At 44.2% G+C, this 71,433-nt stretch overlaps 2 protein-coding genes and 1 long non-coding RNA gene across 3 annotated transcripts in view; all 3 read left to right on the forward strand.

Annotated features, from left to right (window-relative positions):
• The first annotated feature begins 27,460 nt into the window (after nt 1–27,460).
• LOC144253677 (uncharacterized) lies at nt 27,461–53,448 on the forward strand. The gene is made up of 6 exons (XR_013343363.1): nt 27,461–27,495; nt 29,707–29,921; nt 40,506–40,597; nt 44,372–44,499; nt 44,653–44,738; nt 52,428–53,448. It is a non-coding gene; the product is annotated as an uncharacterized LOC144253677 (long non-coding RNA).
• On the forward strand, nt 44,811–49,816 carry LOC144253670 (transmembrane protein 42-like). Its single transcript, XM_077796270.1, has 3 exons — nt 44,811–45,071; nt 46,868–47,014; nt 47,836–49,816. Exons 1-3 carry the CDS (start codon nt 44,862–44,864, stop codon nt 47,944–47,946), a joined length of 468 nt encoding a protein of 155 aa, XP_077652396.1. The 5' UTR covers nt 44,811–44,861; the 3' UTR covers nt 47,947–49,816.
• Nucleotides 53,449–66,843: 13,395 nt separating the features above from the next.
• Nucleotides 66,844–71,433, forward strand: part of LOC144253673 (transmembrane protein 42-like) — a 5,003-nt gene continuing 413 nt past the window's right edge. The window contains exons 1-3 of the mRNA XM_077796273.1: nt 66,844–67,101; nt 68,895–69,041; nt 69,863–71,433. The exon at nt 69,863–71,433 is cut by the window's right edge and continues 413 nt beyond it. Coding sequence (XP_077652399.1) covers nt 66,892–67,101; nt 68,895–69,041; nt 69,863–69,973 — 468 coding nt within the window. The 5' untranslated portion in view covers nt 66,844–66,891 and the 3' untranslated portion in view covers nt 69,974–71,433. The remainder of the gene's footprint in view (nt 67,102–68,894; nt 69,042–69,862) is intronic.

Raw genomic sequence — 71,433 nt, forward strand, 5'->3', positions numbered from 1 at the left:
TTTTTTACTTCTGCTTCTGTGTCTAGGCTATTCCCATTAGTATTTCTCTCTCTCTCTCTCTTTTTTTTTCTTTAAGGGTATTTGAATACTGCTTGTCTCTGTTTAAGAGGGCAATGTTCCTAGAAAGTAGAGTCAATAAATTGGATTTGTAGAGGCTGGGCGCCAGAGGCAGACAGCCCAGCTTCAAGGCTGTCTGTACAACTCTCCATGTCCCTGACGTGGGTGCCCCTTCACGGAGATGAGGATGGGGCTGTGCAACAGGTCTGGTGCTTATTAATACCTGTTACCTATTGGTTATTAAGACGTTTGAGTCACAAAGGTCAACCACTGAGAGCCAGGAGCCTGCTGCCAATTTTCTTTCCTGTGATCATTTTTTTTTTTCACTTGAATTACATGATTTCTCTGGATTTTTAAGTTAGTCCAGTTTCAGAACTGGAAAACCAACTTAGAGAAAATACCAGCTGATGCCTGTGTGTTTTTTAAAGATTTGTTTTTTCATCAGAAAATAGAACATAGCAATTTTGAAGCATGACCATTACAATTTCTGTAAGCATGCACAGCGGCTGGATTTTGGACAGTGGGAGAGGGTGCATTTGCTGCAAATGCAGTCTGCTGCCACTGTTGGGGCTTACACTGATCACCTGGAACCTGGTGGTACAGTTCTTCCCCCAGTCTGCAGTTATTCTGGGATCCTGAGGCAGGGCCTTCTGGCTTCCACCCTTACCCAAGACTTCTTTACCCGGAAGGGTCAGAAATCAGGCTGTTGTATTTAGTAAAATGGATCTTACATAATATACTCTTTATTCAGAGGGACTTCCCAGTCAGAGACGTTGTTGTAATTTCTTATTAGCATATAAAGATAATTTTTAAAAGTCTGTTTGTTTGAGCTTTTTGACTGTGTGGACTTTGGATAATTGAGCAATTCGTTATGTTATAGAAGAGGTATCCTGTGACCACACATCTTGGAGCCTACAGAACATGGCTCTCTTCCCACTGTTGTTCTCTCTCCTACGTCAGCTTCTGAGCCAGCAGTGTGTGTTCTGGGGCAGTGGTCCCCAAATGGATGGCAAACAGAAACAGGACTTCTTGGTGGCAGATCTGAATTTGGAACTGGAAGCTTTTGCAGTCTCCATAATCGGGGTTTTAACTGAGTGACTTTGGCAGTTGTATTTCTTTTTTGTTGATTTAATTTGCTGAAAGCGTATTTTGGGGAAACACACATAATTTTTTGCACCATTCAGGACCTCCAGGTTGACTCTCAGAAGGCTGTAGCTTGAGAAAGGTAGGTGTAGGGGTCGAGTCTCTGAGGCAGGGTAGAGTTAGAGGAATGAGGGTCTGTGAGGGTCTTGGTGGGCCCTCTGCTGTCTCACCTGGCTCTAGAAGAGTTGTCTTATTTCACAATCAGGAGCATAAACAACAGAAATCTTTAGTTCCTCAGGCTCTTGTATTGTTGTTCCTGGGAAGATGGAATTCAGAGGATGTCTAGAGTGCTTGGAGCCCTTCTAAGAGGGCAAGATGAATCAGTGTGTTTACAGTTGAGTTTGATTTAGACTAGAAGGCACGGTGTCTGCTAGGACTTACAGTACTTGACTTGGGAAGAAGAAATGTACAACTATTTTTTTTCCCTGTAAGACTAACCCCTAGTCATAAACCACTCATGGGTCATATTTCTGTTATTTTTTTAAGTCTCTTTTAATCTGTAGGTTCCCCCCTTGTCAGCTTTCCATCACAGTAACAAAATACCTTAGAAGAACAACTTAAGCAAAAAAGGTTTATTTTGACTCATGGTTTCAGTCCATGGTCACTTGGCCGGTTGCTATGGGCCCATGATGAGGCAGAACATATGGCAGGGAGCATATGGCAGAACAGAGCTCCTCACCTCTTAGCAACCAGGAAGGAGAGAGAGAGAGAGAGGGAGGGAGGGGACAAGGAGAAAAGGGGAAGATATTCTGAGGACCACATATTTCCTTCAAAGATATACCTCTAGTGATCCACTTCCTCCAAATAGCCTCCCAAGAGCACCACCAGCTGGGAGCCCTCTTCAACATAGGAGCCTTTGGGATTATTCCAAATCCAAATGATAATACCCCTTTATCACTTTGCCTTGTTATCTCTCTGCTGAGGAGCTTGACTGTTGGACCTGTAGTTAACCATGAGTCTGAAGTAACTTTTCCTTTGTGCATAACCACAGTGCAGCTACTGTTTGCCTCTGTGATTCTAAATAGTATCCTGGCACATGGGACATTGTGTTGATTATGTGTGGTTGGTAGTTGGAATAGACCCCAGATGCCCTCTTTAACCTCGGTGGTGGTGTCAAGAAGTTTTTCAGTGTGCTGATTCCTGTTCTGTTTTATGTCAGCCATTTTTTTTTTCTCTCTGGAAACCTTTAAAACATCTGAAATTTGAGGATGCTCTGTGGGAACTTTTAAAATTCATTACCCTGAGCATTCAGTGGGCCCTTCCCATCTGGAGGTTCATGCTTTTCAGTTTTAGGAAAGTTTCTTGTACATTTCTTTGGTAATTTCTTTCTCTTCTTTTCTCATTCTGGAACTCATCTGGGATTGATCCTTTATTTTTCTTTTTTCTCTAGTTTTAATTCTCTCCATCTCTCTCTCATATCCATATCTTTATTCTCAGTCCTTTTAATTTAATCTTTTCATTTTTGCTATCAATTTTTCAGTTTCCAAAAGGTCTCTCTTGTGGCTTCCAAAAACCCCTCCACTGTTTTGGAGCAGTGTCCTATTTCTATTTTCTAGATACAGTGTCCTCTGTCTCTGAAGCCATCAGTGATAGTTTTTTGAAGTTTTCTTCTGTTCCCTGCATTGTCTGTGGTTCCTGAGGTTCACTTTTCTGTTTGCTTTGCTGTCTGTCTGCAAGTTGAAGGCTTTCCTCAAATGTCTGGTGGGCTTTGGTTGTCCACATTTGAGGGAGTTGGTTAAAGCTATGCATATAGAGTGGGGTTCGTGACTGTAAGGCTCTATTATAAATGATAAGAAACTTAGCCTTTTCCACTGGGGACTCTGTACGTCTCTGTAGATTTTTTCTCTTGAACTGGTGACTTTCATAGGAAGAATCCCTCTAATCTCCTGCCTGGATACTTACTGGTGTTTTACCAGTTGAGCTGGACAAGGGAGCTGTGGATGAGGGGACTTCACATGGAGAATATATACATTTACACATATTTCTATTTTCAATCCAATTTCAGTCCTGCTTTTCCCTCACCAGTTCTACCCAGTGCGGTGGATGGAACCAGGGCCTCATGCGTGATAGGCAAGTGTTCTACTGTGGAGCCACACTCCCAGCCCCATCTTGTCTGTTTTTGTGCCTTGGTGTACCAGAGTCCAGAGCTTTTGTATTTTGTCCTCTTTGACTCCATTCTCTGCTGAATGATGCCTGAGGTTTAGGTTTAGGGCATGGGAGCTGAGATGGTGTCACAGCGCTTATTTGTATGAACCTTTAGCTGGTCCCCTATTATCAGCTACAAGCCTGATTTCCCTTCCTCACCTCCAAAGCGTGGTTTTCTAAGTCCTAAAATTTCTTGTTCCACTAAGGCAGTTAAGGTTTCATAGAGCTGGTTTTCATCTTCTAAAAATGCATTAAAAATTTTTATCTTCTCTTGTCTTCTGTTTTCTTTGCCCTGGTGAGTTTATTAACATCTTTAAAAAACTTCCCTCATGCCAATGGTGGAATGCGATGGACATCATTACCCTAGGTCCATGTATGACTCCACATGTGGTGTGGTGCTACATCGTGTAGAACCAGAGAAATGTAAAGTTGTGCTGCAATTATGGACAATGAATCAAAATGCATTCTGCCGTAATATATACCTAATTAAAATAAATAAATTAATAAAAAAACCCCAAACTTCCCTCATGGTCTCTTGTGCGATTTAGAGAAGTAAAGCTGAAGACCTTCAGACTGACTTTTTTATTTTGAGGGAGAAATTTTCAATTTTATGTGCAGAAGAGCTGACATTGTACATTTAACCCCATGGCAACTGCTAGCCTTTTTGGTCTTTCCTTTGGTAATTCATTAGGCAGCTTCAGTTTGTGCCTGAGATGTGCAGGAGGACAGCCTGCTCAGGAGAATCCCTGCCTTCTCATTTTTCACCAATGTGAGGGTTGTCCTAACTTTCAAAGATCAGGTGCTCTCTTGTGTGGGGACATTCCCTTTGCTTTGTCTTTAGCCTGGGCTGGCTTCTGCTCCCTATTCATGGGCAGACTTGAGCTGCCGAGTGTCTGTCTCATAGTCCTATGACTGCCTGAACAGGCCTTCAAAGGCTCATAGAGATGGTGGCCCTTTGCACCTTTCCATGGGATGAGCCATTACAAGAAAGAAGGGAAGGAGAATTGTGGGTGGTACGTATGTGACATTAAGATTGGGAGTCCTCTGTCCCTTAAGTCACAAGAAACAATGGAGGTCTGACTGCTTCATCCCCAGTTCCCAGAAGACAGTCCTGGTCGCTGACCAAATGTGTGGGACTGAGATTATTTTTCTTATTAAACTTCTCTCTCTTGTAGCCTTATTTTCTCTACTGCCCAGTGACATCCTGATGACTCACTTAGTGATTTGTATCTGCCCTGTGCCCTTGTGATATTATAACTTAGCATGTGACCAGATTTTGAATGCTTTGGTTTTCAGACTCCATCAGAATTAAGGAGTCATCAGTGTGGTTCAAACACACAAATAATTTAAAGATGATTAAAAATAAAAATTAAAAAAAAAAAATATATATACCCCTTCCTCTTGGTGCTGTAAGGGGCATGGCCTCAGCTCCATGCTGCCGAGTTCAGGGTATCAGTATCTGAGGTGTATGTGGCTTGGAATTACTTGCTGGTTTAGAGCAGTGGCCCTCAGTATAGTCCAGCATCATCAGCACCACCAGGGAGCTTGTGAGAACTGCACACTCCTGGGCCTTACTCCAGACCTCAGAAACTCTGCTGTGGGGCCCAGCAGTCTGTGTTTTAACAAGCCTCCAGAGAGGTTCTGATGTGCATTAACTGGATTAGATGACCTGGCAGACTGGAACAGAAGTGTGTATAGCCTTCCAGGTTGGGGGGTTCCTCCCACCAGGCCTGGAAGGAGGGAGTGGTCATTTCACTGGTGAGTTCTCCAGGGAAATATTCCTCCAGCGTCACTGTTTAAGGCACCTGGCGCCATTGTGGAGTGGATTCAGCCTCTGATTTGGGAGATCAGAAAGCTCCATTCAGTCTTGAAGGAGAAACTAACTTCTGTTATTTCACATCATATGAAGAAGTAACAGGATCTGAATATGTGGATGCTGGCAATGATGACAGTTGGCATTCCGGGGGCTCCTTCCAGTTTTTGTTCTGTGTGCTTGTAGGATGAGTGCCTAGCTGGCTGTGACCACGTTGTAAGCCTTGCTCTATATTGTGCCCTCCCCATTATGCTAAGGACTGAAAGTGGAGAGGGCTTCAGGACTTGAGTCCTGATTGACAGGGGCCCCTGTGCCCTGAGAAAGGGGCAGGCTGGTGCACAGGTCCGGCAGAAGTCATTTTTGCATGGCATTTGGAGATGTTGGTGCTACTGGCTCATCTGGAACCTCTGGTAAGAGGGAGAGGCAGGGAGAGCCCCTTCATCAGGGCCACTGGATTGCCATTTAGATTCCCTGACTCTGCAAGCTGGCTCAATGTTGCTTTTTCATGTGCTGCTGGGAATGAAGCTGTCTGATTCTTTCTTCCTGAACAATGGCTGTTTTTATGAGTTCTTGCTTCTCCCAGGCAATATCCCACACAATGGAATCTTTTCTTTTCCATTTGTTTAAGCCATGGACCTTATGGACTCTGTCTGGTTGACTTTTATCTAATGTTTACAGTTAGTGTAGTGTGATAGTGTGAGCTGGGGTATTTTTGTGTGTAAAGAAAAAGAAAAGGGAGATATCCCTGCCCCCTTACCCCCAGCACCAGAAAAAAAGACACTGTGTGGGAAAAAAAAAAAAAGCCACAGTCAGAATCAGGGATCAAGTTGGTAGCAAAGGAGGAGGGTAAAAGACGACCCTTGGGGTCAGTGGCTGCCACAGGAGGGATGAGGAATGAGGAAAGAGTACTCCATTTTGCGGGTGTTTGGTCCACTTTGTATGATTCCCCCATGCTGTGGTATGAGCTTCTTCCCGGTACCCAGGCTGGAGAAATCCTTATGGCAGGAGCCACTGCCTCCCCATCCCCACCCCAGGCCCAGAGGAGCTGGCAGAGACTGGTTGTCACCTGTCTGAAGACCTGCTCTGAACCAAGGCCAAGCTGACCCCACCTGACCTGGCTGGTCAGATGCAGCAGGCCTGAGCTGGCCTAAGTGCAGAGGTATTTGAATCTGTAAGACATTGCCTTTCCTCCCTCTCCCAATGAAAAAGAAGCCCCAGTCCCCCTCTGCTCCAGGGGCCCCATTGCTTTTCCATGACTGGTAGTGGATGGGTTTACTGCTCATTGCACACAATTCAGACCCAGACTCTGTCCCTGCAGACAGTCTAACCTATCCTGACACTAGCTTAAGCTGTGACAAAAGATATTTGGATATGCAGAGGTCTGCTTTTGATTTTAGTAGTAGTTTCTCTGAATATTTTGGCTCTTCTTGCATCTCCCCTGTTCTTTTAAGATCAGCTTCATGGGCGGCTGTTGAGCCCCTGTTAATGTTGCCATTGGGGTACTGAATAGGAAAGACAGAGCTCTGTCCTTTTACAGATTGGAAACTTGGGTTTTAGCAATTATGGGAAGCCATGGGCAGGTCAGGAAGATCAGAAACAATTCATCTTGTGCTATGGTATGGATATGGTTTGAGTGTGCTGAATTTTTTGAAAGGATTTTATATATGGTGGCAATTCCATGTATGGTGGAAAGTAGAAATAACTTAGCTATTTTATTCACTTACACAAATATGACCAAGTCACCAAGAGATAAATCATTTCCCTTTCTGCAGACTAATCATGGCCATGATTATCTCTGAACATTTTTTAAATATATCAGCTGTGCATGCCCGAAGTCTTAGACTTTTGAACAAATACTTTGTTTTTTAAAAGCTCATTCAACAAAATACTTTTTTTTAAAATGTATAGTTCTATGACTTTTAACACATGGATAGAGTTGTATAACCACCACAAGCATATACAAAATAGTTCCAGTATCCCAAAGGAAATGCCTTGTGCCTATCCCTTTATAGTCACCCCATCCCATATACTTTTGTAAAAGCTTTTTAAAAACAACAACTTTCTTGAGACCTAATTTGCATACCACATAGTTCATCTGTTTATAGTGTAAAGAACTCAGTGCTTTTTGGTGTATTCAAAGAATTGTTAACCATTACTACAACCAAGTTTAGAACACATCTATAAATTATTCCCCATTTTATTCAGTTCTCCAGCCCTTGCAATTACTAATCTTTCCATCTCTATAGATTTTTCTTTCTGCACATTTCCTATAAATGGAATCTAATATGTGCTCTTTTTCATGCACAGCTTCTTTCCCTTAGTATTAAGTGCACCAGCACTTTGTTCCTTTTTATAGTTGGATAATATTCCATGGTTTGTATGTGTGATATTTTGTTTATTTATTCATCTATGGATGAACTTTTGGATTGTTTCTACTTCTTGGTTGTTTTGAATAAAGCTGCCATGAACGCTCAGAGACAAGTTTTTGTGTGCACATAGGTTTTCATTGCTCCTGGTAATGAAATATTTGTGAGTAGAATTGCAAGATTGTGTGTGACTCTATATTTAACTTTTTGAGGAACTGCCGAACTGTTTTTCATAATAGCTGCACCATTTTGCATTCCCACTAGCAGTGTACGAGAGCTCCAATTTATCCATGTCCTTCCCAACACTTATTGATTGCCAACACTTACATGTCTCATTGATTATAGACATCCTTGTGGCTATGAAGTAGTATCTCATTGTGATTTTGGTTTGCATTTCCCTATGGATAATGATGTGGAACATTTTTTTCTTGTGCTTCTTGACTTTTGAAATTATTAGGTTGAAATATATCTTGGATAAGTAAATTTCAACATATTCTTAAAATATTCAACCTAAACAGAAACATGCTCTTTTCTTCTATATTATTAACTGATACTAGATTATTTCACCTAGGCAGAAACTAGCAATTATAAAATTAAAAGTATTCTTTTATGCTCTGTTCACTCAAAAGTCTAGGAAAAAGGTAAAAATTCTCACTTCTTAATGTCCCAATCTCAACATTAAAGTCTGAGTTTTTTGTGTGTCTTAAGCTTTAAGCACATGCCATGTTAGGATACTATATTGAGTAGTTGGTACAGATTTTAAATTCACAGCACACTTTTTTTTTTCCTGGCCTTGATTGTAATCATAGACTGCTCTGTATCCTTTTTGATAGTTTTAAGCTTGGTCTTTCCATTTGCTATACTAGGGATTTAAAAATAAAAGTCTTTTATGGTGCACAAAGTTAAGTACCAAAATTGCCTCAGTTAGAGGAGCCAGTTCTATGTGGATTTGAACCAACCTGTAACCTGAGTCACTCACAGCCACTATTAATAGAACAGGGGCCTGGTGAAGGGCACCTTCGGTGGAGACTTTCAGGAAGGAGCAACTTCCTGGCAGAGACAGTCATCAAGATGGAAATAGGGCACCTGTGCATTTTAAGGTACAGTAATTGAAACCATTCAAAATTTCTCTTTGGTATTTAGATCACCTGAGATACCCAGTGCTGCTTTGGATATCAAGGAAAATGGAATATTCTTGTGTAAATATAGCTGGACCTTATGGTCCTGGAGGGCTGACATCTTGTTTGGTGTAAGTGTTTTCTCCTAGAAGACTGGCAGCAGGCTCAAGTGGTGCTTCTTGCATGAGTGAGTGAATGAATGAATGAATGAATGCTGGGAGTACTGGATGTTGATTGTCAATCCATGTGTGGCCTTTGTCACGCTTTCCCCTCTCCTAAGGGAATCCAGATTTGGTTCTACTCTTGGCCTCCTTTGCAGCTTATTGGGTGGGGGTTGAGGAGGCCTGGGGGCTTCTGCTTGCTCCAGGCCAGTCATGGTGGCCCCATTCCTGCTGGGTTTTGACACTGGCTGCTGTGATCCGGACAGGTCTGCTGTGGTCTGCCTAGGAAGGTCTTCCCCTCTGGGTAGGAAGGAGACATGTGGGAAGACTGCCATTCTCTGCCCCAAGATGCTGGCATGGCTGTACATGCTGCCCTCCCGTCTTGTGACCTTAGGAGAACCTAAGGTGAACTCAACCCTGCTTGAGGCCAGCAAGAAGGGAGGGGTGGACTTGGATTCTGGGCTTGGTTCCTTCTTGGACAGGCCACATCTCCCTTCCATAAAGTGTCCTGTAGCCTTGAGAATTCACCTCAGTTAACCTGCCACCTACCCCACATCTGAATAGTTGTGTTCTTAGTCTTAAGTGTTCAAAGAATCCAGGAAATACAACCAACTGAAAGAAAGTTGCATTTTAAATGCCAATAAAACAGAACATGTCATTCTGTGAGCTTCCTTTTAAGGCTGAGCTTGAGCTTCTCTTCCTCCTCTCTGCTTTCCCAGAGCTGCCCTTTGCCCAGGTTGGGGCTATTGTGGCTGCCTTTATTTATGCTCTCCTGGCTTGGCTTACACTTCTGCTGCTCTGCCACAGGGGACATTTAGTTTGGGAATTGGACCTGTCACCAACTTTTAGGTAAATTATTGCTCTAAACCTCTCTCCTCATTTCAAAAATGTGCATAATATGCATGTCTGCTGTCTGTTGTAGAGATTTACTGAGATAAGGTGTGTTTGTAAGTGACCTCTTTCCTATAAGTTCTTTTATCATGTAAATCTATATTATGATGACTGTGGACTAGAAGGAACCTTTAAAATCAACCTGACTTATCTTGGGGCTGATTCAGGGGTTTCCCCTACTATCCAGAGTGGACTTGCCCTTTGTTTTTGGGGCCATTTGTATTGTAAGGCTGAACTTGCCTACCTTCCATCCCATGGCTGTATTTAAGTGATTCTGTTTGACTCAGACACTCTGCATGTAAGCAACCATGCTCTGCTTCCAGCATTGCTCAGAGCTGTGCAGGAATGTTTCTCACAGTATACTGCTAAAGACTTAAAACAGTTGAAGCAGTCCAAATCACCACCACAGGGTAACTGGTCAAGTTATGATTTGTCCATTCAGCAGATTTGTCTGCATCTGTAAAAGCTAAAGAAGCATCTTTACCAGCAATGATAAGAACTGATCTCAGGTTACTGCTGGGCAGGAGAATCAAAGTGCAAAACTGTGTGTAAAGCATGCTGCCTTTTAAAGAAATATGGGTCTAGGCACGTAATCAAAAGTTAACATGCCATAGGTTAAAAGATATCATTTACTTTATGTACCTATAAGAAAAGTAATGTTATGAAGGTAGCACGGTAAGGTACCATTGACTATAAGACATACCTTGATTTCAGAGATTTTAAAATGGAGAAAGAGTGCATCATCTTAAGAGACTTATTCTTTACCCTCTCCTTGTGCTTTAACTATAAGACAGAGTGCACATTTTCCCAATTTAAAAGAAATCTAGGTGTGTATGTATATATTACATGTATGTGTGTGTATACATATGCACATATGCATACATATGATGTAAGTAGGATTTGGACTTTGGGGAAGGCTCCTATGTCCTTCTCTATATGTACAGATTTGAGTTCTATACTGCCCTTCTCCCCTCCCGACCATGGGAACCAAGTTAACTATTTTAGAAAGATACCAACTTGTCTTCACTAGTAGGTTCTCTACTAGTCTTTATGGATTCTAGAAAAATTTTGCAAACAGTGGTGGGGTGAGAACCGGGGGTCGTTTCTGTTTTGCCTCTCAGCAGGCTTCAGCTGTTGGCTTGTTTCCCTGTGGATATTTTCATGCATTTTCCTATAAGAGTATGTGTGATGGGTCACACATAATTTTCTTTACTTTTTGTATTGTATTTTAAAAATGATCCAGCTGGGTAAGTTTATTATGTTCTAGGATGAATCTTGAAGTGACTAATTTCAGAGTGTTTTTTCCTCCCACAGAGAGACTGCTAGCTGTGGTGGGCAGAGGCCCATTCTAGGCAAGGTGTTGGGTAATTTAGATTTGTGTCCTGACTTCATATTTGCCATTATGGTTTCCTCTTCTGTAAAATGGGAACAGTGATGCTGGCTCCTCCTGTCTCATAGATTTGTGAGGAATGAATAACTTACATAACTGACACGTACTTAGTATGGACACTTATGCAGCAAAGGCATGAAGGACAAGGTTATATGCATATAGCAGTGATTCAAAGCATTTGGTTGACATTTATCATTTTTTTTCCTGCATAAATAATGTCATTTCTTTAAAATATTCTGTTCTTGTCTCTTCATCCCAGAGAACAAAGTCAGTAAGACAGGTGGGGCAAATGCATAGTAGGTTTTGAAGAAATCCCATTAGCAGTAGACAAAGCATATAAAAGTCCCATCCCAGTGGAACTCAAATTCTATTTGGGGGAACCTGGTGGAACTCACGTTCTGTTTGGGGTAAATGGACAGTAAACAGATGAGTAAATTATTATATATTAGAATAGTTTCTAAGCATAAAAATAAAGAAGGGGGTATTGCATGTTGGAAGGGCATGCAGTTTTGGACAGGATTGGTCAGGACTTATAAGGGGCTAATGTGTCAGCTAAGGTATGAAAATTGGCAAGAGAGACACTTACTCTTTTGGAGGAGGAGATTCCAGCTAGCAGGAGCAGTAGGTACAAGACCCAGAGTTCTCAGGAACAGAGAGAAGCTTTTAAAAAAATATTGAGTAGACCACTCCACAAAAACTAAACAAAAATAATTTTAGGTGCACTTAAACTCTAAAGAGTGACCAAATGGCTACACGGACTAGAACCAACATCTTTCCCAAGGGGACTACAGTGTTGTCCCCTTGCATTTGAGAAAGTAGAGACAGGGCAGTTTTGACACTGCAGGCCCCTGTAGTAGAGTAGTAGGTGAGGGGCTCCTTTCTTCAGCATGGCCTCTCTGAGCATCTTACCAGCTTATAGTCACAGCCTGTCATTGGGAACAGGCCTGAATGTGAACACTGTCACGTTAATGTCACATCTGCTTGTCAGGTGTTTTGCAGTCCCTTGGTGATCTCATCAGTTTCATTTCAGGGCTAATAAATGACCTCTAAGGGATTAATGACTTATGAAGAAGAACTTTGTAAAAACTCAGGTATGTTTCAGGCCTTGAAGATGATCTTAAGTTTATGGTTGAAAACTCTTTATTATGGTACAATTACAGGTTTACAGAAAAGTTGCCAAGAGAGTAAAGAGAGTTCCCGTATACCCTTGACTCAGCTTTCCCTAATGTTAACATCCAACATGGCCATGGACCTTTGGTTTTTAAGAGTGATGGGGTTGTGTGTGTCCACCCACACCCACACCCACACCCCCCACGTGTACATGCACACCGTGAGGCAGGCAGCCCTGTTATCTGCTGTTCTTTTGATAGCTCATCACACACACCCCTTCTGGGTACAGACTGGACTCTGGCCCAGGCAAAAGCAGGCAAGGAGCTACTTTGAAGCCAGAGTTCCAAAAGCAGGAGATATAGGGAGAACAATCAGCTGTCAAGAGAGCTCTGAGGATCATGTGAACTCAATGCCACTTGAACTTTATTTAGTAGAAGATCGGCCTGAGATACTTAATATAGACATCCCAGCTATCATGTGAGAATTCCATTCTCTTCAAGTAAAAATACAAGGGACTTTGGGAATGTTCACTTTTGTTTGTGTTATTTGAAGACATCTCACTTCTTTCTTGTCTTTTTTATAAACCAGAAGGCCAGCAACAAATACCAAGTTTGTTAATTTGTGAATCAGGAGCAATAGGCCCAATATCCGTTCATCTGCCTGGATTTTTGCTTTATTCAGTAGTACTTTGCCCTGGAAGAGATCCAGGTTGCTTTGGAAAGGGGTATTAAATTCAAATGATGACAGCCATCAGCACTCATTTTGGGGCTTAGGAAGGAGCCCACACCCTTCTAGGATGCTGGCGCCACCCTTCAGAGTGCAGCTGTCTTTGGTGGAGATGGTGAGGCAGCTGCTTCTGGTCAAAGCTGCTCAATTGGCAGAAGGGACATTGAAATTGCAAGCCAAGCCATGGCGGAGGAGAATCCCACAGCAGATGAGGTTTTGTCTGTGGACACGTCACTTTTTTAGTGTGTCTGCTTTTTGTGGATGAGATGGAATTTTCCAGAAACAGGAGTACAATGCTACAAGTTATTCTTGTGGAAATCTCTTATTCTCTTGGTGGGCTATTGCCATTATCAGTAGATGCAAACAAATTCCTTCTGTGTGCGGGGTATGGTAGTGCACATCTGTAATCCCAGTGGCTTGGGAGGCTGAGGCAGGAGGATCCCGAGTTCAAAGCCAGCCTCAGCAAAAGTGAGGCACTAAACTACTCAGTAGACCCTGTCTCTAAATAAAATACAAAAAAAAAAAAAAAAAGGGCTGGTGATGTGGCTCAGTGGTTGACTGCCTCTGAGTTCAATCCCCAGTACCAAAAAAAAAAATAAATCTGAGCTTTTTATTTCGTTGACTGAGGATAGATTTTTAAAATTTTTCTCTACCAGCATCAATTTAGAAAAATAAAGCTTGCATCTACATATTTAGAAAGTTCCAATGATGCTTTTAGTATTACAAAAAAATTGCCTCAGAGACCATTTTAAAACTTTTCCGAAGCTCCAAACCAGTGACTATATTGCTGTGCCTCTGAAGAAACTTTGAGTAATAACACTTTGGAGGCTTGTTTGTTTTGGTGGTTTTTCTCTTCTCCCTTGTGCATACTATTTATTTGTGAAACACAGTTGTGTCAGTGTTGTCCATATGCCTTAAAACTATGTATTTTGCTGTTGAGAAAGAGTGTAACAGTGCTGGATCTTTAACGAAGACTTTCAGCCTGCTGCAAATTATAATTTTTATCAGTGAAGGTTTCATGTCGTGGGAAAACAGTGCCCAACAGCCCCGTCTCCTGCCTGGCTGCACTCGCTGTGGCTGGTCCTGAGAAGCTGGACAGCCTTTAGCTCTACAGATGGAACGAGGGGCACTTTCACCTGTGGAATTTCTCTTCCTGTAGTTGCCTTGGGAGATGGATAACATCACTCCTGTTATTTAGGTTCAGAAGATATACTGCAGAAAATTTAAGAAGCTCAACTAAGATCTGCACCAGTTGTGAGTAGTGAAGTCAGAATTCCAGGCTTAGTTTTCAGTCCCAAATGCAGTACTCATTCTTCCAGACCAGGGCTCAGCAAAGTGACCCCTGGACCAAAGCTGTCCCACCCACTGTGGTAAATAAAATTTTATTGGAATACAGCTTCATCCAGTTTTTGCATTTTATCTGTGGCTGAATAGAAGGACTGGCCACCTGAGCTTCTTCCATCCAAAGAATTGTGAGGAAATAATAAACCATTGTTGTTTTTGCTGATAGGTTTTGGGGCGGTTTGTTATACATCAGTGGATAAAATGAAATGTCCCAAGACATTTCAAAGTGAGATAAGACCCAAAAGGAGACCTCAGATGCCTTCTGGGTTGGGTGGTAGTAGCACATCACAAAAACACGGATCCTCCCATGTTGGTGTTGGAAGACTTTGAGAAGTGAAACAAAGTTGAGCTCCCTTTCTGAGTTACCCAAATGTAATTCCTAAGAACTCTAAAATATTACCAATGGAATCTGGAGAGCTATCTTACAGATACGATAAGCATAGAATACATGTTTCTTTATTTTGAACTTGTCATGGAAAATCAGTGCATAATAAACATTTTAAGTAGCTTACAGAATGTTTCCTAAAATAACTGAAGTTAAAACATTTGTACTAGACTTCCTGGAAATGAAAAGCTTTTCTGAAAATGATTTATGAATGGATTTTACCCTATGATACTAAGGGTATATTTTCAATTCATGGGTTATACTTAATTAAGTAGCTATACTTAAAAAAATAGTTGAGTAAAGGCTGATCAATTTGATATTGCTTGATTCTAATCAGATTTCACTGATAGTGAAAGTCATAGAAGTAGGTGTTCAAGCATGTGTCTTTTTGTAGCTTTGAATCTATGATGGGCACTGAGCAGGCCTGCCCACATACATGGTCACCACACTTTCTAATGTCAGAGCTGATTATTTCATCTAACTCACTGGACATCTCAGATGAGCTTTGCAGCTAGATATGTTGCTACAGTTGCCCGCCAAGTAAAGGCCAAGCTCTTTGTAGCAACTATAACTACAACTACTATAACACAGGTTATAGTGGTAGGTAGTGGCGTTCCTAGAGTTTTGACCAGCTGGCCTAGATCTGCCCCCAGTAACCTCCCCAGCTCCAGCCCCTCTGAATCTTAAGCTCTACCCAGATTGAACATTTTCATACTCCTGCTAAAAATGCTTTCCAGGCCTTTCCAACTAAACAACTCACCCCCACCACCTACCCCCTGCAACAAAGAAAAAAAGAAAAAAGAAAAAAACCTTCCTGGTTATGAACATTTTACACTTTTTGTCCAGACTAATTTTAGAATTGTCTGTGCCTCTACCACTACTGTCAACAAACTTATTAAATAAAATGCAAGATTGATTTTTCGCAGTTTTTATTTAAAAAAATTTTGTAGTCCTTTGACTGTCTGAAGTGTGCACAGAGTATTGGGTGAAAAGTGACTTTGATACTTTCTTTCCTTCTGAGGGTTTGCTACTAATTTTCTTTATAATTATGTTTATTTCTTTCTGTTTATATTCTGTTTTGGGGTTCCCCATCTTCATTGACTTAATATCTTGATTATGTAAAACATCAATGCCTTTTTTGAGAGAAACAATAAACTATCCAGAAATTTATTTAAAATTTAAAATTTATTTTTATGTGGTTCTGAGAATGGAAACCAGTGCCTCACACATGCTAGGAAAGCGCTCTACTACTGAGCCACAACCCCAGCTCTTCAATGCCTTTCTTTTTTCACTTAGTAATATATTCCAGTTTATGGGGATCGATCTATCTATCTATCTATCTATCTGTCTATCATCTATCTATCTATCTATCTATCTATTTTTCTTTCTTTCTCTCTACCAGCAAAGCATTCTATTATTTGGTTAAATAAACTCTTGCATAATTAAGATTGATGCCAGTATTTCTCTCCTACATTTCATGTCATAACAAATAAGTTTATGTGGTTTTAGAAAATGTTTTACCATTTTTTGCGTATTTCGGAATATTTTAATTTTGCTATAAAATATAGCACTTTATTTTCCATTAGATTGTCTAACTGGTTCTTGTTAAGGATATGAATGTCATTGATTTTAGTGTAACATAGTGGTAGAATTTTTGTACTATATCCTTCTACTTTACTAAGTCCCTTTATTGCTTGAGTTAGTCTTATTATTATTTCTCTTGGGTTTCCAAGTATATAATAATATTATTAGCAAAGGGATAATTTAGCTTCTTTTCCTCTTCTTATGCTGCTAAGTTTTTCCTTTGGTCTAATGTGTGCTGATATCCTCACTGCATTGTAATGCAGTAGTAGAGATAGTGGGCATCCTTGTTTTGTTCTAATCTTACTGAGAGTGCCACTGGTATTTATCCACTGGAAAAGAGGTTGGCTCTAGTCCGTGGGGCATGATGTGTATTCATGTTAAGGATGTATCCATCAATTCCAATTTTATGGAATATTTTCCTTGGAACTATAGTGTTGAATTTTATTAAAAAGTTTTTTCAGTATTGATGAATATAATCCTGGGTTTTGCTCCTTAAATCTAATAATATGGTAGATTATACTAATGAACTTTAAAATGTTGAACCATCCTTATATTCCTGGTTAGATAGGTCTCAGGATCTGATTTCATGTCCTGTAATTAGGATTATTTGGTCGTTGAATGTCTAATAAAATTCCTCTGTGAAATTCTGGCTGTGAATTGACAAAAGAATTTGATGAAGACAATTCTCATTGTGTGAAGTCTAAGGATTCAAAAAAACCTTTTATGTTGGGTTATATATCTGCAATTTTAGGTATAAAAAATAAACTATCCAGAAATTTATTTAAAATCTATCCCTTCCCAGACATTCTTTTTTAACTGGAATATTGCAAAATGACATTGATGTAAGAAAGAGGACCTGCCAAGATCAGACTTCATTCTGTGATTATGGAAGCAAAACCATTCTAGAACTTTGCCCATTTTTCTGTGTAACATGCTAATAGAGGTTAGGCGAATAAAAAAGGGATAAAACTAGCTGAACACGAGTGGTGGGGACTGTGGCAAGTTGGACAGCAGATTATAACTCCTGACCAAATGCTCCTTCTCAGAAACATCTCAGGAATAGGAGCCTGATGTTGCTTGATCTCCAAATTTATCTAGAGGCTTCATATCTAGAATTTTTTTAATGTGATTTTTAAGACTTAGCAATTAATTAGAGGCCCATTGTAAGGCCAAATACAACTCATTTTGTAAAAATGTGACCCCTATCCGCTCTCCTGAGTGCAGGCAGGTGGGGTGGTTCTGACATGGTAAGTGTCTTGTGTCTTAGACGGGACTGGCTGCTCAACTTTTGGTCGTGAAGAGGAAGCTCTGAAGTGTGTCCGATCCACCAAAGCCACGGAGAGATGCTGCTTGCTCTGTAACAGAATGAATGATCTTGGAAAGAAAAAGAGATGGCCTAGCTGATGTGGATGATGACTCCTCTGAGCAAGGTCCTGAGCAGTAAACACGTGGGACCTCCCGTGGTTGGTGCCATGGGGTGGTGCCTGGTGAGGACCAGTGAGGAGCGAGTACTCTTGCTTGGCAAGGTTGACTCAGTGCCCCCTGCCTGCCATCCATCCAGTCCCTTGCCTTTGAGTTTCCTCTTTCCATTTCCTATCGTTCTCTTGCTTTTATACATTGTGCTTATCATGGCCCACTCACTCCAGGGGACTGTTCTGACTACTTCCCTAGTGACAACCTGTCAATTTCAGCAAGAAAGCCTATTTGGGTGCCTCTTTCTTGGGGAGTTGGAGAACATGCTTCTTTGAGTCCCTCTGCAGCTCTAGCCCCTGACCTCAGTTTCCTGGGCTGATCTTATACAGAGCTCTTGGCTTCTACCCCCAGTACCACACATTCCTAATTATTTGTGTTACTTCTTGGGTCAGCCTGAGGTCTGCTTTGGATTACTTACTAAAAGTAGCTGATAAACAAATCAAGCTGTGGTTTCCATTTATTCTCTTGTTCTTTCCAGATGCCTGTGTTAATGCTTTTGTAGAGTCTTTTCTCCTTTGCCATCAAACTGGTTTAAGTCCAGTATCTGATTTTTCATGTGGACCAAAAACCCATTTGCCTTTCTGTGGATTATGTAAAATTAATGAAATTAATACTTTTCTCCACATATGCCTGGAGTATGACTTGCTCATTGAAGGAATTTTTATGCAGTCCAATTTGTCTTGATAATTAGGAACATAAATGATTTATTTATTGATTATATTAAAACACTTATTATAAGGGGCAATGTTTGTAGGGAAGTCGCTGTATCCATGCTGAGATGTTTCTTCCCACTTGATCCCACATTGAAGTCAGAATATAGTGACAACTTCTGTTTCCATAGCTGCAGAATCTGTTTTCAAAAACACAAGACTGTGATCTCAGTGTAGTCGAGTGCATACTGAGAAGCTGATATGGAAATAGAAATGAGGCTTTATTCAAAATACAAGCTTTAAAACAAAAACTTCCTGTTCCCTTTTGGTGAGTGGGTGAGATCCCCACCCCTCCTTTTCAGGTTTTGTAGTTTTCCAGGTTAATTTCAGAAGTTGACTGTGAAGGGATCCTAGCTGACTGTCATTTGATCGTGTCAATCAGGAAGCCCCTCAAACATTTCCTAATATGACAGATGAATCACTGGAAATTTATTGTACTTTATTGTACTTTTTGCTGCAGTTGTGATTGACCCGCCAGGTCACTGTAAAGACAGAAGAGTTGGTGTGGCTTATTTCAGCGGGCTTAGGCAGAAAGGGTGAGTCATTAAATTCATTCATTCACTTGAGTTCCGTGATGTTCAAGGCACTGAGGGCACACTAGGGTGAACTAAACAGGCACAAGTGAGTCTTCATTCAGTTTTTGCTCATATAGTATGAAGCATGGAAGTTTGTGCATTGTCTAGGGTAGGAAAATGCTGGTTGGAATAGGGTCCCATTTCTCCAACAGGCTGACCTCCATTTCTGGGGGATTATCTCAAGGGGTGACCCAGAGCTGTCTGTCATTCATTGAGCATTTACTCTGCTAAGAATGCATTTTTCTCACTTTAGTGTATTATTCATTCTCTATGAATTATTCATTCTCTCCCTGCACTGTTAGGGGCTGCTATTACTTTCCACTTTGTTGATGAGAAGGAGGGTCGTAGGGGTTAACTGACTTTAACTTGCTGAACATGACAGTTACTAATGCTGACCATGTCTTTTTGTCCCCAAAGGGGTTGAGCTTGTAGTAGAAGGACTTCAGGAAATGCATTTGTGGTTATGTGGTCGCGTTTAGGAAATGTGCTCACATCCAGGTTATTTGAAAAGTGCTGGTGGGTAGGACAGTACAGCAGTGCTAAGGTGACTCAACCCTGGAGACGGAAGGGCTGGACAGTCATGTTGTAGGCCAGCCAAGGATATAATAAGGAGGAGTAACGGGACTATTGGTGTAGTCCTGGGTGGGGACCCAATGCCTGTGATGATGAAATTCTACCGGAAATGTTCTTTAATTACATTTGTCATTTGTCTTGTTTTTATGTAAATAAAGATACCATATTCTGAACCCTGCTTCCCAATCTACCACTTTCCCACTTAATCTGCCCTGAGCATCCTTTTTCTGCATTGCCATTGGAGATGGTGTTACAGTGAGGAGGGTGCAGATGTGTTATCTGGACAGACCATGCCTTATTGAATTGAAATTCATATTCCAACTTACAAGTGTTATGCAGATGCTAAGATGAGGAAAGTTAAATCTCTATGCATGGTTATGATTTTTCTTAGAAAATAGTTGTAGAAGTGGAATTGGTTTTGACAACATGTAACTTTGTGTGTGTGAGGTCATCCCCCATGTCCCTGTCAGCACCAGGTTATAATTAGAATAAAAGCATGCCAATTTGATAGGTAACATAATCTCTTATACTTACTTTAATTATCACTTATTTAATGACTAGTTCTATTTTTTCCTGAAAACTTATTACTATATTTTCTTTAATAAAAGATTCATATGTGGATATTTTATTGTGGATTTAAACATTTTTTGGTGTGAAAAGATCTTCATAATTTCTTTGAGTACATTGGTCTTGAAATTGACAGTATCTTATAATCTTAATTTTTTTTCCATGTAAGGTCATTGTCCCAGCTTTTTGTCATGAAAAATTTTCAAAAAAAAATTTATGTAAGTGATAAGTGCAGAATACAATAAACTGTGTGAGTATTTGCCTTATACACTTACTTTTAGGCATGTTTGCCATGTGCAATAGTTTTAAATAGGCTTGAGTTCAACACCCATCGCACCTCTCAATTCTTAGGACTCTATCCAATTACTTCCAGCCTAAGTTTGGCCATCAGCATCTTGAACAGGGTGATAGTGCTGGCCCAACAGCTGCCATGAGTTTGGGGCAAGGACTCCCAGGTATTACCCCAGGACTGGCTGAGCACTGCACAGTAAATGCAATCAATAATATGCTTTTCCTAATTAGCATTATTATGATTTTTAAAAAAGCTCTTAGTGCAGTAAAACCAGAACTTGCTAGCCAAGGTGGCCATGCCTTTAACCCCAGCTATTCAAAGGCAGGAGGAGGATTGCAAGTTTTAGGCAAGCAGGGCAACTTAGCAAGACCCTGTCTCAATAGAACTGTTCTCTCCCACCCCATCCCACATTCCTGGGCCTCTTTCTCACTCTAGGTATTATATCAGCTTTATCCTGGAGTGTGAGGGCTCAGCAGTGCTGTTGTTGGCTGGGTGAAGTTCATTACTAATTCAGGGCTGTGCACTGGAGGGCAAGTAAGGCCTCCTGTGCTTGCCCATGGATTTCAACTCATATTCTACTGTTTTTTTCCTCTCCCAGGGACCCTGTGCCCATTCAAAGTGAAGGCATGTGCAGTGTGGGCTGCCAGGGCTTCTTAGTTTAAGGCATTTGGCCCTTCCCAGGCAAGATTCTCCTCTTCAAAGCAATAGCTTTCCAGCTTGGAATCTCAGGTTTCTTTACAGGGATTTGTTATAAAGTTACCATTCTTGCAGCCCTTCTGGGCTTTGGCTAGACTCCAAACTTCTTCCTCAATGTAAAGAGAGCCCAGCTACAATTTCTGGTTCTCTGGTTGGGGCCTGCACCAAGATGTGGCATATTACCGCTGTGATGCTTCTCTGAGAACTGCCTCTGTTCTGCCTGCTGCCCATCAGGCTGGCCTTTTGCCCCTTGGCTGGCAGGATTAAGTGTCCGAGGGCCACTATTTACCCAGATAAGCAATTCTGTTGGCCTGGGTTGCTGAGAAAGCCCCTCTGCAGAGCAACACACTATAGTTTCTGTTCCCTACACTAGCCTGGGAGTGCTGTCACAGGAATTGACAATCAAATTTTGACTGCCTTGTGCAGCTTATAGAGTCTCTCAGATGACATATGTCTGCGCTTGGCCTGGTCCAGCTTGTCCACTAAACTTACTTTGTGCTGGAAGATACATGAAAGTTCCACTGGGGCTGAAAGAAGAGAGGCAAGCCAGGAGCAGGCTCCCTGTGTAGTCTCTCCCCCTGGTCTCCTTTGGCAGGAGAGGGAGCTATTTATGGCACTTTAAAAAAAATTTGCTGCCGCCAGCTAGAGAGAGACAGGGACTATTACGTAAGGCTGTGAGCGTGCGCTGTATTTTTGTTCTCTTTTTCTCCCTTATTCTAGGAGACAGAGATGGGCTTACAGAAGGCAGCGTGGCTGGGCACTTCTGTTCTCCCAATTGCAGCAGAATTATTTTTGGAACCGGGGATTTGGTCACATGACAGCAGTTTTCATTCATGAGCCCCAGATCGATTCAATGTTTTCATCTTTACTTCATAGGCGTTTATGGGGGTAGTGTGTGTGTTAGTGGGTTTGCATCTGTCCTGAGCAAGGGTTAGAGAGGAGAGTGAGTTGGATTCTGGAACTGAATTGGGTCAATTCTCCGGTTGCTGAGTTCTGCAAATTTTCTCTGAGTGATGCTGATTTCTTTACTATTTGGGGGCTTTGACTTTCCCCAGAGGAAGGTATCACCTTAAAAGTGGCATTTGATTCATGCGTGTGTGCATGTGTGTGTGTCTAAGAGTGTGCAATATGTGGGAGCTAGAGAGTAAAAAGGAAAACAAAGGTGGGGGAATCTCATGAAAATGGAAAGGGAGGTCAGTAGAGGAAAGGGGGCAGTAAGAAGGGAAGGAGTGGAAAAGTGGTGGGGAGTGATATTGGCCAAACTGTGTTGTTCTATTTTGTGCATGTAACAACAGATCCCACCAGTACATACAACTATAATGCACCAAAAAATATGGAGGAAAAAACAAAACAAAACAAAACAAAAACCCAGGGCCTGAGTGTATACTAGGCAAACGCTATGCCATTGAGCTATATTCAGGGACATTGTTTTCTTTTTCTTTCTTTCTTTTTTTCTAACCCTTTTTTTCTAACACAGACGGAGCCCCGACTCCAGACTATTACTGGGTCTGGACCTTTCCATTGTCCTGTTAGAATATCTTTCCAAAGTACCTTAGGCTTATGTACATTTTTTGGATACATATGTCTTTCCGCAGCACTAAGTCCTGATGAATCCAAATTTAGAAAGTTTAGAGTAAAAAGGGTTATTTTAAGTTTATCTTTGGGGGATATATACCCCTTACTAATTCCCTCCTTTTGTTTTAATAAGTACATTTTAATAGTTTGATGAGCTCTTTCAACTATGCCTTGTCCCTGTGGGTTGTATGGGATTCCTGTTATATGAGTAATGCCAAATGATGAGCAAAATTGTTTAAAAGACTTGGAGGTGTAACCAGGACCGTTATCAGTTTTTAACTGTTTAGGAACACCCACAGTGGCAAAATTTTGTAAGCAATGAGCTATAACATCTTTAGTTTTTTCTCCGGGATGAAGGGAGCCCATCAAAAATCCAGAAGAAGTATCAACTGTAACATGTAAATATTTTAATTTTCCAAATTCTGGCAAGTGTGTGACGTCCATCTGCCAAATATGGTTAGGTATCAGTCCGCTAGGATTGACTCCAAGATTAACTTGTGGCAAAAATGTCACACAATTTTGACATTGTTTTATTATATGTCTGGCTTGTTCTTTAGTTATTTTAAAACGTTTTTGTAAAGTATTAGCATTGACATGGAACCTTTTATGAAAATTTATAGCTTCTTCTATTGTGGAGAAAATATGTATGTCATGTGTAGATTTATCTGCTAGTTCATTACCCAAACTAAGGGCTCCAGGCAATCCTGTATGTGCTCTGATATGTCCTATAAAGAATGGATCCTTTCTATCCCAGATTAGACTTTGTATAGCAGAAAAGAAAGAGAAAACAGTAGAGGAAGGAGAAATCCTACCAGCATCTTCAAGAGATACAATAGCATTAACTACATACTGACTATCAGAAAATAAATTAAATGTAGAATCTTTGAACATCATAAAAGCTTGCAATACTGCATTGAGCTCTACCTTTTGAGCTGATTGTTTGGGTACTAAAAATGTAAAAGTTTGATCAGGAGTAACTACTGCTGCTGTACCATTGTTTGACCCATCAGTGAATATATTTGGAGCATTTATGATAGGGGTTTTTCTTGTCATTTTTGGAAAAACTACAGGATGCTCAGACCAAAAAGACAACAAAGGATTAGATGGCAAGTGATTATCAAATGCAACACTAGATTTACACATGATTATTGCCCAAGTATTTAACTCATTAGCTAACTCATCAATTTGATCCATAGTATATGGAGTAATAATTTTATTGGGAGAAATCCCAAACACTCCTTTTGCTGCTTTTATTCCTTTGAGTATTAATTGCCCTACAGCCTCAGGATATCTAGTAAGAATAGTATTAGGAGAATAAGATAAATGTATCCATAATAATGGACCTTCTTGCCAAAATACTCCTGTAGGAATATTTTTTGTCGGTAGTACAATAAATAGTAAAGGCAAACTTATATCAATTCTATCCAAATGCATATTTTCCATATATGTTTCAATGATTTTTAATGCCTTTCTAGCTTCAGGCGTTAACATGCGGGGTGAATTTGGATCTGACGGACCTTTTAGAATATCAAATAAAGGTCCTAATTCTCCTGTTGGTATGCCTAGATAAGGCCTTATCCAATTTATATCTCCCAATAACTTTTGAAAGTCATTAAGTGATTTGAGTTGATCTACTCGTATTTGAATTTTTGGTGGACAGACCATGGTTGAGGATAATAGAACTCCTAAATAATTAATTGGAAGATTTAATTGTACTTTATCTATTGCTATCTCTAGATTATAATTTTTTAATAAGTTTGTAAGCGTGGCATAACATTCTAGCAATGTGTTTTTATCTTTATGTGCCATTAACACATCATCCATATAGTGAAATATCTGTAGTTCAGGATTTTGATTTCTAAGTGGCTGGATTGCTTTATCAACATAAATTTGGCACAAAGTTGGGCTGTTAGCCATCCCTTGAGGGAGTACTTTCCATTCATATCTCTGATCAGGACCTTCATGATTCAGTGCAGGGATAGTAAATGCAAAATGTGGACTATCCTCGGGATGAATTGGAATTGAGAAGAAACAATCCTTAATATCTATAGCTAGAACATGCCAGGTTTTTGGTAGAGCAGACAATTGGGGAATCCCTGATTGAGCAGGTCCCATAATAACCATCTCATTATTAATGGCTCTTAAATCTTGTAATAATCTCCATTTACCAGATTTCTTTTTAATGACAAAAATGGGAGTATTATGGGGAGATACGGAAGGTTGTGTATGTCCTTCCGCTAATTGCTGTTTGACCAGATCATGGGCTACTTGTATCTTTTCTTTAGTTAGGGGCCACTGAGGAACCCACACTGGTCTTTCTGATTTCCAAGTAATTTTGATTGTCTCAGTGGCCCTTTTTGAAAACCCAATCCATGTTTATTTATTTCTTGATCTATTTGAATTGGTGCTGTTATATCTTGTTCTTGATCTCTTAATCTCTTTTCTTTTCTAAAGCCTTGTTTTGCCCTAGTAGTGGGCGTGTTAGGATTGACGTTATTTGTTAATGTCAATCCTAATTGATCTAGGACATCTCGTCCCCATAAATTTATGGGGAGATGGTCCAATACATAGGGCTGTATAGTTCCTTCACATCCTTCAGGATCTTTCCAATCTAATACCATTGCACTTCTATGGGGATTAGTCGCCACTCCTAGGCCTCTAAGCGTTTGTGTGGCTTGTTGCAATGGCCAGTGCTTAGGCCATTCCTGGCGAGATATGATGCTGAGGTCAGCGCCTGTGTCCAGCAGTCCATTAAAATCATGTCCTTGAATATTTAATTTTAGCATAGGGCGAGAATCTAAATTTAAAGATAGCATAGCCCAATCTACACCTGTGGAGCCTAATCCCTTGGCACCTCTTTCTACATTACAACTGGAAAATTTATCATGTAGGCTTGGTATTATTAATAACTGTGCTATTCTATCTCCTGATGAAATTACTGATATACCTCTTGGAGAACTAGCTATGATTTTTATTTCTCCCTCATAATCGGGATCAATTACCCCAGGACTTATCATAAGTCCTTTAAGTGTAGAAGAACTGCGTCCTAATAATAAGCCTACTGTTCCCTGGGGAAGAGGTCCTTTTACTCCTGTGGGAATGATTTGAACTCCCATCTCTGGAGTTAATACTGCTCTGGCAGAGGTACAGATGTCCAACCCTGCGCTCCCTCTAGTCTGTCTGATGAGGGATCTAATGGATAATGCATCCTGGGCACCACCTTGATGGTGCTGTTGGGTTCCTCCATTGCCCCGTATATTTGTGGTTTTGGGCCCCGGGGCATTGGGCCCTCCAATTCGTTTTTTGACAACGGGGCCTGATACCTTTCTCCACAATATCGTGGGTAGACACTTGGTCTTTGTCCATTTTTTGATAACGGAATACCTTCTATGGTGGTTTGAGAACGGCATTCATTAGCCCAATGTCTCCCTCTATGGCATCGTGGGCAAATACCCGGGATTCTACTCTTTTGATACCTAGCTTTGTTAAACCCTCCTCCTATGGGGCAATTTCTTTTAAAATGTCCTTCTTGATTGCAATTATAGCATGTTTTTGGCTTGGTACCTAAAGCCTGTTTTACTTCAGCTGCCATGACTTGTCCTTGTTCATTAATGTCTCTACATAATTTAATATATGTGTTTAAATCTTCCTGTTTCCATGGTCTAATGACCTCTTTGCAGCAACGATTTGCTTGATCGTAAGCCAGTTGTTTTATAAATGGCATTGCCTGTTCTGTATTTTCAAATGTCTCAGAGGCTGCTTCAATAAGTCTAGCTACAAAGTCAGCGTAGGGCTCATTAGCTCCTTGTATTATCTTAGATAGTTGACCTTGTAAATCCCCTTGTCCCTTCAAAGTTTTCCATGCCCTAATTGCATTTATAGCGACCTGAGCGTATACGCCAGGATCATATCCGATCTGTTGCCTCTGACCTTCAAAATCTCCTCTCCCTAGAAGCATTTGTAAATTTCTTTCAGGGTAACCTGCTTCTGCATTTCGCCTAGCTGTCTCCTTGCAAAATTCCTCATTGGCAATTTTCCATAATAAATATTGTCCTCCATTTAGCACAGAGTGACACACGTTAGCCCAATCTGCTGGTGTTAAGTCCCAGCTGGTAATAGATTCGACCATACTGACTGTGAAGGGAGCGGCCGGGCCGTAGGTTGCTACAGCTTCCTTTAATTGCTTTACTATTTTGAAATCTAAGGCACGGTAAACTCGTTCTCTTTCTTCTCCCCGCTCAACTACAGGGCATGCTAATTTTTGGGGTCCTGCCTCAGGATTCCGTTCATCATCTATGGAGGCAGGTAAAGCTGTTGGTTGAATTACGCCCTCTGGTGGTGGAACGGAGTTAGTAGCAGCCTCCCTATCTGACGACCGTTTTTTCCCTGTAAAACCTTCTTCTTGGCAGGCAGCAGGGGCTCAGGGTGAGGGTTCACTCCGGAAGTCACCAAGACTATTTCACACACCAAAGCCCCTGCCCCTCTAAACAAGTTCTTTTCAGAGAATGGTAATGTGGGTTCATCTCATGCTGCTCACTTTGGGGACACGAAGGACAGGACTTCTTAGAATTAATGCTTTCTCTACTTAAAGTCTTCCTCTCTCTCAACCTGACAAGAAGGTTTCTGGGTGCTACAGTGGATGGGGAAGGTATTACACTTGATCTCAGTCAAAAGGCTGAGAAGCGATTAATGTGCAGGGATTAAAATGTATTAATTTACATTTACCAATAAAGAGCCCTAGACTTTTCTTATATTCAATTGCTATTCCTCTCCCTGAATTCTGATGCTGATATAGAATTTGGTAAGTTTTAAACTCAGTCAATCCTCGATTATTCAAACTCTTCTACGCTGGCAAACTGTAGGTAGTTGGCTTGCAGGTTTTTTCTTCTGAAAACACATCACACATAAGCACACGTCTTTGGCGAGCAGCAGGTTCACACACTGAGGGCTTCCTACGGCTGAAAGTCACCCTTCTCTCCTTTTCTCTGATGCAACCCTGGTGCATTTTCTGCCTGGAGTGGTCCACTTGGTAAGTGGCGCTGACTGCCCATGCTCCATGATGCCTGGTCCTGACTGGAGAACTGAGTAACTGGGATTCTTTGGCTGCCACCAGTGGTAGTAACACAGCAGTGGAGTTGCCATATAAATCTGGATGGCTGCTGCCTTGTGGAGCAATCAGGCTTCCTGAAGACTCAGGCTAGAAAGCCCACTGCCTCTCTACAGCCCAAAACAGAGGAGAGGAAACACACAAGGCTGGGGATGCTCTGGTGGGTCCAGAATCTCCACAACGGCTGAAGGACGACTCCATCTGCTTGCCCACAAAACACATTGACTCATACATTTTAATCAGTCCCAGTGGCGCTCCCCTCCCATCCTCTGGGAAGGGCAAATTTGAAACGTATTAGGTTCAACAAAAGTTTTTTGCTCTCTAAAAGCCATCACAGAATCTAGTCCTTCAAAGAGCCCTGCGTGAGACACAGAGCTATGGAAGAGAGCAACATTCACTGAGTGTGTCTCTAGGGAGATGCAGCACACACCCAGCTACTTCAAGAGAGGTCTTTGAGATGGAGAAATACTGGCCATGCCATGCACCCAATCCATTTTTTTTAAAGGCACATAAATAATTTCTAAAAATACCTGTGGTGCAAATTTCTTTTCAAATGCATCTCAAAATCTTGGAAACAGGGACCCTGTCTTTGTGGTGCACAGAGGCCTTCTATTTTCTCTTCCCCACTCTTCATGGAAAGGACCAACTTGTGTGAAATGAAGGAAATGATCTTGAGCTTTTTTTCCTTTTCTTAACCTGACCATGTAGTGTTGAAGCTGCTGTCAGGACTTGGGTCTTTGTAATTTCTATAAATTCATAACCAACATACGCATACACTCCTCCCTGCACCGGTTATTCCAGTAGCTGCCACATTAAGGGTGGCACCCTGGGCCCAGGCTTTTCTATCCAAGCAAAAACAAAGCTACTGTCAGTAAAAGCCACTGTCAACCCAACTTAAAGGTACGGCTTGAACTAAGCCCTAAGAATATCAGGACATCTTTTTAAAATTCTTGGTTTGTAAGGACTTTGAATTTTGCTTAAGGGGAAGAGGAGGGGAGAAGAAGGATATCTCCCTGCCTGTCAGCTACATGAGAAATATCTCCCTTTCCATTAACCTCTCCCCCCACAAAAAAAGGCAAAGCAATGCCTTAGAATTTCTGACTAAAAGACTAAAATACCAGGGCATAGAAAAATGCTTTAAACATTTTGCTGTCACTTCATTGTATAACTCTGCCTATGAATTTTTCTGGGAGAAAAAAGTTCCATGATGAATTCATAAACAAAAAGCTCCATAAACTCTCATGTGCCCAACAATCCATCATTAATACCAATATGGTAAGAGCGATCAATGTGGTTTCAACTGCATTTCCCTTGGAGTGGGGGATATTATGAAAAGTAGGTTCAGATAAAGTGGCTCATCACTTAAAAAAAAAATAAGATAAAAAGTGACTTTAAACTAAAAAAGTACTATACAACTCTATAATGACACTTTTTAAGCCCTTGCGTTCCAGGCCTCACATCGGCCAGGTAACTCTTCTCTGCTTCTCAAACATTTCTTGGACACAGCTCTGATCTGGTCCTATAACTCAGAGGAAATTCCAGGGCCCCTGCTGGTCAGGCACATGGAGATTTTGAACCTCATCAGCATAGAATCTTTTTCCAGTTTCTGTACAACTTATTCTTGGTTCCTACAAAATTAAAAGTCTAGTCATCCTACTACACCAAGCTATCTACTGTCTTTCATCTAAAAAGTATGTGATTTAAGAGGTGAACAATTTCACAGCACTGTGCAGAGGGCCAGAAAATCTCTCAAGTGCCCCTGGGGTATCATCTAGAGAAGAGATTTTTTTAGAATGCTGTTAAAAGGACAAGTACAAAAATCTCCATGGATCCTTTGGATGTCAACAAGCTGACCTGCATGCCCTCTGTGTTTTTGTCCTTCTCTCTGTGGCTGACACCAAGAAGCAGGGGAGCTTGCCTGGCTGAGCTGTCTGGAGACCTTTCCTGCTAGCGTCTTCAAAGCCAATCCAAGAGGGCACTCCTCCCTTGCACTGAACCTTGACAGGCGAGTGCTTCCACAAAGGCCCCTCCATGTAAGAGGAGTCAGGAGCTGATGCCCACCAGTCAGCACCCATGTGGGAGCCTCTAGACTCTGGAGGGACCTCTTGTGGTTCTCCCAGGTAAGGACACCATAAAGAAACTGCTTTTAGCAAGTGTGCTGTGCTCTGGAAGTTCTAACCAGGGCTGGCTCTATGCTGTTGGTTTTCGATTCTCCTTCTTCATTATTCGACTTCCAGGCTGCAGTTGGCTTGCTCCGCTCTGGCTTCACATACATGCTGATGCAAGAGCACAGGGGCTTCCTCCGCAGGTCCTGATGTGGGTAGGTGTGGGCAGACTGCAGTAGAGCCAGGCTGGATCAAAAAGCGCTTCCTCCCACAAGACACTGGGAAGGAACTTCCCTACACCAAAGACATCTGAAGGCCTGTCAACCAGTGTACCAGCCTATTCTGTCTGGTTCTGCTGGGTCCCTGGGCCACCTTTCCTTCACGAGCTTCTCTGGACCCACTTCTGTGGACATGAGTGAGACTGAAAGCAAGACAGGACACAAGCTGATGAAGGTGTACTGCAACTGGCCCCTGCCCTGTGATAAAGCTATAGGAACAGATGGCTGCCAGAACTTTCTGTCTGGCTCCTTTCCACCAGGACATATTCCATTCCCTTTCCCCACACTCTGTAACTGCTCCTGAATGGAATTTGGACCTATGCATAAAACAAAGATGTGAGGAAAGCTGATTCTTGGCTCTCACCTCTGGTGGCCAGGTGTTGGAGACTTAGGGAAATGTTCAAGGCCTGTTTTGACCAAGTGTGACCGCCTTCCAATACCAACTTCAGGATCTCAGCCCCAGTTATGACATATCTCTACTGCAAGGTCACTCACTACCAGATCAGATGCCCTGGTCTGCATGATTCATTTCCCAAGGTAAAATGGGCTCCATGTGTATAAATGCTGAATAGACTGACCTGCAACATCTTCTGTGGGCATAGCTTTAATCCCACACTTTCTTCACCTTTAAGGATCAAGGCATCCAAGATAATTCACCTGAATGGTCCATCCGGCCAGCCAACTACTGACTTAACTGTGTGAACTTAACTCTTAATCATCTGCCACATAGAGGCTCTTCCCTACACATAAAAATCTAAAATACAGAACACTGTCAGGACAAGATATGGACTGTTTCTAAAGAAGTGTATTTCCTATGTGAATCAGAACAAAAAACACGTCACTGAACTAAAGTAAAACTATAATCTAAATATTGTTTAAAACAATCCATTTTAATCATCTAAATTATTTACAATACAATAACATGGATCCTTTTAAAGACATTGGATTTTTAAAAATCACCAAGTGATACTTCAAATAACACATTAAAATATATTAATAGAATTTTTTCAGTGCTCAAAACTTCCCCCACCCCTGACATGGGACAGCAGGCTCTAGACAAAAGTGCCTAAAATACAAGTCTTCCCAGTTTGCCCATCACACCAGTTGTTAAGAAAAAAGGTTAATCAACTTGTTTTCAAAATTTCTCCCTAAGAAATCTTCCTGGACAGAATGGCGAATCCCAGGACTGTGGCTAAGTGTGGATGATGGACCAAAGCAGAGACCAGACCAGCTAGATACAAATCCCCAAACAGAGGATGCCCCAAGTCTTCCCACCGAGGCTCATCTGTCTGCCTGTGACTCACTGGTTGTATACAGAGAGCCACCTGGAGCCTCGAGGATGATTTATGTACAGTGTAAAATGCTTCCCACATTCCAAACATCAAAATGGTTCTGTCATTCCCAACAGAGAAAAAAAGAGCCAAATCAGAGTACATCCTTCCCCCTCGGATGAGCTTTTAGAGATGAGTCTTATCAGGAAAACAAGTTCAAAAGAACTCTAGGTCATTCAAACAATGAGACCATCCCTAAATTAATTTTAACAACCTAGATAATTCCTTTTTGAATTCACATATCTTGAGCCTGACCCTTCTACAGTTTCAACTGTAACTGTGCATGCCTCACCTCAAATAACATTGCTGGGGTGGATTTGCTGCAGGTTTCAGTAAGGAGGGCCTAGGAAGAACGGTCACTGCCTATGGTGACTTTTTAGTCCTCATGACTAGTTTCCTGGCTCCTTTCCACCAGGAGCTGCTCCCTTCCTTTTTACGTAAGCCAGTGCTTATGGTTGGGACTTTAGTCCCATCACCAGTTCCCTCTCTCCCTCGGACCTCCAAGAGAAGTTGTTTGTCAGCATGATAGCTTCTGTTCAACTTCTCAAAGATGCACCCAGTGGTGGTCCTTGAACTTCCTGGATTCACCTTCTACCTGTAAAGCTGTGGGGAGGGCACTGTCTACCCTTTCAGCACAAGTCACTCAGATACTGTTCTTCAAGGACACCTGCCTGCCAGATGGCCACTAGGACAGGGGTAGGATGGCTAACACAGCCAGTTGCCCTTGGTTGACTGTGTAGATACTACATAGATAAGCATCTTCATTTTTGCACAAACTTAATCCGGTAACTTAATTGCTTAAAAAAAAACAAACCATAAATAAATCTAAATGCTAAACCATTGTCAACTTTACCCATGACTCCTTGGAAGTTGACAACAAAGGAAAAAGAAAAGTCAGGCCAATTCAAGTCTCTTGACCACAGCTGTCAGAAATTAGCCAGGGGATGGGAGACACCACCAAGAACCTTGGCTCCTTCCTGCCTTGTGTTTTTGTGGGGAGTGTTGGAGTCTCTGCAGATGAACATTGTGAATCACAAAGATGAATGTCCTTCCTTCAAAGGTGGTGACTCAGAAATGTTACAAGGATGACAGCACTGGGTCAATTCATCTTTTTCAGGGTCTGTCCCCTTATCACACAGAGCTTTGCAGCATGTGGATCTGGGAGATCCAGGAAGAGTAAAGGGTAACTATCTGGGGCATAGGGTGACCACAGACCCTTGCTCCCAGGGCCCTGAGTAGAAAGCTTCCCATTCTAGAGGCAACTGAGATGGGTCATTCTACAAACTCAGGCTCACCTTCAGAGACTGGGGTAGGGGAGTGGGGATGCAAGATCAGCTCAATGTCTTTTCTAGATTCATCTAGAGTCTCCTGGAAGAATTTAATGACATTCTGTTAGGGTTTATTTGGTTAATCACTTTGAAAAATTCCACTTTGAACATGTGTAAGCTAGAAAGAAAGTGACATATATGCCTTCATTGAAGTAATTAAAGTCAAAAGGCTGGTCTATCAAGTGTTGTCAGGAATCCTGAAAGTTTTCCGGGCTTCTCTCTCTCTCAGTGCTACCCACAGGTAACAGATTCTGTCATTTGCTTTCAGAATGACCCAGAACTCACAATTCCCCTAGCACTGCCCAGGACATAAACTCAAATGGGGAGTTAAGAAAACCTCCATGAAGAAGGTGACACCAGAGGTCAGGTGCTGGATAGGCAGCTCATTATAGAGTCACACTGGTGCAGAAGGCCGAGCTGGCTGAATTAAGGTGAAAGTACAGAGTGTCCAGAAGGGCTCCTCCTATTCTGTGCTGGACACCAGGCAAAGGAGGCACCTGGCTGTGGTCCCCTGACAAGTGTCCAACAGACAGTCTGTAATGACTTGGATTTGAACTTGAGCAGAGAGGAAAGCTCCCAGAGAACTTGTTCTAGAATGTTCTTCAGGTTTCCTAGGAGATGGGGGCACAACAGAAACAGCACATCCACACACAAAGAAAGAAGCCAGGAGGAGGCATCTCCTGCTCCACCTCAGTCCCTCGGCCCCTCCTAGAGCCGAGATGTTGTCAAAGCCCTGTCTTCTGACTGAATAAGTCTCCAGCAGAATCCAGGCTGGGCCACACTTATAAAAGAAGGACAGAAAGCTCCTGTGTCTCTCTCTGAGAGGTTTCTCTCTACTTTGGGGAAGAAGGACTTCAAATTACAAGTGATGAGCTAGTAAGATGGGTTTCCAGTGAACACCAGAAGCTGCAGATTACAAAACCAAATGGTTATTCTCTTCCTGACTGGAAAACAAGTGTGGAGTTGGAGCTTGAATAAGACAAACTTTGGCCTCAAATGGAACCTCTGTAGTATACAATTTTTTTTTCATCCATTCACTCAAATGCTATTTTCTGAGATGATTGTGGTCCAGGAACTGTGCTGCGCACCAGAGATGCTGAAATGAGAGCTGAAAGGGACTGACATCAGGCTTCCTCATTCTAGTGGGAAGTGATAAATCAAGTCAAAGAGCAAAGATTTGGAATCATTTGCACTTGAACACCTAGTGACCTTTCAAAGTCAACTGTGCATATACTTCAACTCATGGATTTCTCCTGAAACTTTATCCACCTAATACCTTCCCCAACTCAACCGATGGCAACTCCATCCTTCCAGCTGCTTAGGTCAAAAGCCCTGGGACGATCTTTGACTCCTCTCAACTTCCATCTAATCCTCAGCAAACCTCTTTGTCAGATTGGCTTCAAAATGCATTTAGAATTTGCCCTCTCTTCACCTCTTTCTCCACCACCACCTGGAACAGAGCCACGAACTATCCGTCTCCTGGATGATTGTGCTAGCCCCGCAATTGATATGACCGCCTCTACTCTAGAGTTTATATGCATCATCATAGCAATGTGCTAGGATCTTTGTTTCTAAACAGGCCTCAGAGCCATGGTTTATCATCACGGTTTCCTTCCTTCTCTGAATTTTCGACCCTGGAAAGCCCATCTAATAGGCCTGGCCACATATGGTTTGGATCTTGCTAAAATGAAAATTTTCATTACTCTCACAAAGAATTCTGACCAAGGAGGACAAAGTTGAACTAGGGGCTGGAGGAATGTCATCACAATTATCAACCAGTAGGAAGGACTGTCTCTTTTTCAACAGAGGGAATATGGGGACTTGCTTAAGAAGGGGATGGAAGATTGAAAAAGCAAAAGGGAACGTTGGGAAAACACAGTGCTGATAACCACAGGAATCAGAGCCCCCACTTCTATAAGACTTGGGGAGCAAAGGAAACAGGTTAGAATAAAATAAACTGAGAAGGCCGTAGGAAGGGGTCCTGAGCAGGGGAACCCAGAGCTCTGAGGGGAGGGTGGGTCTCCACTTCCCTCCCTGAGCAGGAGGAAGGAGTGTTGTGCTGAGGCAGGTCTAGGATGAGGGAGAGCGATGCTGTTGCCAGGGTGGAGAAGTGCTGCAGAGGGAGACAGCTCACAGGCAGGAAGAAACAGGTCTCCTGCTTCTCCTCCTGCCCTCAGGGGTCTCCCTATCTGCAGCACCTGACACAGAAGCCTCAGCAGGGTATATAATGGTGAATTCAGAGCTAAGAGACAGTAACTTAATCATTAGATTGAAATTTTTTTGTCTAAACAATGCCACATATTTCCTTTGCTCCCCCAGTCCTACAGAATTGAGGGCTCTGATTCCCGTGGTTATCAGTATTATTGCTTTATCAATTTTCCCTTTTGCTTTTTCAATCTTCCATCCCCTACTTAAACAATTCCACAGTTAACACTACAATGCACCCACAGATTCTAGTTCATCAAGTCAGGGTCAAGAAGGACAAGATGTGGCCTGGACATCTCCTATAGATCCTGCACTTCTGTTTGAAGAAACCATGCATTTATGTTTCTTTGCATGAGGGGTGGCTGTATCATCAAGCGGAAATGTTCACTGATGATGTTTGTTTTGAGGTTAAGTAAGAGAAGAAGGGCCTATCCCAAGGCATCAACTTCTCCCCACTGTCTGTGCCATGAGGGGGATTTTTCTAGAAACAAAAATAACAAATTATGTTTAAAAGCTTCATCACTTAAACAGAAATTCGTTAAATTTAACAAAAAGGTGCTTTATACCATAGAAGTCCCCACACCAGCACTACATAAAGAATGGTCTGCGGGCTCACATCAGTCTGCAAACTGTCCACAATGAGATAAGAATGGAAATTGAGAGTAAATGGTCAGATGCATTTTGGACAATTAACATTGTCATGAAGTCCAAGCACATGACCAAGCATGTGGGTCCGCTCAAGTGTCATGGAACACTTGGGTTGAGTTGCAGGTGGCATGAGCCACTAACTAATGACCACATTACAACAAGTGATGCTTTAAGGTTTGTTTGGCAATCTTCAGTTAAGGAAGCCTCCATGAAGAAGGTGACATCAGAGGTCAGGTGCTGGATAGGCAGCTCATTATAGAGTCACACTGGTGCAGAAGGCCGAGCTGGCTGAATTAAGGTGAAAGTACAGAGTGTCCAGAAGGGCTCCTCCTATTCTGTGCTGGACACCAGGCAAAGGAGGCACCTGGCTGTGGTCCCCTGACAAGTGTCCAACAGACAGTCTGTAATGACTTGGATTTGAACTTGAGCAGAGAGGAAAGCTCCCAGAGAACTTGTTCTAGAATGTTCTTCAGGTTTCCTAGGAGATGGGGGCACAACAGAAACAGCACATCCACACACAAAGAAAGAAGCCAGGAGGAGGCATCTCCTGCTCCACCTCAGTCCCTCGGCCCCTCCTAGAGCCGAGATGTTGTCAAAGCCCTGTCTTCTGACTGAATAAGTCTCCAGCAGAATCCAGGCTGGGCCACACTTATAAAAGAAGGACAGAAAGCTCCTGTGTCTCCTTCTGAGAGGTTTCTCTCTACTTTGGGGAAGAAGGACTTCAACTAACAAGTGATGAGCTAGTAAGATGGGTTGAACACTAGAAGCTGCAGTTTACAGCACCAAATGGTTATTCTCTTCCTGACTGGAAAACAAGTGTGGAGTTGGAGCTTGAATAAGACAAACTTTGGCCTCAATTGGAACCTCTGCAGTATACAATTTTTTTTTCATCTATTCACTCAAATGCTATTTTCTGAGATGATTGTGGTCCAGGCACTGTGCTGCGCACCAGAGATGCTGAAATGAGAGCTGAAAGGGACTGACATCAGGCTTCCTCATTCTAGTGGGAAGTGATAAATCAAGTCAAAGAGCAAAGATTTGGAATCATTTGCACTTGAACACCTAGTGACATTTCAAAGTCAACTGTGCATATACTTCAACTCATGGATTTCTCCGGAAACTTTATCCAACTAATACCTTCCCCAACTCAACCGATGGCAACTCCATTCTTCCAGCTGCTTAGGTCAAAAGCCCTGGGACAATCTTTGACTCCTCTCCCCTTCCATCTAATCCTCAGCAAACCTCTTTGTCAGATTGGCTTCAAAATGCATTTAGAATTTGCCCTCTCTTCACCTCTTTCTCCACCACCACCTGCAACAGAGCCACGAACTATCCGTCTCCTGGATGATTGTGCTAGCCCCGCAATTGATATGACCGCCTCTACTCTAGAGTTTATATGCATCATCATAGCAATGTGCTAGGGTCTTTGTTTCTAAACAGGCCTCAGGGCCATGGTTTATCATCACGGTTTCCTTCCTTCTCTGCATTTTGACCCTGGAAAGCCCATCTAATAGGCCTGGCCACATATGGTTTGGATCTTGCTAAAATGAAAATTTTCATTACTCTCACAAAGAATTCCGACCAATGGAGGACAAAGTTGAACTAGGGGCTGGAGGAATGTCATCACAATTATCAACCAGTAGGAAGGACTGTCTCTTTTTCAACAGAGGGAATATGGGGACTTGCTTAAGAAGGGGATGGAAGATTGAAAAAGCAAAAGGGAACGTTGGGAAAACACAGTGCTGATAACCACAGGAATCAGAGCCCCCACTTCTGTAAGACTTGGGGAGCAAAGGAAACAGGTTAGAATAAAATAAACTGAGAAGGCCATAGGAGGGGGTCCTGAGCAGGGGAACCCAGAGCTCTGAGGGGAGGGTGGGTCTCCACTTCCCTCCCTGAGCAGGCGGAAGGAGTGTTGTGCTGAGGCAGTTCTAGGATGAGGGAGAGCGATGCTGTTGCCAGGGTGGAGAAGCGCTGCTGAGGGAGACAGCTCACAGGCAGGAAGAAACAGGTCTCCTGCTTCTCCTCCTGCCCTCAGGGGTCTCCCTATCTGCAGCACCTGACACAGAAGCCTCAGCAGGGTATATAATGGTGAATTCAGAGCTAAGAGACAGTAACTTAATCATTAGATTGAAATTTTTTTGTCTAAACAATGCCACATATTTCCTTTGCTCCCCCAGTCCTACAGAATTGAGGGCTCTGATTCCCGTGGTTATCAGTATTATTGCTTTATCAATTTTCCCTTTTGCTTTTTCAATCTTCCATCCCCTACTTAAACAATTCCACAGTTAACACTACAATGCACCCACAGATTCTAGTTCATCAAGTCAGGGTCAAGAAGGACAAGATGTGGCCTGGACATCTCCTATAGATCCTGCACTTCTGTTTGAAGAAACCATGCATTTATGTTTCTTTGCATGAGGGGTGGCTGTATCATCAAGCGGAAATGTTCACTGATGATGTTTGTTTTGAGGTTAAGTAAGAGAAGAAGGGCCTATCCCAAGGCATCAACTTCTCCCCACTGTCTGTGCCATGAGGGGGATTTTTCTAGAAACAAAAATAACAAATTATGTTTAAAAGCTTCATCACTTAAACAGAAATTCGTTAAATTTAACAAAAAGGTGCTTTATACCATAGAAGTCCCCACACCAGCACTACATAAAGAATGGTCTGCGGGCTCACATCAGTCTGCAAACTGTCCACAATGAGATAAGAATGGAAATTGAGAGTAAATGGTCAGATGCATTTTGGACAATTAACATTGTCACGAAGTCCAAGCACATGACCAAGCATGTGGGTCCACTCAAGTGTCATGGAACACTTGGGTTGGGTTGCAGGTGGTACGAACCACTAACTAATGATCACATTACAACAAGTGATGCTTTAAGGTTTGTTTGGCAATCTTTAGCCAAAAATGCCTAAAAATCGGAACAACTGAAAGTGTATATTTATTTTTCTAATTTATTTCTTTTACCATGAAGTTATTTTTTATTCAAGCCTTTCAAAATTTAAAGCTTAACATTATCATCTAACTTGGAGGCATAAAAATTTGCTTTGTGTATTCTTCGGCCTGAATTACAGGCTGGTAAACAAACCCCATTGGAAATTTTTTGTCAAGAAATTACTGTAAATATATCAGCTTCCTTTCCCAACAGCATTTTAGACTGGTTTTTCAATCAGGAGTGTTTGTAAAAGATAGCTGAGAAGCTGATACATTATCCCTTGTTAATGGGACAGTTATCAACATGAGCTAGCTGAAAAAAGATTAAAAGAATCATACTCATTTATTATATTATAAACCTTAATACTGATAAAACAGTATTCATTCAAAAGTGGGTCTCAGTGTTTAGTACAGAAAATCACCACTTACCTATCTTTTTACTATTTGGTTAGTTATAGCTGCCGAACTATGAAAGTTGAATTTAACAACGAGTCTCCATACTAAATGCCCTAGGCACATTTTCAATGAATAATGGGTACTGTCTTCATAAAGCTTTTAGTTTTCCCTATGTTTGTTCTTATATTTTAAAATGCAATTTAATGTCTGTTGAATCCAATAAAATTTGATATTATATTTTAGTTTCCTTTGCTTTGCATTTTATTTTTTCTCATAATTTGGTGTTATGGTATTTTATAAAAATATTGACTCATGATGAATTGATAAAAATGCAAAATATGACCAACCAGTTATCACTGAGAGTTGAGAAGTGGCAATCATATATGTCTGTAAAGCCCCAGAGGCTTGGCTGGCTGTTGTCATCTGGCTGAGCCTTCCCTCTTCATCCCTGGGACAATTATGGTGGGTGGGGATTCCATCCTTGAGAGCACAGCCACTGACAGGGACCAGGGGCTAGACCACAGCTGATGGGCTGAGGGGCCTACTTACCTGGTTCCTGAGCCCTGCAACTTTACCTGCTTTGGCTGGTCGGTTCCAGTTTCTGCAGAACACCAGAACAGCTGAGAATAGAGTACAGTTGCTTTTTCCGGGGCCTGAGGGTGGCAGGAGACACCACTGTTGGGGGTCAGGCACCCAGGAGAGGCAGGGGTTGGATATGGCTACAGCTATTCAAGGCCTTAGTGTCACAGGTAATAGAGGCCCCGAGGAGGACTGTGGGCTTATATATTTTGGGGTGTGGAAGAACAACACATCTCTTTTCTGTTCTTTCTCTTCTAAGAAGAGGTCCCTAAACCTTTGGCTGTAGTTCAGAAATATCCTCTTCCAATGGCTTCCCTGGAAACTCATGGAAACCTTGATGGATTCTGCCTTGCCTTTCATTTCCCAGGTTCCTCTCTTGCTTCCTTTTCCTGGATTTGTCTCATCTGCTATGTGTTGCTGAGCTGCTGGTCCCCAAGTTGCTGATCTAAGCTACAGGTCCAGATTTCCCTCACTGGTTTAAGTTCTTCGGGGCTTCAGAGCAAGATTAGCCTAGCATGGTGTATGCTAGATACCATTCAACAAACATTTTAGTCCTGGATTTAATCACTGTGCTGGGCTTTATGGGGCTTGGAAAATACAGGCTAAATGTTAAGGCGAGGCCTGGGGCTATAGTTCCGTGGTAGAGTGCCTCCCTAGCATGCATGAGGCACTGGGTTCAATCCTCAGCATCACATAAAAATAAAGGCATTCTATCCATCTACAACTACAAAAAAATTTAAATGTTGAGGAGGAAAAGGGTCATAATGCCTGTAACTTATTTGCAAATGTTTGGGGTGGGGGTGTAAAAGGAAGATGCATTAATTAGGTGGGCTAATTTCAAAAGGTGGGAAATACCCTAATAACACAGAGCATTTTGTAAACTATTTTTTAAGATGCTTTCCTTTGATCCTGGGAATGGCAGGAGGGTGTGCAAGTGGTTTCCTCTCAATCTGTGATGTTTCTTCTCTTCCATCCACACCCGTGGGTAAGTGTTCTTCTTGGCCAGACATGCCTCCCTGCACTTCACCTGGAGGACATCAACCAGGCCTCCCAACTTCCTGCCCCCAAAGCAGAGGGACTCATTCAAATGTCCCCATGACCAGTTCAACTGCCCATGTACAGGGAGGCCCTCTCTGGATCCCCAGAGGAGCATGGAACTGAGATATGACTGAGTGGGAAGAGTGGGAAGAACCCTGAATCGGGTGGGAAGACCTGCAACCTAGGGAGTCCTTGCCGGTCTGGCATTGCCCACCTACCCCCAGGCAACTGCAGCCTCGAGAACCCACTGACGCTCTAGAAAGGATCCGGAATGTGAGGGGCCGAGTCTCCTCCATTGGCATTTCCTCCCACCGTGCACCCATGACAAACTGTTTCCTGGCAGGTGGTGGTGTAGAGGGGTTGGGAGGTTCAGCTCCTGCCCTGGATCTCTTCTTCTTAGGAAAGCAAACCCCACATACCTGATCTTGTGCTTCCATCATTAGAGCCAATTCCTTCAAGTTTTCTGCTGTCTCCAAGTGCCCTCTACTGGCTACAGGAAATTCTACCACGCGGCCTGCGCAGTGGTTTCATTAATGAGGTTCTAGGCATAAAGTTAGTTAGAAGAGATCGAAATAAAAATACAAGACTCAATTACCTTATTTCTATTGCTAGGTCCGAGATGGCTCCCCTCTCTGGTTCGCTTCTCTAAACTGCCCAGCAGGACAGCAGGGATTACTCAGGGCTAGCAGGAGAGAGAGAGAGAGAGAGCATGCTGGGGACTAGCCTTTTATTAGGGAACAAGAGATTCAGGGTAGAATTCCATCCAATGAAGGTTGAGGGGGGACTGCACTCCAAGGTCAGGGTCAGTGATTGGGTCCCCTGGGTCAGTGGTCAGGCACACCCCCACACGGATGGGCTCTCTCATCAGGAAAGGGCCGGGAAAAACTTCGACTTTTGCCAAAGTGCCTCAGACCCTTAACGGGAGGCACCAGATCACGTGTGAGAATGGCTCCCCACAGTTTATGTGAAATGTTCAGAAAATGCAAAACAATGGGAAGCAGATCATTGGTTGCTTGGCTTGGAGTATGAAAGACTATATGCCATGAGGGAACTTTTTCAAGTGGCAGAAATGTAGTTTGTGGACATGGCTATGCAACTCTAAATGACTAAAGATTGAATTGTACACTTGAGTGAATGTTGCCAAGCATGGTCATACACACCCAGACACTTGGGAGGCTGAGGTAGGAGGACTGCAAATTCATGACCATCATGAGCCAACTTATCAAGACCCTATCTCAAAATAAAAATTGTGCTGGGGATGAAGCTCAATGTTAGAAAACCCCTAGGTTCATCCAAAGTACCAACAAACACATACATTTAAAAAAAATTTTTTAAAGAATTGGGGATATAACTCAGTTGAAGAGCACTTGCCTAGACTGTAAGAAGCCCTGGGTTCAATCACTAATACTGCCAAAAAGAAAAGAAATAAGTGAATTTTACAGTTTTTGAGTTATACCTCTTAATAAAGCTGTAGAAAGAAGTTTAAATTTAATGTATGTTTGAAGTCTCAAGGAATAGTAGTAAATCCCTAAGGGCCGGGTATGTAAAAGGAATTTAAAAGGTAGCAACTGCCTTGGAGGGAGAAGGTAGAGTACTGACATTGGTAGTGAAGAGGCTTGGGTCTTATCACCTGTGTTAGCTAGGGCTGCCATAACAAATGACAGACTGGGTGACTTAAAGCAACAGTTTATTTTCTCACAGTTCTGGGGCCAGAAGTCCAAAATCAAGGTGTGTTGGCCCGGAAGAGCATATGTCCCATGCCATTCTCTCAGTTCCTGGTGTTGCCAACAATCCTTTGTATTCCTTTGCTTGTAGAAGTGTCACTCCATTCACAGTATCACATATATCATGGGGTTCTCCCTACTGCTCCCCGCCTTTTATCAAACCCAAGACCTTATGCATGCTAGATAATCACCCTACCACCAAGCTGCACACGCCCCTGCACCGCTTTTCTTATGAGGACCCAGTCATATTGGATTAGATTATTGCGATTACATGTGCAATTACCCTATTTCCAAATAAAGTCACGCTTACAGCTACCAGCAGTTAAGACCTTAACCTATCTTTTTAGGGGACACAATTTAACCCGTAACATCACTCATAGCAAGGAAAGAAGACAAGGTAGTCCTCAGGACATGGAGTTAGGATTGAGAACCCAAGGAGTACAGGGATCTGGTCTTACGCATCCAGGTTACTATGATGCTTGGAACAGGAAGGGCCTGGCCCAGATTATGTGCTCATTTGTTTGAACAGAAGAAAAGACAGGCACAGAGGAATGGACACCATGAAAAGAAACGACACTGAGGCAAGGCTGGAGAAAAAAGGGTGGCAGAAGGCACTCATTGCCCAGGTCATCACAGCCCCCACCATCACCCCAGGGGCTTCATGCTTTAAAATTCCCTCTTTGCCCCCTTTTAGATTATGACATCTGGCTCTTCTAGGTGAGGAGGAGTCTAGGGTTTCCCAGAACTCAATGGATCATTTTTTTGCTTATAAGCCATCTTTAAGTTTTGTTTTAATTTTTTTAAGTAAATGTGGAATGGGAGATTCCCCTCGTTTACCCAGTTGAGGCAATTCTGGCTTGCATCGTTTTTTAGTAAGTTTGTCCACAGTGTATTCAAACATCTGTAGAAAGGTCACAGATGAGTTGGTCGCACTATCCAGTGCTGCAGCAGGAACAGAAAAAGGCATGTATTTTTCTGCCCTGACAAAGTCCTGTGAGGAGACAAGTATGCTGCAGGATGCCCATGTGCACTTAGAACAACAGTTACTTAAGGCTTTGCTCCTCAGTGTGGTCCTTTAACCAGTAGCACTGCTACTGTCTTGGAGGAGCTCGTTAGAGCCTCAGTCCAGCTCCAGATAGCTTCAATGCAATGCCCTGCACTAGGCCTTAGACATCTGAAAACAACTGAATGTGTAATTAACTATCCTCAAGGAGCTGGCAGGCTAGTACAGATAGACAACCAGAGGAACCACCACAGGACTGGTGAAAATTTCAGAGCAGGTGGCTTGAAGATGCTCAACTGCTAGTCCTAGAAAAGACATTGTTTGTTCTAAGAGAACCCCTTGTACATTATGTAGTCTTGATCAGGCAGACACCACTTGATTTCTTGAAGATTCAAAGAAAGGAATTTTAAGGGGAACACTTTTTGAGCGGGGGTTTACTTTATTTTTTCTGAGCTTCAATTTTCTCATCTGCAAAATGGGACAGTCTGTACCTCATAAGAGTTACAGGGATCATCCATGATTTTATTTGAGCCACAAACCACTCTATGGGCGAAGCAAGGTGGCACACAAAGACTTCCATGAAAACTCCCAGAACAGGGAACAGAATGCTGTTGAACATTATGTGTGCTGTGAAATCATTTGTGTTTTAGAAAAGTCCCAGGCTGGCGAGGTAGTTCACCTCACCTGCTGAGCATGCGAGGAGGAGGCGAGGGATTGATTCAATTCTCAGCATGGAAGCTGGGGGATGGGGTGGGCTGGGGATCCCATATATAAAATACTTTTAACATTTGTACTCTATATAACTAAATATGCATACAGAAAAAGTACTAATTTTCCTGGAGAGTGGAAATAGCATACATTCCAACAGTTCTATGATTTCAAGAAAATGCAGTTTTTAAATGACATTATAAAGACACATAATTGCATAGAAGATCAGAGGTGACGTTGATCTGAGCAGAGTGACTACGGACGACTTCTCACTGCCTACCCTCAGGTTAACTTCCCACGTAGGGCGGCGCACCACCCTCTCTCCACCCCAGCCTCCTTTCTCAGTCCGGAGGTGTCCAGCGCCCTCTGTCGAAGCAGCTCTTCACTGTACGTGTCTGGACCTAGAAAGAACAGGTGAGCGGGCAGGAGGCGTGGGAATGCAGGTGACTCGCGGTTCCGACGAGTCAGGACTGGGCATGAATACGCTGCGGGGGTCGGTGCAGGGCAGCGCTGTGTGGCCGGGGTTGAGGCCGCAGGTTGCAAGCGGCTGTCGTTCCGCACCCACAGCCGCCACGCGGGCCCCGGACCTGGCGTCTACACTGCGGACCTGGCACCACCCTGCGTAAGACGGGAGCTGCGGACGACGGGCTCACGTAAGCACGTCACGTGGCCGCCTCCGGAGCGTGGACCGTCACGTGGGCACGTCCTCAGCGCTCGGGCTCCGGCGGGCGGGCGCGCGGCTGACAGCCGGCGGCGGGCAGCGGGTGGCAGGCATCATGGCGGCGCGGTCGCTGCCGCAGCCACAGCCGCAGCCCCCTAGGGGCGCCGTGTCGGCCACCGCCTACCCCGACACGCCAGCCGAGGTGCCCCCGCACCTGCAGGCCGGCGCGATGCGGCGCCGCTTCTGGGGCGCGTTCAACTGCCTGTGCGCCGGCGCGTTCGGGGCCCTGGCCGCCGCCGCCGCTAAGCTGGCCTTCGGCAGCGAGGTGCAGCCCGGGGCGGGCGGCGGGGGGCGGCGGGCGGGCTCCGGGGCGGGCGGGGGGCCTGCAGCCGGCGCCGCAGTGAGCCGGGCAGGCGGGAGCGGCCTCCTCCCGAGTCGCGCCGACCGGGGTCCCGCGCGGGCGGTAAGAGACGGCGGACGAGGCCTCCTCCTGACAGGTCTAAAACCTTCCCTGCGGTTGGGCTAGTTCCGCTCTGGGGGAGACCGCCACCTCCCACCTCTCATTTTAAGTCCCCTGTGCCTCAGACTTTCTCTGCACGCGATTCCAAGGTGAGAAACCCGCTGCCCATCGCTCTTCTGTCATTATCGGGTGTTCTGGCCGGTCTACCCTATTGCCAGGAAAATTGGGCGTGTGGGGTACCCTAGGCATACGGGGATACTGGAAAGAACCGTCTGGAAATTCCCCTGAACTGAGAACCCTCCCCCCCCCCAGCAGCCTCCCTCCAGGGCTCAGGTGCATCCCCTTCGCCTCCCATCCCCAGTCTCTGCTTGATAGAGGAGTCTCATTGCATCCCCAACCCAGAGTTGGGCTCAAACCCGACCGTCTGTTTAGGGCTAAGTCAGTGGGAGCTGCCACGCTTGCAGTTGGTGTACTGTGGAGTGTGATTCTTGGGGTAAGTGGTCCAAAGTAAAACAAATGACTCTGTGGACTGGGAAGTTTTTTAGTCTTTATCAGTTGCCACCCAGCCTTCATAACCGTGTATGTCAGCAGGCTGCCACTGGACCATAAGATGCCTTGTGTAAATTCTAAGGAAGCACTCTCAGTTAGTAGAGTGCTTGCCTTGTATGCACAAAGCCCTGAGTTCAATCCCCAACACCACCACCACCAAAAAAAAAAAAGGCACTCTTTTCTCAAATATTTAGCTTCTGGTAAACCTAAGAGAAATAAGTAGGAGGTCTAGATAGGCCCAATCCATGGAAGAGGCATGCATGTCTGCAGGCAGTTTCCTTATTCTCAGCCAAGCAAGAAGGTCTATATAGGTTTTGTATAGGAGGCTTCTAAAGATTCCCTTTTCTCTCAAGGTTTTTTCTTTAAAAAAAAAAAAAGAAGAAGAAGAAAGAAAAAATTCTTTAGGTCCTTGAAGTGATGCTTGGAATGACTCACATCACTTCCGATGGTGTATCCCCAGTCAGGACTGTGTCCTGGTTAAAAGCGTGGAACTACAGTGTCTAGGGTTGAATCCTATGGGCTCTCATACTGAGGCACTTTAGGCAAGTTATACAGTGCCCCTGGTTCTTTATCTGTAAAATGAAGTTAAGGAATAAGCAAGAATGCACCGAAAACACCTGCACAGGTAAAGTCTTAGCACAAAAGAGGCCCAGGAATGCCCTGAGGAGCTGGCCTGAATGAACTTGTAACTTGGGGATTGGGGTGCCTCGTGGAGGGAGGTATGGCCAATTTGTGCCTTACCTGATCCTGGGAAGTAAGGACTCCCCCACACACACACTTATAAGCACATACCAAGTAATAACTACCAGGCCCTGTGGTCTGCAAGCGTTGGTTCCTGTGGGACCAGTAAGAGAGGTCTGTGTTCACAGGAAAATACTAATTCTGGGTTAGTGTTTCACAGCCAGCAAGAGTCTTCTCTGACTGTTCCGTCTGGAAGATGGGTCTGCTGCCCACTGAGGGTTAAGTGAAAATCTGCCCTAGATTGTTTTGAGTCTCCATGGGCTGTGGTGCCATCTTAGTAGGGGTCTGGCTGCCACAGTTATGTCCCTGGGTGAGCTGTAAGGGGAGCTGCAGGTGGATGGGCATGGCTGCAGCGACACTTTCTCCCACAGGTGAACATGAGCTTATGCATCTTAGGCATTATTGTGATGGCAAGCACCAATTCCCTGATGTGGACCTTCTTCAGTCGGGGCCTCAGTTTCTCCATGTCTTCAGCCATTGCATCTGTCACAGTGACTTTTTCAAACATCCTCAGCTCAGTGAGTAGCCTGAGGGTCTCAAAAAATACTTTTTAAGGTGGAGTTGGTCTGTGACATGCACTTCCCAGGCTGGTGCGCTAAATCGGGGAACAAAACATATTCCTTGCATCCAAGTATACCACAGTAAAAACAAAACTCCAGCACAGCCCTGAGCAGATGCAAGAAGTGATGAGCTACCTTGTTAACTGGATCTGGGTGAGGAAGGTGGTCCCTCAAAAAACGACCACATTTTTGAGCACTGGTCTGCAGAACATCAGATCCCAGCTTCCGGCCCAATCCAGCCAGGGTTCCTCATCATATTCCTGGGCCAGTAGTGGATCCAGTTCCAGGGGGAGGTGCTAATGGGTCTTGGGGGTAAATTTGGTTTTCCTGCACAGAGGTCAGGATCTGCTTTCTTCTTTTGTTGCTTTACATGGGCAAACAGGTGCCAAAACTCGGCCCAGGGGAGGGGATGGAGCGGGCGGGGAGAGGCACTTGGCACCTGGCAGTTAGGCAAGGCTTGTGCTGCTCCCTTTTCTGCTCACACAAAAAGGGGCGCGGGAAGCTGGCTCCACTACTGTCCACCTGTGATTGACATGGTGGGAGGTGGCCATCTCAGCAGCCTCAACAGCAACCTGGCAAGAGTTCCAGAGTTCAGGGCCCTCTGGGGTGCCCCAGCTCCAGGACAGTGTCTGACACACAGTGGTGCAAGTGGCATCACTGCTCCCTCCTTGACACCTCCCCCTGGCTCCTTTCTTGCCATTTCTAGGATGTCTGATTTCAAGTGAAGTCGAGAGAGCAACAAGGGATCCTCAATTTATTTCCTTTTAATGTTCTAATAGGTGGTTGTTGAGGCGACTGAAGATTGTGGTCTGGAGCAAAGTAAACTCACAGGTATTAAGACCATGCATCAGAAAGCTGGTGAAGGAACAAGTAGTCATGAGACATCATGATTGTAGAGGTCATCCTCATTCATAACTCAAGCATTAGGGGAAAAAAAAGAAAAAGAGAAAAAAAAAAAAAGAGGCTGCACCAAAAAGCATGCACAATGATGTCCTGGGATGATCCCCCGACCCTCCCTACCCACCTGTGCCCCTGCAGCAGCTCAGCCCCCCAGAGACCTCCTGGGAGAAAACGGATTAGGATCTCAGGGGCCATGAGGAGTCAAAGGCCAGGAAGATTCCAAAGGCTGTGAACTAGAAACTTCTAGCTCCTTATGGGACGTTTTCTCTCGGGTTTGACAAAAAAAAGAAAAGAAAAAGGCAAACAAAACATAACTGATTGGTGCCCCAAACCCTACAGATCCACACACAGCTGACTATGTCATAAAAGAAAACCAGGAACCAGATGAAACAAACAACAAATGATAACCAAAAAAACAAAAAAAAAATGGGAGGCACATACATTGAAGGAAGTGAGGACAAAGCCAAAGCACAAAAATGGTGAGCGGGGCCAGAGGAGCAAGGCAAGACTGCGATGCCCCAACTGTGGTCTGGTGGGGCTCTGTGTGTCAAAGGAGGCTCCCGTGGCGCCTGGTACGGCAAGCAGCCTCACAGCCACTGGGAGCTCCAGGCAAATGGGAGGGAGAGGGGGAAAAAAACATTTAAAATAGGCTTTATGAATCTTTGTTCCCCAAGCAATAAATGAAATGGTTCAGGAACTCAGATAACCGAGAAATTGCTGCAAGCCAAACAAAAATGGACGAAGCTATGAAGAGAAGGCAACCGAACAATCACGATTCTCTTGCTGCGATAAGGTCTAGAAACAGAAGCAACAGAAGGCCTGGAAAAGCCATCCCAAATATCAGGGATGATGGGTTATTCAGGAAGGAGAGGGGGGAAAAGCAGTCAACAGGTAGAATTAAGACAAAACAGGTGAAAGAGAGAGAACATTAAAAAAAAAAATCAAATAAGGCAAGGCTGAATTTAACATTAGAAATATACCCCCATCAAAACACATGGCCAGAAGATCAAATGAAAAGGTCACAAATGCACACTTTCTCCTCCACCCCATTAAGTATTAGATCTTTGATCACAACAGGTAGGGTAAGAAGGATGTTTTAGAGATACAGTTGCATCAACAGAAGCAAAACCCATCTTAAACAAATGGGTTTTGGGGATAAGAAAAGGCTGCTAAAAATTCAGAAGTCACCACTCCCCAGAGCAATGGATAGCTTTAGAAGACCAAGGAAGATCAACGAGGGTCAAAAGTGCCAAAGCGGGAGATTCGGCCCCTCCAAAATACCACTGGGATGCCTGGATGCGGGAGCTCTCCCGTGTCACCATGGATGGCCTGGCCGCTGCTGCACCTCCCTTCCTTGGGATGACACAACACAGAGACAGTGAGTCACCTGGGGATGGGCTTGCCAGAGCTCCTCGTGCTTGCCACAGAGAAGCAAAGGGATGCTTGCGACAGCCCTGGGTGCAGGAAGAGAGGAGATTCCCAAAGCAAGAGACACGTAAAACCTTCTTCTTGGCAGGCAGCAGGGGCTCAGGGTGAGGGTTCACTCCGGAAGTCACCAAGACTATTTCACACACCAAAGCCCCTGCCCCTCTAAACAAGTTCTTTTCAGAGAATGGTAATGTGGGTTCATCTCATGCTGCTCACTTTGGGGACATGAAGGACAGGACTTCTTAGAATTAATGCTTTCTCTACTTAAATTCTTCCTCTCTCTCAACCTGACCAGAAAGTTCCTGGGTGCTACAGTGGATGGGGGAGGTATTACACTTGATCTCAGTCAAAAGGCTGAGATGCGATTAATGTGCAGGGATTAAAATGTATTAATTTACATTTACCAATAAAGAGCCCCAGACTTTTCTTATATTCAATTGCTATTCCTCTCCCTGAATTCTGATGCTGATATAGAATTTGGTAAGTTTTAAATTCAGTTAATCCTCGATTATTCAAACTCTTCTACGCTGGCAAACTGTAGGTAGTTGGCTTGCAGGTTTTTTCTTCTGAAAACATATCACACATAAGCACACACAGGGTCACTCACTACCAGATCAGATGCCAAGGACTGCATGATTCCAGATATTTCCCCAGGTAAAAGGGCTCCATGTGTATAAATGCTGAATAGACTGACCTGCAACATCTTCTGTGGGCCTAGCTTTAATCTCACACTTTCTTCACCTTTAAGGATCTAGGCATCCAAGATAATTCACCTGAATGGTCCATCCGGCCAGCCAACTACTGACTTAACTGTGTGAACTTAACTCTGAATCGTATGCCACATAGAGGCTCTTCCCTACACATAAAAATCTAAAATACAGAACACTGTCAGGACAAGATATGGACTGTTTCTAATCAAGTGCATTTCCTATGTGAATTAGAACAAAAAACATGTGACTGAAATAAAGTAAAACTATAATCTAAATATTGTTTAAAACAATCCATTTTAATCATCTAAATTATTTACAATACAATAACATGGATCATTTTAAAGACATTGGATTTTAAAAAATCACCAAGTGATGCTTCAAATAACACATTAAAATATATTAATAAAATTTTTTCAGTGCTCAAAACTCCCCTCACCCCTGACATGGGACAGCAAGCTCTAGACAAAAGTGCCTAAAATACAAGTCTTCCCAGTTTGCCCATCACACCAGTTGTTAAGAAAAAGGGTTAATCAATTTGTTTTCAAAATTTCTCCCTATGAAATTTTCCTGGAGAGAATGGTGGATCCCAGGACTGTGGCTAAGTGTGGATGATGGACCAAAGCAGAGACCAGACCAGCTGGATACAAATCCCCAAACAGAGGATGCCCCAAGTCTTCCCACCGAGGCTCATCTGTCTGCCTGTGACTCACTGGTTGTATACAGAGAGCCACCTGGAGCCTCGAGGATGATTTATGTACAGAGTAAAATGCTTCCCACATTCCAAACATCAAAATGGTTCTGTCATTCCCAACAGAGAAAAAAAGAGCCAAATCAGAGTACATCCTTCCCCCTCGGATGAGCTTTTAGAGATGAGTCTTATCAGGAAAACAAGTTCAAAAGAACTCTAGGTCATTCAAACAATGAGACCATCCCTAAATTAATTTTAACAACCTAGATAATTCCTTTTTGAATTCACATATCTTGAGCCTGACCCTTCTACAGTTTCAACTGTAACTGTGCATGCCTCACCTCAAATAACATTGCTGGGGTGGATTTGCTGCAGGTTTCAGTAAGGAGGGCCTAGGAAGAACGGTCACTGCCTATGGTGACTTTTTAGTCCTCATGACTAGTTTCCTGGCTCCTTTCCACCAGGAGCTGCTCCCTTCCTTTTTACGTAAGCCAGTGCTTATGGTTGGGACTTTAGTCCCATCACCAGTTCCCTCTCTCCCTCGGACCTCCAAGAGAAGTTGTTTGTCAGCATGATAGCTTCTGTTCAACTTCTCAAAGATGCACCCAGTGGTGGTCCTTGAACTTCCTGGATTCACCTTCTACCTGTAAAGCTGTGGGGAGGGCACTGTCTACCCTTTCAGCACAAGTCACTCAGATACTGTTCTTCAAGGACACCTGCCTGCCAGATGGCCACTAGGACAGGGGTAGGATGGCTAACACAGCCAGTTGCCCTTGGTTGACTGTGTAGATACTACATAGATAAGCATCTTCATTTTTGCACAAACTTAATCCGGTAACTTAATTGCTTAAAAAAAAACAAACCATAAATAAATCTAAATGCTAAACCATTGTCAACTTTACCCATGACTCCTTGGAAGTTGACAACAAAGGAAAAAGAAAAGTCAGGCCAATTCAAGTCTCTTGACCACAGCTGTCAGAAATTAGCCAGGGGATGGGAGACACCACCAAGAACCTTGGCTCCTTCCTGCCTTGTGTTTTTGTGGGGAGTGTTGGAGTCTCTGCAGATGAACATTGTGAATCACAAAGATGAATGTCCTTCCTTCAAAGGTGGTGACTCAGAAATGTTACAAGGATGACAGCACTGGGTCAATTCATCTTTTTCAGGGTCTGTCCCCTTATCACACAGAGCTTTGCAGCATGTGGATCTGGGAGATCCAGGAAGAGTAAAGGGTAACTATCTGGGGCATAGGGTGACCACAGACCCTTGCTCCCAGGGCCCTGAGTAGAAAGCTTCCCATTCTAGAGGCAACTGAGATGGGTCATTCTACAAACTCAGGCTCACCTTCAGAGACTGGGGTAGGGGAGTGGGGATGCAAGATCAGCTCAATGTCTTTTCTAGATTCATCTAGAGTCTCCTGGAAGAATTTAATGACATTCTGTTAGGGTTTATTTGGTTAATCACTTTGAAAAATTCCACTTTGAACATGTGTAAGCTAGAAAGAAAGTGACATATATGCCTTCATTGAAGTAATTAAAGTCAAAAGGCTGGTCTATCAAGTGTTGTCAGGAATCCTGAAAGTTTTCCGGGCTTCTCTCTCTCTCAGTGCTACCCACAGGTAACAGATTCTGTCATTTGCTTTCAGAATGACCCAGAACTCACAATTCCCCTAGCACTGCCCAGGACATAAACTCAAATGGGGAGTTAAGAAAACCTCCATGAAGAAGGTGACACCAGAGGTCAGGTGCTGGATAGGCAGCTCATTATAGAGTCACACTGGTGCAGAAGGCCGAGCTGGCTGAATTAAGGTGAAAGTACAGAGTGTCCAGAAGGGCTCCTCCTATTCTGTGCTGGACACCAGGCAAAGGAGGCACCTGGCTGTGGTCCCCTGACAAGTGTCCAACAGACAGTCTGTAATGACTTGGATTTGAACTTGAGCAGAGAGGAAAGCTCCCAGAGAACTTGTTCTAGAATGTTCTTCAGGTTTCCTAGGAGATGGGGGCACAACAGAAACAGCACATCCACACACAAAGAAAGAAGCCAGGAGGAGGCATCTCCTGCTCCACCTCAGTCCCTCGGCCCCTCCTAGAGCCGAGATGTTGTCAAAGCCCTGTCTTCTGACTGAATAAGTCTCCAGCAGAATCCAGGCTGGGCCACACTTATAAAAGAAGGACAGAAAGCTCCTGTGTCTCTCTCTGAGAGGTTTCTCTCTACTTTGGGGAAGAAGGACTTCAAATTACAAGTGATGAGCTAGTAAGATGGGTTTCCAGTGAACACCAGAAGCTGCAGATTACAAAACCAAATGGTTATTCTCTTCCTGACTGGAAAACAAGTGTGGAGTTGGAGCTTGAATAAGACAAACTTTGGCCTCAAATGGAACCTCTGTAGTATACAATTTTTTTTTCATCCATTCACTCAAATGCTATTTTCTGAGATGATTGTGGTCCAGGAACTGTGCTGCGCACCAGAGATGCTGAAATGAGAGCTGAAAGGGACTGACATCAGGCTTCCTCATTCTAGTGGGAAGTGATAAATCAAGTCAAAGAGCAAAGATTTGGAATCATTTGCACTTGAACACCTAGTGACATTTCAAAGTCAACTGTGCATATACTTCAACTCATGGATTTCTCCGGAAACTTTATCCACCTAATACCTTCCCCAACTCAACCGATGGCAACTCCATCCTTCCAGCTGCTTAGGTCAAAAGCCCTGGGACGATCTTTGACTCCTCTCAACTTCCATCTAATCCTCAGCAAACCTCTTTGTCAGATTGGCTTCAAAATGCATTTAGAATTTGCCCTCTCTTCACCTCTTTCTCCACCACCACCTGGAACAGAGCCACGAACTATCCGTCTCCTGGATGATTGTGCTAGCCCCGCAATTGATATGACCGCCTCTACTCTAGAGTTTATATGCATCATCATAGCAATGTGCTAGGATCTTTGTTTCTAAACAGGCCTCAGAGCCATGGTTTATCATCACGGTTTCCTTCCTTCTCTGAATTTTCGACCCTGGAAAGCCCATCTAATAGGCCTGGCCACATATGGTTTGGATCTTGCTAAAATGAAAATTTTCATTACTCTCACAAAGAATTCTGACCAAGGAGGACAAAGTTGAACTAGGGGCTGGAGGAATGTCATCACAATTATCAACCAGTAGGAAGGACTGTCTCTTTTTCAACAGAGGGAATATGGGGACTTGCTTAAGAAGGGGATGGAAGATTGAAAAAGCAAAAGGGAACGTTGGGAAAACACAGTGCTGATAACCACAGGAATCAGAGCCCCCACTTCTGTAAGACTTGGGGAGCAAAGGAAACAGGTTAGAATAAAATAAACTGAGAAGGCCATAGGAGGGGGTCCTGAGCAGGGGAACCCAGAGCTCTGAGGGGAGGGTGCGTCTCCACTTCCCTCCCTGAGCAGGCGGAAGGAGTGTTGTGCTGAGGCAGGTCTAGGATGAGGGAGAGCGATGCTGTTGCCAGGGTGGAGAAGCGCTGCTGAGGGAGACAGCTCACAGGCAGGAAGAAACAGGTCTCCTGCTTCTCCTCCTGCCCTCAGGGGTCTCCCTATCTGCAGCACCTGACACAGAAGCCTCAGCAGGGTATATAATGGTGAATTCAGAGCTAAGAGACAGTAACTTAATCATTAGATTGAAATTTTTTTGTCTAAACAATGCCACATATTTCCTTTGCTCCCCCAGTCCTACAGAATTGAGGGCTCTGATTCCCGTGGTTATCAGTATTATTGCTTTATCAATTTTCCCTTTTGCTTTTTCAATCTTCCATCCCCTACTTAAACAATTCCACAGTTAACACTACAATGCACCCACAGATTCTAGTTCATCAAGTCAGGGTCAAGAAGGACAAGATGTGGCCTGGACATCTCCTATAGATCCTGCACTTCTGTTTGAAGAAACCATGCATTTATGTTTCTTTGCATGAGGGGTGGCTGTATCATCAAGCGGAAATGTTCACTGATGATGTTTGTTTTGAGGTTAAGTAAGAGAAGAAGGGCCTATCCCAAGGCATCAACTTCTCCCCACTGTCTGTGCCATGAGGGGGATTTTTCTAGAAACAAAAATAACAAATTATGTTTAAAAGCTTCATCACTTAAACAGAAATTCGTTAAATTTAACAAAAAGGTGCTTTATACCATAGAAGTCCCCACACCAGCACTACATAAAGAATGGTCTGCGGGCTCACATCAGTCTGCAAACTGTCCACAATGAGATAAGAATGGAAATTGAGAGTAAATGGTCAGATGCATTTTGGACAATTAACATTGTCATGAAGTCCAAGCACATGACCAAGCATGTGGGTCCGCTCAAGTGTCATGGAACACTTGGGTTGAGTTGCAGGTGGCATGAGCCACTAACTAATGACCACATTACAACAAGTGATGCTTTAAGGTTTGTTTGGCAATCTTCAGTTAAGGAAGCCTCCATGAAGAAGGTGACATCAGAGGTCAGGTGCTGGATAGGCAGCTCATTATAGAGTCACACTGGTGCAGAAGGCCGAGCTGGCTGAATTAAGGTGAAAGTACAGAGTGTCCAGAAGGGCTCCTCCTATTCTGTGCTGGACACCAGGCAAAGGAGGCACCTGGCTGTGGTCCCCTGACAAGTGTCCAACAGACAGTCTGTAATGACTTGGATTTGAACTTGAGCAGAGAGGAAAGCTCCCAGAGAACTTGTTCTAGAATGTTCTTCAGGTTTCCTAGGAGATGGGGGCACAACAGAAACAGCACATCCACACACAAAGAAAGAAGCCAGGAGGAGGCATCTCCTGCTCCACCTCAGTCCCTCGGCCCCTCCTAGAGCCGAGATGTTGTCAAAGCCCTGTCTTCTGACTGAATAAGTCTCCAGCAGAATCCAGGCTGGGCCACACTTATAAAAGAAGGACAGAAAGCTCCTGTGTCTCCTTCTGAGAGGTTTCTCTCTACTTTGGGGAAGAAGGACTTCAACTAACAAGTGATGAGCTAGTAAGATGGGTTGAACACTAGAAGCTGCAGTTTACAGCACCAAATGGTTATTCTCTTCCTGACTGGAAAACAAGTGTGGAGTTGGAGCTTGAATAAGACAAACTTTGGCCTCAATTGGAACCTCTGCAGTATACAATTTTTTTTTCATCTATTCACTCAAATGCTATTTTCTGAGATGATTGTGGTCCAGGCACTGTGCTGCGCACCAGAGATGCTGAAATGAGAGCTGAAAGGGACTGACATCAGGCTTCCTCATTCTAGTGGGAAGTGATAAATCAAGTCAAAGAGCAAAGATTTGGAATCATTTGCACTTGAACACCTAGTGACATTTCAAAGTCAACTGTGCATATACTTCAACTCATGGATTTCTCCGGAAACTTTATCCAACTAATACCTTCCCCAACTCAACCGATGGCAACTCCATTCTTCCAGCTGCTTAGGTCAAAAGCCCTGGGACAATCTTTGACTCCTCTCCCCTTCCATCTAATCCTCAGCAAACCTCTTTGTCAGATTGGCTTCAAAATGCATTTAGAATTTGCCCTCTCTTCACCTCTTTCTCCACCACCACCTGCAACAGAGCCACGAACTATCCGTCTCCTGGATGATTGTGCTAGCCCCGCAATTGATATGACCGCCTCTACTCTAGAGTTTATATGCATCATCATAGCAATGTGCTAGGGTCTTTGTTTGTAAACAGGCCTCAGGGCCATGGTTTATCATCACGGTTTCCTTCCTTCTCTGCATTTTGACCCTGGAAAGCCCATCTAATAGGCCTGGCCACATATGGTTTGGATCTTGCTAAAATGAAAATTTTCATTACTCTCACAAAGAATTCCGACCAATGGAGGACAAAGTTGAACTAGGTGCTGGAGGAATGTCATCACAATTATCAACCAGTAGGAAGGACTGTCTCTTTTTCAACAGAGGGAATATGGGGACTTGCTTAAGAAGGGGATGGAAGATTGAAAAAGCAAAAGGGAACGTTGGGAAAACACAGTGCTGATAACCACAGGAATCAGAGCCCCCACTTCTGTAAGACTTGGGGAGCAAAGGAAACAGGTTAGAATAAAATAAACTGAGAAGGCCATAGGAGGGGGTCCTGAGCAGGGGAACCCAGAGCTCTGAGGGGAGGGTGCGTCTCCACTTCCCTCCCTGAGCAGGTGGAAGGAGTGTTGTGCTGAGGCAGGTCTAGGATGAGGGAGAGCGATGCTGTTGCCAGGGTGGAGAAGCGCTGCTGAGGGAGACAGCTCACAGGCAGGAAGAAACAGGTCTCCTGCTTCTCCTCCTGCCCTCAGGGGTCTCCCTATCTGCAGCACCTGACACAGAAGCCTCAGCAGGGTATATAATGGTGAATTCAGAGCTAAGAGACAGTAACTTAATCATTAGATTGAAATTTTTTTGTCTAAACAATGCCACATATTTCCTTTGCTCCCCCAGTCCTACAGAATTGAGGGCTCTGATTCCCGTGGTTATCAGTATTATTGCTTTATCAATTTTCCCTTTTGCTTTTTCAATCTTCCATCCCCTACTTAAACAATTCCACAGTTAACACTACAATGCACCCACAGATTCTAGTTCATCAAGTCAGGGTCAAGAAGGACAAGATGTGGCCTGGACATCTCCTATAGATCCTGCACTTCTGTTTGAAGAAACCATGCATTTATGTTTCTTTGCATGAGGGGTGGCTGTATCATCAAGCGGAAATGTTCACTGATGATGTTTGTTTTGAGGTTAAGTAAGAGAAGAAGGGCCTATCCCAAGGCATCAACTTCTCCCCACTGTCTGTGCCATGAGGGGGATTTTTCTAGAAACAAAAATAACAAATTATGTTTAAAAGCTTCATCACTTAAACAGAAATTCGTTAAATTTAACAAAAAGGTGCTTTATACCATAGAAGTCCCCACACCAGCACTACATAAAGAATGGTCTGCGGGCTCACATCAGTCTGCAAACTGTCCACAATGAGATAAGAATGGAAATTGAGAGTAAATGGTCAGATGCATTTTGGACAATTAACATTGTCATGAAGTCCAAGCACATGACCAAGCATGTGGGTCCGCTCAAGTGTCATGGAACACTTGGGTTGAGTTGCAGGTGGCATGAGCCACTAACTAATGACCACATTACAACAAGTGATGCTTTAAGGTTTGTTTGGCAATCTTCAGTTAAGGAAGCCTCCATGAAGAAGGTGACATCAGAGGTCAGGTGCTGGATAGGCAGCTCATTATAGAGTCACACTGGTGCAGAAGGCCGAGCTGGCTGAATTAAGGTGAAAGTACAGAGTGTCCAGAAGGGCTCCTCCTATTCTGTGCTGGACACCAGGCAAAGGAGGCACCTGGCTGTGGTCCCCTGACAAGTGTCCAACAGACAGTCTGTAATGACTTGGATTTGAACTTGAGCAGAGAGGAAAGCTCCCAGAGAACTTGTTCTAGAATGTTCTTCAGGTTTCCTAGGAGATGGGGGCACAACAGAAACAGCACATCCACACACAAAGAAAGAAGCCAGGAGGAGGCATCTCCTGCTCCACCTCAGTCCCTCGGCCCCTCCTAGAGCCGAGATGTTGTCAAAGCCCTGTCTTCTGACTGAATAAGTCTCCAGCAGAATCCAGGCTGGGCCACACTTATAAAAGAAGGACAGAAAGCTCCTGTGTCTCCTTCTGAGAGGTTTCTCTCTACTTTGGGGAAGAAGGACTTCAACTAACAAGTGATGAGCTAGTAAGATGGGTTGAACACTAGAAGCTGCAGTTTACAGCACCAAATGGTTATTCTCTTCCTGACTGGAAAACAAGTGTGGAGTTGGAGCTTGAATAAGACAAACTTTGGCCTCAATTGGAACCTCTGCAGTATACAATTTTTTTTTCATCTATTCACTCAAATGCTATTTTCTGAGATGATTGTGGTCCAGGCACTGTGCTGCGCACCAGAGATGCTGAAATGAGAGCTGAAAGGGACTGACATCAGGCTTCCTCATTCTAGTGGGAAGTGATAAATCAAGTCAAAGAGCAAAGATTTGGAATCATTTGCACTTGAACACCTAGTGACATTTCAAAGTCAACTGTGCATATACTTCAACTCATGGATTTCTCCGGAAACTTTATCCAACTAATACCTTCCCCAACTCAACCGATGGCAACTCCATTCTTCCAGCTGCTTAGGTCAAAAGCCCTGGGACAATCTTTGACTCCTCTCCCCTTCCATCTAATCCTCAGCAAACCTCTTTGTCAGATTGGCTTCAAAATGCATTTAGAATTTGCCCTCTCTTCACCTCTTTCTCCACCACCACCTGCAACAGAGCCACGAACTATCCGTCTCCTGGATGATTGTGCTAGCCCCGCAATTGATATGACCGCCTCTACTCTAGAGTTTATATGCATCATCATAGCAATGTGCTAGGGTCTTTGTTTCTAAACAGGCCTCAGGGCCATGGTTTATCATCACGGTTTCCTTCCTTCTCTGCATTTTGACCCTGGAAAGCCCATCTAATAGGCCTGGCCACATATGGTTTGGATCTTGCTAAAATGAAAATTTTCATTACTCTCACAAAGAATTCCGACCAATGGAGGACAAAGTTGAACTAGGGGCTGGAGGAATGTCATCACAATTATCAACCAGTAGGAAGGACTGTCTCTTTTTCAACAGAGGGAATATGGGGACTTGCTTAAGAAGGGGATGGAAGATTGAAAAAGCAAAAGGGAACGTTGGGAAAACACAGTGCTGATAACCACAGGAATCAGAGCCCCCACTTCTGTAAGACTTGGGGAGCAAAGGAAACAGGTTAGAATAAAATAAACTGAGAAGGCCATAGGAGGGGGTCCTGAGCAGGGGAACCCAGAGCTCTGAGGGGAGGGTGGGTCTCCACTTCCCTCCCTGAGCAGGCGGAAGGAGTGTTGTGCTGAGGCAGTTCTAGGATGAGGGAGAGCGATGCTGTTGCCAGGGTGGAGAAGCGCTGCTGAGGGAGACAGCTCACAGGCAGGAAGAAACAGGTCTCCTGCTTCTCCTCCTGCCCTCAGGGGTCTCCCTATCTGCAGCACCTGACACAGAAGCCTCAGCAGGGTATATAATGGTGAATTCAGAGCTAAGAGACAGTAACTTAATCATTAGATTGAAATTTTTTTGTCTAAACAATGCCACATATTTCCTTTGCTCCCCCAGTCCTACAGAATTGAGGGCTCTGATTCCCGTGGTTATCAGTATTATTGCTTTATCAATTTTCCCTTTTGCTTTTTCAATCTTCCATCCCCTACTTAAACAATTCCACAGTTAACACTACAATGCACCCACAGATTCTAGTTCATCAAGTCAGGGTCAAGAAGGACAAGATGTGGCCTGGACATCTCCTATAGATCCTGCACTTCTGTTTGAAGAAACCATGCATTTATGTTTCTTTGCATGAGGGGTGGCTGTATCATCAAGCGGAAATGTTCACTGATGATGTTTGTTTTGAGGTTAAGTAAGAGAAGAAGGGCCTATCCCAAGGCATCAACTTCTCCCCACTGTCTGTGCCATGAGGGGGATTTTTCTAGAAACAAAAATAACAAATTATGTTTAAAAGCTTCATCACTTAAACAGAAATTCGTTAAATTTAACAAAAAGGTGCTTTATACCATAGAAGTCCCCACACCAGCACTACATAAAGAATGGTCTGCGGGCTCACATCAGTCTGCAAACTGTCCACAATGAGATAAGAATGGAAATTGAGAGTAAATGGTCAGATGCATTTTGGACAATTAACATTGTCACGAAGTCCAAGCACATGACCAAGCATGTGGGTCCACTCAAGTGTCATGGAACACTTGGGTTGGGTTGCAGGTGGTACGAACCACTAACTAATGATCACATTACAACAAGTGATGCTTTAAGGTTTGTTTGGCAATCTTTAGCCAAAAATGCCTAAAAATCGGAACAACTGAAAGTGTATATTTATTTTTCTAATTTATTTCTTTTACCATGAAGTTATTTTTTATTCAAGCCTTTCAAAATTTAAAGCTTAACATTATCATCTAACTTGGAGGCATAAAAATTTGCTTTGTGTATTCTTCGGCCTGAATTACAGGCTGGTAAACAAACCCCATTGGAAATTTTTTGTCAAGAAATTACTGTAAATATATCAGCTTCCTTTCCCAACAGCATTTTAGACTGGTTTTTCAATCAGGAGTGTTTGTAAAAGATAGCTGAGAAGCTGATACATTATCCCTTGTTAATGGGACAGTTATCAACATGAGCTAGCTGAAAAAAGATTAAAAGAATCATACTCATTTATTATATTATAAACCTTAATACTGATAAAACAGTATTCATTCAAAAGTGGGTCTCAGTGTTTAGTACAGAAAATCACCACTTACCTATCTTTTTACTATTTGGTTAGTTATAGCTGCCGAACTATGAAAGTTGAATTTAACAACGAGTCTCCATACTAAATGCCCTAGGCACATTTTCAATGAATAATGGGTACTGTCTTCATAAAGCTTTTAGTTTTCCCTATGTTTGTTCTTATATTTTAAAATGCAATTTAATGTCTGTTGAATCCAATAAAATTTGATATTATATTTTAGTTTCCTTTGCTTTGCATTTTATTTTTTCTCATAATTTGGTGTTATGGTATTTTATAAAAATATTGACTCATGATGAATTGATAAAAATGCAAAATATGACCAACCAGTTATCACTGAGAGTTGAGAAGTGGCAATCATATATGTCTGTAAAGCCCCAGAGGCTTGGCTGGCTGTTGTCATCTGGCTGAGCCTTCCCTCTTCATCCCTGGGACAATTATGGTGGGTGGGGATTCCATCCTTGAGAGCACAGCCACTGACAGGGACCAGGGGCTAGACCACAGCTGATGGGCTGAGGGGCCTACTTACCTGGTTCCTGAGCCCTGCAACTTTACCTGCTTTGGCTGGTCGGTTCCAGTTTCTGCAGAACACCAGAACAGCTGAGAATAGAGTACAGTTGCTTTTTCCGGGGCCTGAGGGTGGCAGGAGACACCACTGTTGGGGGTCAGGCACCCAGGAGAGGCAGGGGTTGGATATGGCTACAGCTATTCAAGGCCTTAGTGTCACAGGTAATAGAGGCCCCGAGGAGGACTGTGGGCTTATATATTTTGGGGTGTGGAAGAACAACACATCTCTTTTCTGTTCTTTCTCTTCTAAGAAGAGGTCCCTAAACCTTTGGCTGTAGTTCAGAAATATCCTCTTCCAATGGCTTCCCTGGAAACTCATGGAAACCTTGATGGATTCTGCCTTGCCTTTCATTTCCCAGGTTCCTCTCTTGCTTCCTTTTCCTGGATTTGTCTCATCTGCTATGTGTTGCTGAGCTGCTGGTCCCCAAGTTGCTGATCTAAGCTACAGGTCCAGATTTCCCTCACTGGTTTAAGTTCTTCGGGGCTTCAGAGCAAGATTAGCCTAGCATGGTGTATGCTAGATACCATTCAACAAACATTTTAGTCCTGGATTTAATCACTGTGCTGGGCTTTATGGGGCTTGGAAAATACAGGCTAAATGTTAAGGCGAGGCCTGGGGCTATAGTTCCGTGGTAGAGTGCCTCCCTAGCATGCATGAGGCACTGGGTTCAATCCTCAGCATCACATAAAAATAAAGGCATTCTATCCATCTACAACTACAAAAAAATTTAAATGTTGAGGAGGAAAAGGGTCATAATGCCTGTAACTTATTTGCAAATGTTTGGGGTGGGGGTGTAAAAGGAAGATGCATTAATTAGGTGGGCTAATTTCAAAAGGTGGGAAATACCCTAATAACACAGAGCATTTTGTAAACTATTTTTTAAGATGCTTTCCTTTGATCCTGGGAATGGCAGGAGGGTGTGCAAGTGGTTTCCTCTCAATCTGTGATGTTTCTTCTCTTCCATCCACACCCGTGGGTAAGTGTTCTTCTTGGCCAGACATGCCTCCCTGCACTTCACCTGGAGGACATCAACCAGGCCTCCCAACTTCCTGCCCCCAAAGCAGAGGGACTCATTCAAATGTCCCCATGACCAGTTCAACTGCCCATGTACAGGGAGGCCCTCTCTGGATCCCCAGAGGAGCATGGAACTGAGATATGACTGAGTGGGAAGAGTGGGAAGAACCCTGAATCGGGTGGGAAGACCTGCAACCTAGGGAGTCCTTGCCGGTCTGGCATTGCCCACCTACCCCCAGGCAACTGCAGCCTCGAGAACCCACTGACGCTCTAGAAAGGATCCGGAATGTGAGGGGCCGAGTCTCCTCCATTGGCATTTCCTCCCACCGTGCACCCATGACAAACTGTTTCCTGGCAGGTGGTGGTGTAGAGGGGTTGGGAGGTTCAGCTCCTGCCCTGGATCTCTTCTTCTTAGGAAAGCAAACCCCACATACCTGATCTTGTGCTTCCATCATTAGAGCCAATTCCTTCAAGTTTTCTGCTGTCTCCAAGTGCCCTCTACTGGCTACAGGAAATTCTACCACGCGGCCTGCGCAGTGGTTTCATTAATGAGGTTCTAGGCATAAAGTTAGTTAGAAGAGATCGAAATAAAAATACAAGACTCAATTACCTTATTTCTATTGCTAGGTCCGAGATGGCTCCCCTCTCTGGTTCGCTTCTCTAAACTGCCCAGCAGGACAGCAGGGATTACTCAGGGCTAGCAGGAGAGAGAGAGAGAGAGAGCATGCTGGGGACTAGCCTTTTATTAGGGAACAAGAGATTCAGGGTAGAATTCCATCCAATGAAGGTTGAGGGGGGACTGCACTCCAAGGTCAGGGTCAGTGATTGGGTCCCCTGGGTCAGTGGTCAGGCACACCCCCACACGGATGGGCTCTCTCATCAGGAAAGGGCCGGGAAAAACTTCGACTTTTGCCAAAGTGCCTCAGACCCTTAACGGGAGGCACCCGATCACGTGTGAGAATGGCTCCCCACAGTTTATGTGAAATGTTCAGAAAATGCAAAACAATGGGAAGCAGATCATTGGTTGCTTGGCTTGGAGTATGAAAGACTATATGCCATGAGGGAACTTTTTCAAGTGGCAGAAATGTAGTTTGTGGACATGGCTATGCAACTCTAAATGACTAAAGATTGAATTGTACACTTGAGTGAATGTTGCCAAGCATGGTCATACACACCCAGACACTTGGGAGGCTGAGGTAGGAGGACTGCAAATTCATGACCATCATGAGCCAACTTATCAAGACCCTATCTCAAAATAAAAATTGTGCTGGGGATGAAGCTCAATGTTAGAAAACCCCTAGGTTCATCCAAAGTACCAACAAACACATACATTTAAAAAAAATTTTTTAAAGAATTGGGGATATAACTCAGTTGAAGAGCACTTGCCTAGACTGTAAGAAGCCCTGGGTTCAATCACTAATACTGCCAAAAAGAAAAGAAATAAGTGAATTTTACAGTTTTTGAGTTATACCTCTTAATAAAGCTGTAGAAAGAAGTTTAAATTTAATGTATGTTTGAAGTCTCAAGGAATAGTAGTAAATCCCTAAGGGCCGGGTATGTAAAAGGAATTTAAAAGGTAGCAACTGCCTTGGAGGGAGAAGGTAGAGTACTGACATTGGTAGTGAAGAGGCTTGGGTCTTATCACCTGTGTTAGCTAGGGCTGCCATAACAAATGACAGACTGGGTGACTTAAAGCAACAGTTTATTTTCTCACAGTTCTGGGGCCAGAAGTCCAAAATCAAGGTGTGTTGGCCCGGAAGAGCATATGTCCCATGCCATTCTCTCAGTTCCTGGTGTTGCCAACAATCCTTTGTATTCCTTTGCTTGTAGAAGTGTCACTCCATTCACAGTATCACATATATCATGGGGTTCTCCCTACTGCTCCCCGCCTTTTATCAAACCCAAGACCTTATGCATGCTAGATAATCACCCTACCACCAAGCTGCACACGCCCCTGCACCGCTTTTCTTATGAGGACCCAGTCATATTGGATTAGATTATTGCGATTACATGTGCAATTACCCTATTTCCAAATAAAGTCACGCTTACAGCTACCAGCAGTTAAGACCTTAACCTATCTTTTTAGGGGACACAATTTAACCCGTAACATCACTCATAGCAAGGAAAGAAGACAAGGTAGTCCTCAGGACATGGAGTTAGGATTGAGAACCCAAGGAGTACAGGGATCTGGTCTTACGCATCCAGGTTACTATGATGCTTGGAACAGGAAGGGCCTGGCCCAGATTATGTGCTCATTTGTTTGAACAGAAGAAAAGACAGGCACAGAGGAATGGACACCATGAAAAGAAACGACACTGAGGCAAGGCTGGAGAAAAAAGGGTGGCAGAAGGCACTCATTGCCCAGGTCATCACAGCCCCCACCATCACCCCAGGGGCTTCATGCTTTAAAATTCCCTCTTTGCCCCCTTTTAGATTATGACATCTGGCTCTTCTAGGTGAGGAGGAGTCTAGGGTTTCCCAGAACTCAATGGATCATTTTTTTGCTTATAAGCCATCTTTAAGTTTTGTTTTAATTTTTTTAAGTAAATGTGGAATGGGAGATTCCCCTCGTTTACCCAGTTGAGGCAATTCTGGCTTGCATCGTTTTTTAGTAAGTTTGTCCACAGTGTATTCAAACATCTGTAGAAAGGTCACAGATGAGTTGGTCGCACTATCCAGTGCTGCAGCAGGAACAGAAAAAGGCATGTATTTTTCTGCCCTGACAAAGTCCTGTGAGGAGACAAGTATGCTGCAGGATGCCCATGTGCACTTAGAACAACAGTTACTTAAAGCTTTGCTCCTCAGTGTGGTCCTTTAACCAGTAGCACTGCTACTGTCTTGGAGGAGCTCGTTAGAGCCTCAGTCCAGCTCCAGATAGCTTCAATGCAATGCCCTGCACTAGGCCTTAGACATCTGAAAACAACTGAATGTGTAATTAACTATCCTCAAGGAGCTGGCAGGCTAGTACAGATAGACAACCAGAGGAACCACCACAGGACTGGTGAAAATTTCAGAGCAGGTGGCTTGAAGATGCTCAACTGCTAGTCCTAGAAAAGACATTGTTTGTTCTAAGAGAACCCCTTGTACATTATGTAGTCTTGATCAGGCAGACACCACTTGATTTCTTGAAGATTCAAAGAAAGGAATTTTAAGGGGAACACTTTTTGAGCGGGGGTTTACTTTATTTTTTCTGAGCTTCAATTTTCTCATCTGCAAAATGGGACAGTCTGTACCTCATAAGAGTTACAGGGATCATCCATGATTTTATTTGAGCCACAAACCACTCTATGGGCGAAGCAAGGTGGCACACAAAGACTTCCATGAAAACTCCCAGAACAGGGAACAGAATGCTGTTGAACATTATGTGTGCTGTGAAATCATTTGTGTTTTAGAAAAGTCCCAGGCTGGCGAGGTAGTTCACCTCACCTGCTGAGCATGCGAGGAGGAGGCGAGGGATTGATTCAATTCTCAGCATGGAAGCTGGGGGATGGGGTGGGCTGGGGATCCCATATATAAAATACTTTTAACATTTGTACTCTATATAACTAAATATGCATAGAGAAAAAGTACTAATTTTCCTGGAGAGTGGAAATAGCATACATTCCAACAGTTCTATGATTTCAAGAAAATGCAGTTTTTAAATGACATTATAAAGACACATAATTGCATAGAAGATCAGAGGTGACGTTGATCTGAGCAGAGTGACTACGGACGACTTCTCACTGCCTACCCTCAGGTTAACTTCCCACGTAGGGCGGCGCACCACCCTCTCTCCACCCCAGCCTCCTTTCTCAGTCCGGAGGTGTCCAGCGCCCTCTGTCGAAGCAGCTCTTCACTGTACGTGTCTGGACCTAGAAAGAACAGGTGAGCGGGCAGGAGGCGTGGGAATGCAGGTGACTCGCGGTTCCGACGAGTCAGGACTGGGCATGAATACGCTGCGGGGGTCGGTGCAGGGCAGCGCTGTGTGGCCGGGGTTGAGGCCGCAGGTTGCAAGCGGCTGTCGTTCCGCACCCACAGCCGCCACGCGGGCCCCGGACCTGGCGTCTACACTGCGGACCTGGCACCACCCTGCGTAAGACGGGAGCTGCGGACGACGGGCTCACGTAAGCACGTCACGTGGCCGCCTCCGGAGCGTGGACCGTCACGTGGGCACGTCCTCAGCGCTCGGGCTCCGGCGGGCGGGCGCGCGGCTGACAGCCGGCGGCGGGCAGCGGGTGGCAGGCATCATGGCGGCGCGGTCGCTGCCGCAGCCACAGCCGCAGCCCCCTAGGGGCGCCGTGTCGGCCACCGCCTACCCCGACACGCCAGCCGAGGTGCCCCCGCACCTGCAGGCCGGCGCGATGCGGCGCCGCTTCTGGGGCGCGTTCAACTGCCTGTGCGCCGGCGCGTTCGGGGCCCTGGCCGCCGCCGCCGCTAAGCTGGCCTTCGGCAGCGAGGTGCAGCCCGGGGCGGGCGGCGGGGGGCGGCGGGCGGGCTCCGGGGCGGGCGGGGGGCCTGCAGCCGGCGCCGCAGTGAGCCGGGCAGGCGGGAGCGGCCTCCTCCCGAGTCGCGCCGACCGGGGTCCCGCGCGGGCGGTAAGAGACGGCGGACGAGGCCTCCTCCTGACAGGTCTAAAACCTTCCCTGCGGTTGGGCTAGTTCCGCTCTGGGGGAGACCGCCACCTCCCACCTCTCATTTTAAGTCCCCTGTGCCTCAGACTTTCTCTGCACGCGATTCCAAGGTGAGAAACCCGCTGCCCATCGCTCTTCTGTCATTATCGGGTGTTCTGGCCGGTCTACCCTATTGCCAGGAAAATTGGGCGTGTGGGGTACCCTAGGCATACGGGGATACTGGAAAGAACCGTCTGGAAATTCCCCTGAACTGAGAACCCTCCCCCCCAGCAGCCTCCCTCCAGGGCTCAGGTGCATCCCCTTCGCCTCCCATCCCCAGTCTCTGCTTGATAGAGGAGTCTCATTGCATCCCCAACCCAGAGTTGGGCTCAAACCCCACCGTCTGTTTAGGGCTAAGTCAGTGGGAGCTGCCACGCTTGCAGTTGGTGTACTGTGGAGTGTGATTCTTGGGGTAAGTGGTCCAAAGTAAAACAAATGACTCTGTGGACTGGGAAGTTTTTTAGTCTTTATCAGTTGCCACCCAGCCTTCATAACCTTGTATGTCAGCAGGCTGCCACTGGACCATAAGATGCCTTGTGTAAATTCTAAGGAAGCACTCTCAGTTAGTAGAGTGCTTGCCTTGTATGCACAAAGCCCTGAGTTCAATCCCCAACACCACCACCACCAAAAAAAAAAAAGGCACTCTTTTCTCAAATATTTAGCTTCTGGTAAACCTAAGAGAAATAAGTAGGAGGTCTAGATAGGCCCAATCCATGGAAGAGGCATGCATGTCTGCAGGCAGTTTCCTTATTCTCAGCCAAGCAAGAAGGTCTATATAGGTTTTGTATAGGAGGCTTCTAAAGATTCCCTTTTCTCTCAAGGTTTTTTCTTTAAAAAAAAAAAAAGAAGAAGAAGAAAGAAAAAATTCTTTAGGTCCTTGAAGTGATGCTTGGAATGACTCACATCACTTCCGATGGTGTATCCCCAGTCAGGACTGTGTCCTGGTTAAAAGCGTGGAACTACAGTGTCTAGGGTTGAATCCTATGGGCTCTCATACTGAGGCACTTTAGGCAAGTTATACAGTGCCCCTGGTTCTTTATCTGTAAAATGAAGTTAAGGAATAAGCAAGAATGCACCGAAAACACCTGCACAGGTAAAGTCTTAGCACAAAAGAGGCCCAGGAATGCCCTGAGGAGCTGGCCTGAATGAACTTGTAACTTGGGGATTGGGGTGCCTCGTGGAGGGAGGTATGGCCAATTTGTGCCTTACCTGATCCTGGGAAGTAAGGACTCCCCCACACACACACTTATAAGCACATACCAAGTAATAACTACCAGGCCCTGTGGTCTGCAAGCGTTGGTTCCTGTGGGACCAGTAAGAGAGGTCTGTGTTCACAGGAAAATACTAATTCTGGGTTAGTGTTTCACAGCCAGCAAGAGTCTTCTCTGACTGTTCCGTCTGGAAGATGGGTCTGCTGCCCACTGAGGGTTAAGTGAAAATCTGCCCTAGATTGTTTTGAGTCTCCATGGGCTGTGGTGCCATCTTAGTAGGGGTCTGGCTGCCACAGTTATGTCCCTGGGTGAGCTGTAAGGGGAGCTGCAGGTGGATGGGCATGGCTGCAGCGACACTTTCTCCCACAGGTGAACATGAGCTTATGCATCTTAGGCATTATTGTGATGGCAAGCACCAATTCCCTGATGTGGACCTTCTTCAGTCGGGGCCTCAGTTTCTCCATGTCTTCAGCCATTGCATCTGTCACAGTGACTTTTTCAAACATCCTCAGCTCAGTGAGTAGCCTGAGGGTCTCAAAAAATACTTTTTAAGGTGGAGTTGGTCTGTGACATGCACTTCCCAGGCTGGTGCGCTAAATCGGGGAACAAAACATATTCCTTGCATCCAAGTATACCACAGTAAAAACAAAACTCCAGCACAGCCCTGAGCAGATGCAAGAAGTGATGAGCTACCTTGTTAACTGGATCTGGGTGAGGAAGGTGGTCCCTCAAAAAACGACCACATTTTTGAGCACTGGTCTGCAGAACATCAGATCCCAGCTTCCGGCCCAATCCAGCCAGGGTTCCTCATCATATTCCTGGGCCAGTAGTGGATCCAGTTCCAGGGGGAGGTGCTAATGGGTCTTGGGGGTAAATTTGGTTTTCCTGCACAGAGGTCAGGATCTGCTTTCTTCTTTTGTTGCTTTACATGGGCAAACAGGTGCCAAAACTCGGCCCAGGGGAGGGGATGGAGCGGGCGGGGAGAGGCACTTGGCACCTGGCAGTTAGGCAAGGCTTGTGCTGCTCCCTTTTCTGCTCACACAAAAAGGGGCGCGGGAAGCTGGCTCCACTACTGTCCACCTGTGATTGACATGGTGGGAGGTGGCCATCTCAGCAGCCTCAACAGCAACCTGGCAAGAGTTCCAGAGTTCAGGGCCCTCTGGGGTGCCCCAGCTCCAGGACAGTGTCTGACACACAGTGGTGCAAGTGGCATCACTGCTCCCTCCTTGACACCTCCCCCTGGCTCCTTTCTTGCCATTTCTAGGATGTCTGATTTCAAGTGAAGTCGAGAGAGCAACAAGGGATCCTCAATTTATTTCCTTTTAATGTTCTAATAGGTGGTTGTTGAGGCGACTGAAGATTGTGGTCTGGAGCAAAGTAAACTCACAGGTATTAAGACCATGCATCAGAAAGCTGGTGAAGGAACAAGTAGTCATGAGACATCATGATTGTAGAGGTCATCCTCATTCATAACTCAAGCATTAGGGGAAAAAAAAGAAAAAGAGAAAAAAAAAAAAGAGGCTGCACCAAAAAGCATGCACAATGATGTCCTGGGATGATCCCCCGACCCTCCCTACCCACCTGTGCCCCTGCAGCAGCTCAGCCCCCCAGAGACCTCCTGGGAGAAAACGGATTAGGATCTCGGGGGCCATGAGGAGTCAAAGGCCAGGAAGATTCCAAAGGCTGTGAACTAGAAACTTCTAGCTCCTTATGGGACGTTTTCTCTCAGGTTTGACAAAAAAAAGAAAAGAAAAAGGCAAACAAAACATAACTGATTGGTGCCCCAAACCCTACAGATCCACACACAGCTGACTATGTCATAAAAGAAAACCAGGAACCAGATGAAACAAACAACAAATGATAACCAAAAAAACAAAAAAAAAAAAATGGGAGGCACATACATTGAAGGAAGTGAGGACAAAGCCAAAGCACAAAAATGGTGAGCGGGGCCAGAGGAGCAAGGCAAGACTGCGATGCCCCAACTGTGGTCTGGTGGGGCTCTGTGTGTCAAAGGAGGCTCCCGTGGCGCCTGGTACGGCAAGCAGCCTCACAGCCACTGGGAGCTCCAGGCAAATGGGAGGGAGAGGGGGAAAAAAACATTTAAAATAGGCTTTATGAATCTTTGTTCCCCAAGCAATAAATGAAATGGTTCAGGAACTCAGATAACCGAGAAATTGCTGCAAGCCAAACAAAAATGGACGAAGCTATGAAGAGAAGGCAACCGAACAATCACGATTCTCTTGCTGCGATAAGGTCTAGAAACAGAAGCAACAGAAGGCCTGGAAAAGCCATCCCAAATATCAGGGATGATGGGTTATTCAGGAAGGAGAGGGGGGAAAAGCAGTCAACAGGTAGAATTAAGACAAAACAGGTGAAAGAGAGAGAACATTAAAAAAAAAAAATCAAATAAGGCAAGGCTGAATTTAACATTAGAAATATACCCCCATCAAAACACATGGCCAGAAGATCAAATGAAAAGGTCACAAATGCACACTTTCTCCTCCACCCCATTAAGTATTAGATCTTTGATCACAACAGGTAGGGTAAGAAGGATGTTTTAGAGATACAGTTGCATCAACAGAAGCAAAACCCATCTTAAACAAATGGGTTTTGGGGATAAGAAAAGGCTGCTAAAAATTCAGAAGTCACCACTCCCCAGAGCAATGGATAGCTTTAGAAGACCAAGGAAGATCAACGAGGGTCAAAAGTGCCAAAGCGGGAGATTCGGCCCCTCCAAAATACCACTGGGATGCCTGGATGCGGGAGCTCTCCCGTGTCACCATGGATGGCCTGGCCGCTGCTGCACCTCCCTTCCTTGGGATGACACAACACAGAGACAGTGAGTCACCTGGGGATGGGCTTGCCAGAGCTCCTCGTGCTTGCCACAGAGAAGCAAAGGGATGCTTGC

This window comes from Urocitellus parryii, chromosome 3 (assembly GCF_045843805.1).
Source record: "Urocitellus parryii isolate mUroPar1 chromosome 3, mUroPar1.hap1, whole genome shotgun sequence".
In the NCBI taxonomy this organism is placed as follows: Eukaryota; Metazoa; Chordata; class Mammalia; order Rodentia; family Sciuridae; genus Urocitellus; species Urocitellus parryii.

Excerpts from the sequence above, each read along its gene's own strand:
- LOC144253670 (XM_077796270.1), top strand. The coding sequence starts at position 44,862 with ATGGCGGCGCGGTCGCTGCCGCAGCCACAGCCGCAGCCCCCTAGGGGC. Across the intron at positions 45,072-46,867 it reads AGCTGGCCTTCGGCAGCGAG|GTGAACATGAGCTTATGCAT; the intron begins GTGCAGCCCGGG and ends TTTCTCCCACAG. Across the intron at positions 47,015-47,835 it reads TTTCAAACATCCTCAGCTCA|GTGGTTGTTGAGGCGACTGA; the intron begins GTGAGTAGCCTG and ends ATGTTCTAATAG.